Genomic DNA, 72,089 nt, shown 5'->3' on the forward strand with positions numbered 1-72,089 from the left:
GGGTAAATCCTGTCCGAGGGGATCGGGTTGCGGGAATCGCGTGCTCGCTGCTCCCTATGTCCGGCGCGAGTGGAGCTGTTGTAAAATGGCGGCCGAAGCTCACGCCGCTGGCAGCAAACCCGATCCAGTTCCACTCGCCTCCGAGCGCGCTCCCGGTGCGCGCGCGCCTCCGCGTGACCCCCCCCCCTTCCCTCGCGCGTCCGCTTTCCCCTCTCACACACAACCCCTGCTTTCCTCCTCCCCCCCTCCCCACCACTCCTAGCACCCTCCTCTATCTTTTTCTCTCCTACTCGACTTCTCCTTTACCCTCCTCAGTCAATATTACGGCCCGAACTCTAGACTCCACGTAACAACCTCTCCCTTTCACCTTCTTTCCTCCCCGTCCCCCACTGGCCTTTCTTCCCGGGAGGGTTTCAGCCCCTCTTTCTCTCTCCCGCGCTGACGTGAGACGGAGACGACTACGCCGGGTCGCGCGCCCGTGAGCTCCGCCCCGCGCCCGGCCACCTTCCTCTGCTCCCCCCCAATGGGCGGGGCTCAAGACCCCGCCCTTCCGCTCGAGCGGCCACGAAAGGGGCAGACAGTGAATGAGAGACCCGCCCCTTCCCCTCCCGTCTCCTCCTCCTCTACTCCCTCCCCCCACCAGCCTCACGGCTAGGCGGGGCGGACTGGGTCGGCGTGTCCCACTCGTTCTCCTTTGTCAGGAGACAGACATCTCCCTACCCCACCCCCACTCCAACACACATGCCACCACCACTAGTCTCTCACCCACGCTTCCCCTCCCCCCCCGCCCCCAGCAGACTGGGAGCAGCGGGAGGAGGAAGAGGGCGGGGGTCACCCTGGAACGCTGTCCTTCCCCTAGAACACCCACCGGCCGTGAGCGCGGAGCCCCAACCGCCAGCGCCGCCACCGCCGCCGCCGCCGCCGCCCGTTCGCTCTCCCTCGGCTCGCTCGGGAAGCTGCCGGCGCACGTGTCCCCCGGGGCGGGGCGAGGCGAGGGAGACAATGGGACTGCGGGGGGAGGGGACAAGCGAGGGAGGCGGCGAGAATAGGAGACACGCGGCGAGACTGGTACTGCCGGAGCCCAAATTGGGGTGCAGTTGTCCCAAGCTCCTAGCTGCCGATAGGGACCCACACCAACACATGTACATACTCTGCGAGTGGCGAGAGAAGCCCCGGGGTGCTACGTGCGCCCAACCCCGCGGACTCCGGGGTAGCGGCACAGGAGGCTTGCAGTCGTTTTCGGGGGTTGGAATACCCAGTGCCGGTTGGGAACGTATTCTTGATGCGGACTCCAGCAAGCAGTCCCCGAGCCCGCCCGCTTGCTCTCCCAGCCGCCCTTCCTTGGGGAAAAAGGCCCGATTTGGAAGCGAAACCCTCCTCCTCTTCTTCCCCCCCCCCCTCCTCCCCCAGCGGCGAAAGGTTGTGCAATCGTTTCGATTTCTACCCTGCTTGGAAGCTCTCCAGTTCGTCCTCGTGGATAATATCTGCACAACTCGAAGCAAATTCCTGCACCGGTCTGAGCAACTTGGTAGAAAACCACTTCTTTTCAGAAAACTTTGACTGCTAGTTATTATCATTTGAAATGGCATCTCCTTTGTAGTAACCCTTTATGGGTTACAAAGGATTTTAGACAAAGGCACATTTTTATTTTGTTGGCTTGTTAAGGAAATTTTCCCTAGAAAGCTAACTAACCCTTCGGAAAAGATATCATTGACCTTTTGTTGAAAGTTGTTTGCTTTTTTTTAAGTGTTTTATAGTTTCAATAAAAATATATTGAACTGATTTCCCGAAAAAAAAAAAAAAACTTTTTTGTGAGTCACTATCGAGTTCATAGTTTCAAAGGAGTTTGGTATACTTCCATTTAAAATGGTCCATAGTTATGCAACAGTTCGAAAATAGTTTTACACATTCGCACCAAAATAATAAATGTTTATTGAGCGTGAACATGAAAACTTAACCAATATAGTTTAGCATCTTTTCATACATTCCCTTGCTAGATATCATGTGTAGGATATAGGGTTTACTTTAAAATAAACTTTTAAAATCTATTAACTAAAATCCAGCTGGTAATGATTGTAATGCTTGGTGTCCCATTAAGGAAATCCAAGAAGAGCAGTCCAGAGTGAATAGAGAACTTGCTTTCAAATAATCGATGTCACATTGTGACCCTGGTCAAGTCATTTAACCTTGTCGCTTCACCTTGTCGCAGCTTTCTAAAATAAGTTGCAGAATATTTTCCAAAGTGCATTTGGAAGAATTTCCCTTACTGGGAACTTGAAAGTTTATCAGATCCTCATTTCCATTCTCCAATCCTACCTTCCCCCTAACAAAAAAGTTTTAATGAATAGGTTTTGATTCACAATGACCTGCCTATAACAGGATAGACTTGAAATAGATTATGAAATAGAGTATCTCTTTTCTTATACCACTTGTTGAAAATTCTGTTCTAGGGTATAATCCTAAAATATCCCGTGTCAATTACTGCATAATGACAAACATTAAATGTGACAGTGCAATTTTGAATATATCACATTTACTACAAATCTCCCACTTTTAGATTTTTCTGGATACTAGAGAAGTATGGAAATAATGGTAATGATCACAGTGAGAAAAATGGGAAACTAAGATATTGTTTGTTCCTTCTCAGGATATTGGAAGGTCTAATAAAGTGGCCATTACAGACTTTGCCTATCTCAAACACCCAACTGAATTTCCTCACCGGTGAATTATTAAAGAACCCTTCAGGGTTGTTAGTATCCCTAAAGTGTTAAGCACTTATGAATACCCTGAGCAAGTGACCTCCTTCTGTGGGATTAAACCCGAGGAACTATTGTACTTTAAAAATAAAAGTGCCAAGTGCTAATGTACCTCTTAAGGGCTACTTTCAAAACAAATAATAAAACTATTCCCTAAGTTTTTGAGAAAGAAATATAAATTGAGAAAAATTAGCACATTAGCAATATAGAAAAAAGTGGATTTGAGAAAAAGTTGTTCTTTGAAATAAATTGAGCTATAGTTTAAATAGTGGAGATAATTGAATTATTTGCTGCTAAATATCAAATCAGTTCAAATGAAATAATATTTATATAGCACTCATTCCTGGCACATAGTTGGCAGTATCTACATGCTTATTCTCTATCCTCCTCCCTCTTCCTCTTCCCAAAACACATCTCAGAAAAGATAAATATCTTTACATTTATTTTATTAGAATCTCTTGCTAAAAATGTTTTGTCTTTGAAAGCCATCTCAATAAGCTAAAGAGAAAAAATATTCAGTCAAAATATTATGGGGAAAGGAGGAACTCCCTGACATACCATAGAAATTGGAGCTGAAAGAAACCTTTGGGAAGGATAGCAGTATGGTCCCATTAGCAAGCTAATTGGATTTAGAGTTAAGGATCTGAGTTAGAATCCATACTTTGCTCTTGTCGGTATGGCCTTCTAGAGGACCTTTCAACCCCAAATCCTGTAAAGTTCAGAAAGGTTGTAATTTCCCAAAGACCACAAAAGTCATAACAACTAGCAAAGTTTGTATTTCAAAACCCAGAACCCTTAACCCATTCCACTATATCACATATCACCCCAAATAAACAGTTTGGGTTAATTTTTTCCCTTCTTATATCTCTCTCCCTACCCTTCAACTCCTTCACTATGAAAAGTAACATGGTATAAAGAGCTGGACTTGCAACCAAGAAGAATTGGATTCAGATTCTACCTCTGATGCTTACTATAACGTGGACAACTCAATGCTCTAGACAACACGATAAGACTAAAAGTTGTCAAATTATGTATTCCAGTTAACTTTAATATGTAGACAGTCTAGTGGACTTAGAAACATTGGTCAGTCTTAATTCTTCCACTTAGCAAATATTTGACTACTTCCTTCACAGAACTTCAAGGATCAAATTAAATAATACCTGTATAGTGAGATATTAGAAGTCAGTATCTGCTAGAGGATATAAGGTCCCCCAATGTGAGGGAGAACTGTCTTTTCAGGTAGAATCACCACTCTGAAGCTCCAAGAGGCTCCAGGAGACAAATATTTGTTCAGGACTTTATATCTGCTCAAAGGAAAAACAAAAGAAAACACTTATTCCCCAATGCCCTATTATGTTTGTAAAGTGAAGTCTGAAGGCTTAAATCAATCTAAGATATTAAATGTGGCTTAAATCATGCTTTATGCGGCTAGAAAAGGTCTTTCATACCTAGCACCTCAGCAACTAAGGGAAATATACATCATTGAACTTTGAACAAAAGAAAAATAATTATTATAAGCGAAGGAACATGGTTTTGAGAGTGAAGAGCTGGCCTCAAAGGAAGACATGGGTTACAGCCCTCTGACACACACACACACACACACACACACACACACACACACAAAACACACACTAGTTTTGTGAGTCCAAGTAAATCACTTAACTATGTATTTTGTCTAGCTACAAAATTTTCAAGGAAGGGGCTGATTTGCATTGCCTAAAGGATATTTCCTCACCAGGAAGTTTCTATGCCAATAAAATGATTATCCTTATATCCAGAGGACTTTTGAAATTAAAAAGTAAAATACCGAATAAAAGGATAAGGATCACAAAGTGGATCCAAGATATGAAGGAAGGGAGTGTGTGGGGAAATATCTTTAGAAGGCAGAGCCAAAAATGATTGAGTAGTGGGAAAAAGTACATCAAGTTCCCTCTAATCCTAAATCCCTTCAAACAGCTCTAGAAAGTTGTTCAGTCATTTCAGTAATGTCAGACTTATTTGTGACCCCATTTGGGGCTTTCTTGGCAGAGTTATTGTAGTGATTTCCCATTTTCTTCACCTGCTCACTTTACAGATAAGTAAACTGAGGCAAACAGGATTAAGTGACTTGCTCAAGGTCACACAATAAGTATCTGAAGCAGGCTTTAAACTCATGCGTTGGCTCTCTATCCACTATGCCATCTCTTAAAAGGAGAAATATTTTTTAAAAAATAAATCACATCATTTTTCCAGCTCAATCCAGCCTAATGTCTCTTTTTAAGAGAGGCAAAAATATCTGCAGACACTGAAGACAATCAAAACACTTCAGCCCAGGGAGAAACTGCACCAGAGCCAGAATATACTCCAAACCAAGGCCCTGCAATCTTGTGTAGGATATAGGAATAGGTACCAATTGGCAACTTTGTCATTTAGTACTCAGTTTCTTGTCACCAATCCAGGATGCACTAAAGAGGGACTGATTCTAAAGTCGGAGCAAATTTAGAAACAAGCAGCAATGGTAAGATTGAGACCTCTCTCACTTTCCCTCCTCTCCCTGCCTCTCTCTCCCCAGGACAGAGCAGGGCCTCTGTTCCAACTTCTAGCCCAGTGTGAGCCTGCGAAGGAAGCATTGTTACAGGAATACCAAACCAAACCTTGTGATTCTGTCACTATGAAGCATCAGAGCTTCCCTGTTATCTAACAGTGGCTGAGTTCAGCAGCAGTCCACTGGTAACACTCAACCCCAAGTCAGAAACTTGGAGAACTCAGCAGAGGCAGCAATCATAAACCACTATGAAAGCACTGAAAACTTTCAGATCCCCAGCTTGTGCTGTCTCATATTAATAACTAATTTTCTATTGAGGAGATCCAGGATTTTTTCCCATTCTCTTTCCTCAATCCTGTTCAAACCCTACCAAACAGGGGAAGCCCATTGGGTTCTACTCAGGCTTGGATGGGGGTAAATCAGATTGCCCAGGGGTTGGGGGTGTCAGGGAATTAGAGTAAGATAAACAAAATCAATTTAACCCAGTCCTTTATTACCACCTCTTATTATACTATTCATTCTTTAATTAATTACCAGTCGGAATCGATTGCCACCTATTGAGAATCCCCACTCTTCCAAGGACATATAAGCATCAAAAGGTCACCATGAGCAGCCTTTGGTTTATGAAAAATGACCAAATAACCATCCTTTTATTAATTATTCTATAGACATAATTAATAAAATTATTAATTACTCAGAAATCATTTATCTCAAACTTTTTATTTGTCATGCCCTGAGTTCCTGGAATTCAATATTCAATATCCCAAGGAAGCAGCAAAGGATCAGCCCAGACATTCCCACCAGAAGTTTGCAGAGTTCATCCTAACATCAAATTAATGTAGGAAGAAGTCAAGCAATACATATTCATTAAGCTCCTACCATATGCCAGGCAAAGTATTAAATGCTTTACAAATATTATTTCATTTAATCTTTAGAATAAGGTTCTATTCTAAGGTAGATACTATTTTTATTCCCATTTTACAGTCAAGGAAACTTAGACTTGGCCAAGGTAAAATAGCTAATAAGTGTATGAGGCCATATTCTTTCAGACTTCAGGCCCAGCACTACTACTGTAGAGCTTCCTAGACAGGAAGAATAGGCTAACCAAGAAAAGAATCCCAACAAGAAAATATATTATACCAACAACGATACTCAGCCCCAAAACTCAGAATGATTCTAAAATATCTACAAAGAAAATAACTCAAAACAAAAAACATAGGCTGGGCATAAATTCAAGTAGGATTCCTAGAAGAGAAGAATAAAGAGAGTTTTTTTTTTTTAATAATGAAATTAATATGCTAGATGAGGAAGGAGAAATGGAAAAGAAACGAGATCTGGAAGAAAAAAAATGGAAAGAGAATTAACAAAAAGTCCAAAATCTTGCTGAACTAAGAAACTTTTTAAAAATTAGAATGAGTTAAATGGAAGCCAAAGGATTGTATAATACAAGGATTATTAAAAATAAAGTTAAAAGACTGAAAAAAATACAAGAAAATGTAAGCTATCTCATAGCAAAAACAACTGATCTATTAAATAGGTGAAAGAAAAAATATTTAAGAATCATTATCATTGTTCAGTTGTGTCTGACTCTTCATGATACTGTTATTGGGTTTTCTTGGGAAAAGTACTAGAGTTTCTCGCTATATCTTTCTCTAATGAATTAAGGTGGAGCAGAAAACAGATTAAGTGACTGGCCTAGAGTCATATTACGAATAGTAAATATCTCAAGAATTATGGGACTAAGAGCAGCTAGATAGTATGATGGATCGAATAGGATCTTTGAGTTCAAAGGATCTAAGTGCAAATTTCACTTCAAACACAACACTTATTTGCTATGTGACCTTGGGCAAGTGACTTAAGTCTGATTGCCTCTCAAAAACAACAAATTGCTAAAATATTACTTTACTGAGTTAGAAAAAATAATAACAAAATTAATTTGGAAGAGCAAAAGATCAAGAATTTCCAAGAAATTAAGGGGGAAAAAAGGCAGTACCAGATCTTAAGTTATAAGGTAAGAGAATTATTGAAGCATAAAAATGGATAATTTTGATTATCCTTTTCTTTTTTAAAATATCTTTTACTCCCTCCCATTACATGTTGAAACAATTTCTTAAACATTTTTTTTAAAGTTTTGAGTTCCAAATTATATCCCTATCTTCCTTTCCTCTCCCCTCCCCGAGATGGTAAGCAATCAGATACAGATTATACATGCGCAATCATATAAAATATTTGCATATTAGTCATTTTATACAAGAATACTTGAATAAAAAATGGAAGAAAGTAAAAAAAATAGCATGCTTCATTGTTTCTGTTAAACCCTTTCTCTAGTCAGTCAATTAGTAAATATTAAGCACCAAAAGCTTGGTTGGACATCAAAGACAGCAAAGTCATTAACATTATCCCAGAACATCACCAGTAATTTTGATTTTTGTCTTGCCACTGGACTTCAATGACTGTGGAGGAAAAAGTAAGGCTGACTACTTTTTTGCAAGTCTGCCTTACCTAAATCCAATTCATGAGCAAGTCAAAACATTACCCATACATCATTGATTCTCTTTGAAAACTAAGGATAAACAACAATCAGCTATTATGCCAAGTACAGTGTGTTAAGATGCTAGCAATACAAAGCTATCCTCGAAACCATATACTGAAATTACTACAGAAATGTAAAAAGAAAAAAAAATGCAGAAATTCAAAACCGGGTAAAAAATACTTAACTCCTCTCTGAAGACTTAGAACCAAAAGCACTTTAGGGATCAGACCATCTAGTTAAACACCCATTTTTACAGATGATATTGATAACCAGGAAAATGAAATGACTTGCCCCAAAATTCATATAGGGCGCAAAGAAGGAGTAGAGCTAGGATTTGATTTCACAATTCTCAGAATGCAGAGCCAATGGGCTTTCTCCACATCATAGACAATTTCACATCGACAAAGATTTAGATGCAATGGAAATACCAACTACGATTTCTCACTATGGAGGAATAATTTGTCTCCTTGGTTCTCTTCTTTTTTTCCAATAACAATAAAAGATTCCGCATGAAATTAATTGGAGCAAGAACAAGAAGAGTCATAAATAAGGGATAAACCTAAATAGTGTTCTTATTAAAGAACTTCAACTCTAATATAAAGAAATTATTTTTGGTGGTTCCTGAATATAGGCAAATTCTAATCATTCTTGATTGTCAAAAACTCCCTGAAAGACTGCATTGTAAAATAAGAAGAGCATAGCATCAGAAGTTAGGAAAATCTATTTTCAAATTTTGTCTTTGACATTTACTATTTTTGTGACTTTGGGTGCATGACTTGACCTTAGTCTTTATCTCCTCAAATGCAAAATGGTGTAGGACATGGGGACAGGAGGACATGGAGGAAGAGATGGATTTACAATCCAATTCAGTCTTTTCCAGGAAACTGATACCCCTTACCTTCTATTTTCTTTAAATTTTCAGCCTCTCCTAGCAGCTATTCCCCAGCTGTCTCCTCCATTCTTTAAAAAAAAAAAAAATCTTCATTTGACCTCATCATTTATACTATCATCCTTTATCTTTCCTCCCTTTCTCTAATGAAGACTAAACTACCCACCTATTCTTACCTAATCAATTTACTTTCTACTACCCAAAACTACCCAGCAGGTCCAAACTTTACAGTCTCTCCCCAAGAATCCCACAGATCTTCTTCCCCCTACCTTCTCAGCAAAGAACCTTGCCTCATTCACTGAAAAAATTAAGGCCATTTGATGAAAGCTCTCCCTTTTCCCTTTCCCTTCTATTCACATCATTCAGACATCTTTCCCCAACTATTTCCTCCATTTCAGTCTTAGAACCAGAGCTGACTCTCTTCTTTGACAAAGAAAACCCTTCTCCATTCACTTATGATGTCCTCTCCTTTTTTTTTTTAATTTTTTAAATTTTTATTTAATGATTACTTTATATTGACAACATTATCCCTTGCACTCGTTTCTTTTCCGATTTTTTCCCCCTCCCTCTCTCCACCCCCTCCCCTAGATGGCAAGCAGTCCTTTATATGTTGGATATGTTGCAGTATATCCTAGATACAATATATGTTTGCAGAACCGAACAGTTCTCTTGTTGCATAGGGAGAACTGGATTCAGAAGGTATAAATAACCCGGGAAGAAAAACAAAAATGCAGATAGTTCACATTCGTTTCCCAGTGTTCTTTCTTTGGGTGTAGCTGCTTTTGTCCGTCATTTATCAATTGAAACTCAGTTAGGTCTCTTTGTCAAAGAAATCCACTTCCATCAAAATATGTCCTCATACAATATGATGTCCTCTCCTTATGATGACTTCAGCAGCTTCTCTCCTTTACAGAGTACCTCCACATCCTCTTTTCTCACTTGTTTTTAAGCCTTCTGAAATCTGGCTTCCAAATTCATCTGTTGTAAAGTCTGGATTAGCTCCCTAGAGGCCTCAGGAACAGCAAGAATCAGGATAAGTAAAAATCCTTGGTCTTCAGGGGGGGAGAAGTGAAGGAGACAGACAAACTGCCACAAGCTCCCCACCAACCTTCCTTCTCCTGGTCCTGCTCTCTCTCACCTCTCTCACCCCACCTTACCTACAATTATCTATATACACCAAACATCCAGCCAGCAGGGAACAGTGAGAAGGGCCATTTCCCCAAACATATGCTAATAGAATCATTGTACAATAGGTAATTATCCTTAAGTGCTCAGTTGTCTGATTCAAGCACACCTTTTAAGAGTTTCAGTCCTTTACAATCTGTTTCAAGGAAGGAAGAAAGGAAAGGAAAGAGGGAAGGAGGGAGAGAAGGAAGGAGGAAGGGAAGGAGAGAGAAAGGAAAGGAAGGAGGGAAAAAAGAAAAGGAAGGAAAGAGGAAGGAAAAAGAAAGAAGGAAGAAAGGAATCGTACTCTCTAGTCACCAATGATCTCTTAATCTCTTTTTGCCAAATTTAATGGACTTTTCTCAGTTCTCATTCTTGACTTCTCTACAGCCTTTGACGTTGGCAATAACTCTTCTGAATATTCTCTCTGTTTTCAGTATATTATTCTCTCCTGGTTGTCCTATCTGTGTGGTTGCTCCCTTTCACCTCTGCTTGATTTTCACCCACTTCATCCAGGTGATTTATCCCCCAAGACTCTGTTATTGGCTATAAACATTGATTATTTTTTATTCTCTTTCACATATTCTTTAGTTTGGTGATCTCATCAGTTCCCATGGGTTCAAGTCATATCAAGTTTCATATCACTAACTGCTTTTTAGACATCTTGAATCAGATGTCCCATGAACATTTCAAATTTCAGATAATGCCCCAAATCAAAACTTGTTCTCTTTCCCCCAAAAAACCCTCCCTTCTCAACTTCTCTATAATTTTTTAGGCCACTACAATTCTTTTAGTAACTCTGTAATGCCAGAGAAACTGAGGCAAGATAGAAATTAGAAAGTTTTTAATATTTTATTTGAGAGGGAGTGATTGTGTTGGGGGCATGTTGCCCCCAGGGCTGATGTCTTAAAGCATCCATCAGCTAATGTGTTTCCCATGAAATATAGCTACCAAGATAGACTGAGGCAAAGGCAGAGTCAGAGCACGAAGAGCAGGAACTCGGACTATCAATCTGCTTCTGACAGGGTGGGGGAGGCACTGGACATTTTGATAAATTGGGATCAAGAAGAACAATGACGCAATGGAGGCACCAGACATTCTGATAAGTAGGAAAGGTCTGGGGTCAAGATGTCTTCTAGATAGAAGATCTTTCTCCTTATCTGCATTAAACATTTACAATTTATAATCTTAGCATAGCCAGCCCTAAATTATATTAGTTCTAATGATTAGGAGGGAAGGGTGGTGTTGCAATCAAGGGATTTGAGACAGAACAATTCAGGGAAACTGAGGCAAGAAAATTAAAAGGGAACTGTGACACAACAACTCAGTCTTGAAAGCTCTCCCACTCACTTCACATATCCAATTTGTTGCCAAGTTTTATCTTTTCTACCTTCTCAACATCTCTTATATATGTGTATATGTATACACACACACACACACACACACACACACACACACACATATTCAATCTGAGTCTGTCAGGACCTAGTGATCAAATGGAGCCTGGTCTGAGACCTGGTGGTTAATCAATGAGAATCAAAATGGGTTTTGATTTAAGGCATGGTCCTTCAGAAAGAAAACTAACCAGTAAACCCCAAGATATCTTGGCAGAGTCCAGAGATCCAAAAAAAAGAAAAAAGTTTACAAGTGCATCTGTAAAGATATGATACCCTATATGGACAGTGGGAAGGAGGGAAGGAGGAGAAGTAGGAAGAGATAAGGAAAAAGAGAAAGAAGGAAGGAAGAAAGGAAGGGAGAAAGAGGAAGGGAGGGAGGGAAGGAAGAAGAAAGGAAGGAAGGGAGGGAGAGAAAGAGGAAGGAAGGAAGAGAGGGAAAGAGGAAAGGAAAAAGTGATGTGGACTTTGAGCTTACTCTCTTCCCTTGTCAGAAAGAAATCCATCTGGCTAACCAAGTACTAGACTATTTTGTTTTCATAGAGTTTGTACAGAGTGATTTGTCTTCATTAACCTCCATTGTCTATCTCTCAAACCTCTGGGATTCTTTAAATAACCTTTGAGATATTGATTAGCCTATCCTTAGACCCCTCTGGGACCTGGTAAACCAGGTTCTTTCCATCTGGCTCCTCCTTAATCCCTTCCTTTGAGCTAATTCCCTCTCCTCCCCCAAGGAACCCCAAGATTGTACTTCCTCTATAAAAGATGTACACAAGATGAGATTTTTGCTAAGAACTTTTCAGGACTAAGACCTTGGTGAGATACTCTTTCTCTCTCTCCCTCAGAGTATCTTCCCTTTAATGACATCTTTCTCCTTCCCATAGCTAACTCAGGTTAACTCCTCTGTGGATCTAACCAAGCACACCCAGGCTTCATAGCATATTCCTTTAACAGATTCTTCCAGACTCCTTTCCTTGGTAATTCTATTGCTCTTGAAAATCTATTTCATATTTGCCACTCCTGGTGCTTGTTTTACAAAGTTACATTTTGTTTGTAACTTCTTCTCCTAAATCAACCTACTTTTTTGGAAAAGAGAATGGCCAGTATGAATGTCACATGTTTATTTCAAACTAGAAATTTCTACTGGAAGGAAGGAAAGAAGGGAGGGAAGGAAGGAGGGAAAAAAGAAGGAAAGAAGGGAGGGAGGGAAGGAGGGAGAAAGGAAGGAGGGAGGGAGGGAAGGAAGGAGGAAGGAAGGAAAGAATTTCTCAACTAATCAGCTCCAGTTTGTGGGGCAGCTCCACTCAGGAAATTGTGGTTTGTCCTTCATTCTCGAAGAAGACCATGATATCAGGGAGGGGATACCATGACATGCAGTGAATTGTATTTAAGTGAGGGAGGCTGTGCAAGGTCACCTGCCTCATTCTTGCCTCCAGAGCCATCTGGGTCCAATGGCAAGGTATAGATCAGGACAACTGGAGATGGACCTGGATGCAAGGAGAGATCTTAAACTAAAGTCTTCAATAGGTTTATTTGTCTGAGGCTGCACCCATTCGGTGATTAAGATTAGGTAGCAATTAGGCAAAGAATCTCCTCTTTCACTTAATCCAAAACAAATCTAGATAAGTAAATCTGTTAGGGGAAGACCCTTAGGGTTTCTGGCCAAAGCAGAAATGATTGCTATTTACTTTCAATCTGAATCAATCAGGACCCAAACAACCACCAAATGGGCTTGGCCTAAGACCTGTTGGTGGCCAATCAATGAGTATCAGAGCTGGTTTTGGTTTAAGGCATGGTCCTTAAGAAAGAAACCCAGCTAGTAAACCCCAAGATACCTTATGAAAACTCATAGATCCAAAAGGAAAAAAAGTTTTTAAGAACATCTGTATGTATGGTTATAATACCCTATGTCGACAGTGAGGGAAGAAATGGAGGGAAGGCAATAAGGGATAGGGAGAAAGGGAAGGAAGGAAGGAAGGAATACAGCCACCGTATTAGTGCAATTTTTCATCCCCTCATTTCTGGACTATTATAATAGTCTTCTGGAATGTCTTTCCACTCTAAATCTCTCCTTATTTCAATCCATCATCCATTCATTTGGCAAAGTGATTTTTCTAAAACATAGGTATAATAATATCATCTCACACCACCACTACCACCGTTCATCTACAAAATAACTTTCAGTAGCTCCTTATTAGCTCCAGAATCAAATACAAAATTTTTCTCTTTGACTTTTAAAGTCGTCCATAACCTGACTGCTTCCTACCTTTCCAATTTCCACATTTTAATCCAGTAATACTCGCCTTCTTACAAACAAAACATTCATCTCACAGTTTATGCCTTTTCAATGGCTGTCCCCAGTCTTGGAATAGTTTCCTCCTTGCCTTCACCTGTTGGCTGCCCAGTTCCTTTTAAAACTTAGTTCAAAATCTCTGAAGGAAGTTTTTTCAAATCTCTTCCTTATCCCCTAGGATCTTCTCTCTGAGATAATCTTTCATTTGCACTGTATATATCTTGTATATACAGGTTTTTTTTTTTTTTGCTTATTGTCTTGTCCATTAGATTATGAGTTCCTTGAGGGCAGAGACCCTATTTTTGCATTTCTTTGTACCCCCAGGATTGAGTCACTGCCAAGCACTCAGTAAAGGGCTTAATAAATGCTTGTTGGCTATTGATTGACTAACTGTTCTCTGAGATTCCTCCCACTAAATTTATAAGCCTATGAACTTCAGGCTTCTGTAAGTGAAATGTGCAGTAATCCAATTTCACAATTACTTACACTTTACTCCCACATCAGACTTTTTGTCAGAGCTGCTAAAAACAGCAAAATTGAGTGGCAAGTTTTATCCTTTCTTGTTTCACCCTAAGTATAAAAGCAATTAAGAAAGAATAGAGATCAATAAATCAATGAGTCAGCTATGTGATGTGAGGTCAAAAAGAGCTAGATTTGAACCCCACCTTTCACATTTACTCATTCATTAGCTGTGTGGTCATAAGTAAATACCTGCAATTCCTTTATCTGTATTAACTGAAATATCTACCTCATAGGATTGTGGCTATAATTCAATAATGTACATAAAGTGCTTTGCCCTTAATAGAGCACTTTACAAATGATAGCTGTCATTACTTCCATTAATATTGGGTATCTGGGCTTTTGAAATTTTTTTCCTTGTGATTCCAATATTTCTAGCTGCACCACTATGATGATGTAAAAAAAAAAAAAACCACGAAATTTTAAAATTGGAAGATTCAACTAATTCAACTTCTTCCCTCCCCCATGCAAAAACTTCTTCCTCACCATACCTCATCTATTTTCCATTTGATACCTGACTTATTTAAATACAACTGCACCATTATATATTCTCTCATGCCCAAGAGGAAGCAAACAAACAAAATAAAAAAAACAAGAAAAATATGGAGAATTAAAAGTTACAAACAAGTAGATTATTAATCAGCCCCTGAACAAAAAAGAGATCTTCACCTACTGCAAACTAAAGTACCTAAGTGAATGACACACATATATTATGTATGACATCTTTTTTCTTAATTTGGACAATCATATTGACTTACTATTACAGGAGATACTTTATATAGGTCAATGACCATTTATATCAGACAATAGCAAGTACTGCTCATTGCTGATTTTCAATGAATTTCACATGACAGTCTGGAGCTAATATTTTCTTGTAACTATTCCTTTCCTGGAGGCTTTTATAAAGCAGTTTTAGACAGGGGAACCAAAATAACATTTTATGCAAATCATAGTTTAACATTTTTTAAACTGTGAAAATATGACATGCAAATATGAGTTTTTGAAAACAATCATTTCATAGTATTAAGTCAAGCTAAAGGCATTATCAAATAACTGTCTTGGCATTGCATACATTTAGATTGGAGAGGAAAAAAATTGAATATATCTGTCCTTCCTCTTCTACAAAAAAAAAATCTATTCCATATAATTATGAAAACAAAATAGAGGTGACTTTCTGTGGTGATTGAAATTTTAGGTTGGGCAGTCAAAGAGACAGCTTCAGGGAATGAGACAATTTCAAATTACAGAGATCCACCTAAAATAAAGCTGCCTAGTGATATGGAAAGATAACTAGACTTTGCATTAGAAGATGGGGAGCAGGGGGAAGGTTGGAAAGACAAGGGGGTTCCTCTGTGACCTTGACAAATCCCTAATACTCTCTGAAGCTCAGAGTTCTCATTTTGATAATGAATGTTACAATAATATCAGAAACAGAACTCATTGTTTTTCCCAGCACTTTTAAAAAAAATTTTAAATAGTTTTCCTACAACTGCTAGGGGAACCATCCAGTCTTAATGTTATTCTTGACTATGATTAACCTCCTATTATCTAGTCATTTGCCAGGCAGATTTCAACTCTCCCATCTGGTCATCTTCTCTCTACTCATAATACTCCCACTCTAGTCCAGACCCTAGCAGGGTCCTCAAACTTTTTAAATAGGGGGCCAGTTCACTGTCCCTCAGACTGTTGGAGGGCCGGATTATGGTAAAAACAAAAACTTTGTTTTGTGGGCCTTTAAATAAAGAAACTTCGTGGCCCTGGGTGAGGGGGATAATCGTCCTGAGCTGCCGCCTTTGGCCTGCAGGCCATAGTTTGAGGACCCCTGCATGGACTCCTGTGGCAAATAATTGGTGCAGTGAATAGAGCACCAGCCCTGAAGTCAGGGAGACCTGAGTTCAAATCCGACCTCAGACACATGTTCTAATTATGTGGCTGTGGGCAAGTCACTTAACCCCAGTTGCCTCAGCAAACAAAACAAGAACAACAACAACAAAAAGAATGGACCCTTAATGGGTCTCCTTTCCTGCATTCATAATCCCCTCCCTCTAATTTATCCTGAACATAGCTGCCAAATTGATATTCCTAATGTTCAGGCTTGATCACATCATTCTTCAGCTCAAGAAATTTTAGAGGTTTCTACTGCTTTTTTTTCCTAAAAGATAACTCCTCTATTGGTATTTAAAATTCTTCTCATTCTGATTCCAGCCTGCCTTTGGAGACTGATTAATTACGTCTTACACTACTTCACACTCTTGTCTGTTCCATTCATCTTCCACCTCCTTGCCTAAGTACAAGTTGTCCCTAAGGATTGTAATGCTCAAAGTCTCACCTCCACTGATAGCTTCCTTCCGGGTTCAGCTCATATTCTGTCTCCTTCAAGAGGCCTTTCCCAACTCCTGCTCCTGATTCCAGTACTGGACTTTTATTTTGCAGATTATCTGTGTTTTCTTATCTATGGACATTTTGCATCCAGCTAGTACCTGAGTCCTCAGGTAAGAGACTGCCATTCCTTTGCATTTGTACTTCCAGCACAAAGCACAGTGCCTAGCACATACTAAGCACTTAATACATGCTTGTTGATTGGATCTCACAATTATGTGGAGAGGGCCTGGTCCATACATAAAACAACACCCTTTCATTGTAAGGCCAGTTTTTGAAGTATTTTGATTTGATTCTCACAAGTCTGTGAACTAGAAATGATAGGCTATATAATACAACAATAAGTCCATTTTTACCCTTATTTTTTTGAAGCTGAGAAAATCAAGGCTCATCAAGTGTAATTCTCTGAGTTCATATGGCTAGTAAGCTATAGAACTTTTTAACCTTTAGGTCAGTGCTTTTGTCCTATTACATGTTCCTATTACAATACCCTCTACTTCCCTTCTATGGGAAAAAAAAAAATGTTTAAGGAACACTGAGTTGCTACAATAAGAGACATCGATAGACTAATAGCAAATTTTACTGTCGTGTTATCTGAGTGCATTGTGTTTCCCAAGAGGCCAGGTTAAGGGAGTTGGGAAAAAAAAGGCTCTGACCGCGGTTAACATCATCATTAATGAAAGTTTTCAATATGTGCATATGCAATAGCACTCACCTCTCCAAACAGCATCACTCAAGCTGAAACTACAGATTCTTTGTTTTCTGTTTCTTTATCACAAGTTCAGTTCTCCTACAATTAGTTTCACAATGAGAAACAATAAGCGTTTCAGACTATGCCCCTAAACTATGACTAAATACTTTGCACATATTTCATGACATTCAATTCAATTAAAAAATTAGCCTACTAAGTGCTAGGATTAGCATAAAAAAAAGAATAAAAAGATAGTCCCTGCTCTCAAGGAATTTACACTCTAATGATAGCATGGAAAGACCTAGTTCCATTACTAGTTGTATAATCATGAGCATATCACTTAAGTTCTCTAAAACCTGACTTCATCTGATAAAGAGGGATAATAGCACATGCACTACATATTTCAGTGTATTTCATGTGTGTATATGTATTTTTTTCCAATTATATGTAAAGACAATTTTCAGTTCTCATGGGCTTAGAGTAAATACTTTCCAGTCACAAAATGTGAATCAACATGAACTGTTACTGTTATTACGTATATTCTAGATTACAAAGAGGATAAAGAGAGAGACTATGAAAAGCTTGATATGAATATATCTATATTCTAAATTCAATTTAAAATGCATCTAGTAGATAACAATAGACAATTTTTGTAAGGACCTTCAAAGTTTGCAAAACATCTAATGGATTTTATTTCAGAGAAGACTCACCCTGACGCTATAAGGGAGGTTATTCTCCCCATTTAATAGAAAAGTCAAGTTGATGAGATCTTCAGTGTTGTGGATTGTTAGCAGAAAAATTGATAAAAATTAATTCCTGAGGCAAGCAAGGAGAAGGCTCTGGCAGAAATAAATTTAGCTCCATGGTCCCACTACTGGGAAGGTTGTCCAGTCTGAAATTCAACTTAAGTCAAACCCCTCAGATCCACCCTTTGAAGAGGTCTCAAGCAGTCTCACCTTTCCAGACCCTGTCAGAAATCCCAGTCATATCCCTGAAGTTAAATTTTCCCTATAAAATCTACTTATGGGCCATCCCATGACTGCTATCTTCTTTTGGGTCAGCCCCCACAGTCCCTTTCAGAATTTAGCCCTTAGTTGGCAGACTTTGTCTTCATATTTATCATTCCTACTTCAATTATTTTATTTATATTCATATATATAACAGAATGATCAAGAATGTTAATTAGCCTCTCATCTTCTGGATTAGGAGAATAATGTCAGAATTTAAAGGAATATATTCCAACACATGCTCAAATTCAATGACCTATCCTATGAAAAAATTCCCATTATGTGTTGGCTTAGTATGTAAAAAGTATGTAAGAAATGTAAGAAGTTTCAGGTATCTTGAAGAAAGACTTGAAATCCAAGTATCCTGGATTTTGTTCTATAACATAGTTCTACAGATTGTCATGTCTGGGAAGAATCAAAATGCTACTTAGAGAGGGACCATTCATAAACACAATAATTAAAATAATGTATAACTTAATACAGTATATAGCATAAATGATGCTGGTTAGGTTTTTGTTAAAAGGAAGTAGGGGGAAAAAGATGTAGATTGTGGTGGTACAAATAGAACATAAAGTAAAAAAAAAAAAAACCCACCATGTGGTTGGATTTGAAGAATTTCAATCTATTTCAGATCTCATCTTTAAGGTGTGGATAAATGGAAAGAGCAATGACCTAGGAGATGTTGTTCTAGCCTTCAGTTTTGTCACTAGCTAACCATATCATAGAATTTTAAAATTTAGAATTGGATAAGACTATAAAGCTGATCTAGTGTAACATCTTCCACTATGAGGAAACTTTTTTCTTCAATCATTAAACCTCTTCTTGAATACTTGCAAAGAGAAGAAGGCAATGTGGTATGTCAAGAACACTGGACTGAAGTCACAATCTGAGTTCTACTCCTGGTTCTACTCCCTACTACTAATAAGAGAAGTAAAATTAAAAACACTTGAAGTATTACCTCACCTTTCAGATTGGCTAATGTGATAGAAAAGGAAAATAATAAATGTTAGAAGTATTTGGGAAAATTGGGATATTAATAAATTGTTGGTTGAGTGAACTGATTCAACTACTGTGCAGAGCAATTTGGAATTATGCCCAAACTGCTATAGAACTGTTAAAAAAAACAAGTTTTTTTATTTACAAAATATATGCAAAGATAGTTTTCAATACTCATGTTTGCAAAACCTTGTATTCCAAATTCTCCTTCCTCCCTTTTCTTTACCCCCTCCCCTAGACACCAAGTAATCCAATATATGTTAAACATATGCAATTCTTCTATACATATTTCCACATTTATCATGCTTGTGCATATCCTTTGATCCGACAATACCAATACTGGGTCTGCATCCTAAAAAGATTTTTAAAAAGAGTTGGGGAAGGATTTATTGGAATTGTCTTGTATCACTGTATTTCTGAAAATAACTAAGTCTTTCTTTCACAGCTAATCAATGTATAATGTTGCTCTTACTGGTACTATTAATATTTTCCTGGTTCTCTCACTTTTCTTTGCATCAGTTTGTGTAAGTCTTTTCAAGTTTTTCTAAAAACATCCTTTTCATCATTTCTTATAGCATAATAGTATTTCATTACAATCATACACGGAAACTTGTTCAGCTTTTACCAAATTAATGGACATCCCCTCAATTTCAAATTCTTTACTATCACACACATACACACACACACAAAAAAAGTTGCAACAGATATTTTTGTAAAGATAGGCGCTTCCTACCAATGTTATGACATAAGTTTTCCAAGAGTATTATTATTATTCTCTTTTCCAGGCTAAACAAACTTCATTTCTTCAATTACTTGTTATGACATGTTTGCCAAGCCTTCACTATCTTGGCAATTTTTGTTGGGAGGGATTCAAGTTTGTCATTATTCCTCTTTAAATGAAGAGCAAAAGATGAAGCAAGTGTACAATAGCATGCTAAAAAGGATCTGAAAATTGTAAAATTTGTAATCTGGGGTAACTTTAACAATATGCTCCTATTAATAGGAAGAATATAGATGACCTCTCTGAGCCGATTTCTTTGTCTGTTAAAGTAGGCGGTATGGATGCCTACTCTACCTTCTTCATGGAGTTGTTGGAGGATAAAATGATAAATATTATAATTAATTTATCCTAAGGTAATGGCGGGTTCTAAACCATAAGGTATAGCAGAAATATCTCTGGACTTGGAGCTGGAAGACCTGGGCACAACCTCTGGCTCTACCCAATACCAGCTGGGTGACCTTGATCATCTCTATTTGAATTGTGCCATAGGTTTTATCATCTGTAAAATGCAGATGATAGTTGTACCACCTACTTATTTCACAAGGTTGTTAAAAGGATCAAACAAAATCAAATATATTATAGTTCTTTGTAAATTGTAAAAGCACTACACACATGTACAATGTAAGCTATTTCTTTAATGGAAAAAAAATGTTCATATCTGTTCTTTCAGAGAGTATGAGGCATCTTTATTTTCTTTTTCTCTGAAACCCATTATGGACAATATAAAGTTAAAAATATATTTCAGGCAGGAAAAGAGAAGTTAATATTTTGGGAAATTAAGAAGACTAAAGGGCAGGGATAATGATGTTTTACTTTTTTAAAGAGGCAACTTGCTCCTCTGACATAGAACAAATCAAATAGCATCAAGTTACTAAGGAAAAAATCTAGAATTTTTCATCGTAAAATATATTTGAATTACTATTCACTGTTTTAGGTAAATATAAAGATATGCAGAAAGCAGGAAGAGGGGAAATGTACTTACTCCTATTCCATAAGAAATAGGAACCATAGGATAAATTTCTGAATAGTGAATGAAAATCAAGAGGAGAAATGCATGAAATCAAAAAGACATATCAAATAATCTACTTGTAATTGTCAGAGGAACCATGGGATTTTTCATAAGTATCAATCATAAGTATTTTGAACTGGAAGGGAGTTTAAAAGTGTTTTCACTGTACCCTCCCTCACTTTACTAATCAGGAAACTGAGGCCCAAGGAAGTCAATGAATTTGTTCAAGGTCATACAAGGAATTAATGACTAAGCTAGGACTAAGACAGAGTTCCTACACTATACTGGGGTGTCTTTGCTGAAAGTAAACTTAGGAAGTTATACCCATCCTTGCTCTGATTTCCTTTGCTTTATAAACAAGCAAAATCCAAGATTTTTCTTTGCTTCTGTCAAAATTTTTAGAATCATCATTATCATCCAGCCCAAATATGTATCAGTTCCTTATGGTGAGGAACTATGTATCTTAGATATTTAAAAATTTCCCACAGTACCTAGCACAGTACATTGTACAAAGTTGGCATTTAATGTTTGTTTAATGAATAATTGGTATAGCCAGAATCCATGAACTGATTATTGTCCATTAAGGAGTAGCAAATCAGACTGTACTTGTCTTTTCCTGTTTGTACTCAGTCTAATGATTTAGTTAATTACTAATATACGAAGTACTTTCACATTTAGACTCATTTGATCTTTATAATTAACACAAGTATTATTATCCCCATTTTCAGATGAAGCAACTAGGGCTCAGAGAAATTCAGTGACTGCCCAAAGCCACATAACTATTAAATGGTGTCCAGTTAAGTAAAGCTGGATTTCATTCCAGAGCATTTACTTTTCATAATACCACTGTTCTTTTCCAAAAGCTGTTTGTATTAGAAAAAGATGGGGTTGCTTGAGTATATCAATGTGATAAATTATGTCTAAATAGAGTATAACAACTTCCTGGTCAAGAATATCAAAGGAATTAATGGAAAAAATATATATAAAGGAAGGGGGTCTAGCAATGCCAGATCTTAAACTGTATTATAAAGAGGTAATTATCAATAATATCTGGTACTGGTCAGAATATAGTATATATGTATATATATATGGAATAGTAGATCAGTGGAATAGAGGAAATATACAAAACACAGTATTAAATGACAATAATAATGCTGTGCTTGATAAATGTAAAGTTTTAATTGAGATTTTAAAAGGATAAGAATTCACTGTTTGGTAAAAATTGTTAGAAAAACTGGAGAGCACTCTAGGAGAAACTAGGGATATGTTATAACATTTACCAAGATAAGATTTTTTAAAAATATATTTTATTTTATTTTATTTTATAATAACTTTATATTGACAGAATCCATGCCAGGGTAATTTTTTTTACAACATTATCCCTTGCACTCACTTCTGTTTCGATTTTTCCCCTCCCTCCCTCCACCCCCTTCCCTAGATGGCAAGCAAATGCCTATATATGTTAGATATGTTGCAGTATATCCTAGATACAATATATGTTTGCAGAACTGAACAGTTCTCTTGTTGCACAGGGAGAATTGGATTTGGAAGGTAAAAATAACCCGGGAAGAAAAACAAAAATGCAAATAGTTCACATTCGTTTCCCAGTGTTCTTTCTTTGGGTGTAGCTGCTTCTGTCCATCATTGATCAATTGAAACTCAGGTCTCTTTGTCAAAGAAATCCACTTCCATCAGAATACATCTTCATACAATATCGTTGTCGAAGTGTATAATGATCTCCTGCTTCTGCTCATTTCACTTAGCATCAGTTCACATAAGTCTCTCCAAGCCTCTCTGTATTCATCCTGCTCGTCATTTCTTACAGAACAGTAATATTCCATAACATTCATTTTTTGTTTTTTTGTTTTTTTTTAATTTATTTTTTTATTTTTTATTTAATGATTACTTTATATTGACAACATTATCCCTTGCACTCGTTTCTTTTCCGACTTTTTTTTCCCCTCCCTCCCTTCACCCCCTCCCCTAGATGGCAAGCAGTCCTTTATATGTTGGATATGTTGCAGTATATCCTAGATACAATATATGTTTGCAGAACCGAACAGTTCTCTTGTTGCATAGGGAGAATTGGATTCAGAAGGTATAAATAACCCGGGAAGAAAAACAAAAATGCAGATAGTTCACATTCGTTTCCCAGTGTTCGTTCTTTGGGTGTAGCTGCTTTTGTCCGTCATTTATCAATTGAAACTTAGTTGGGTCTCTTTGTCAAAGAAATCCACTTCCATCAAAATATGTCCTCATACAATATTGTTGTCGAAGTGTATAATGATCTCCTGGTTCTGCTCATTTCACTTAGCATCAGTTCATGTAAGTCTCGCCAGTCCTCTCTGTATTCATCCTGCTGGTCATTTCTTACAGAGCAATAATATTCCAATAATATTGGGATATAAGCCCAATAGAAACACTGCTGGATCAAAGGGTATGCACAGTTTGATAACTTTTTGGGCATAATTCCAGATTGCTCTCCAGAATGGTTGGATTCCACCAACAATGCATCAGTGTCCCAGTTTTCCCGCATCCCCTCCAACATTCATCATTATTTTTTCCTGTCATCTTAGCCAATCTGACAGGTGTGCAGTGGTATCTCAGAGTTGTCTTAATTTGCATTTCTCTGATCAATAGTGATTTGGAACACTCTTTCATATGAGTGGTAATAGTTTCAATTTCATCATCTGAAAATTGTCTGTTCATATCCTTTGACCATTTATCAACTGGAGAATGGCTTGATTTCTTATAAATTAGAGTTAGTTCTCTATATATTTTGGAAATGAGGCCTTTACAAGATAAGATTAAAATGAACACATGACCTATATATAAAAGGAGATATCAGATGTAAATTAGAAGAACATGGAATATATTATCTATCAAATTTATTCATCAAAGAATTTATGAACAAACGAGATAGAGAGTACTGTTAAGATGTAAAATGAATAATTTTGATTACATTAAATTAAAAAGTTTTTAAAAAATAAAATCAATGTAGTCAAGAGGAGAAAAGTGGGAAAATTTGAAAAGCAGAAAATTTAGGGAAAATTTATACATAGTTTCTCTGATAAAAGCTTCCTATATCTCAAACATATGGCAAACTATGTCAAATTTATAAGAATATAAATCATTCTTCAATTGATAACTTGTCAAAGAATATGAACAGGCAGGGTTTTTTGTTTTGTTTTTTTGCTGAGGCAATTGGAGTTAAGTGACTTGCCCAGAATCACACAATGAGGAAGTGTTAAGTGTCTGAGACCAGATTTGAACTTGGTTCCTTTTGACTTCGGTGCTAGTACTCTATCCATTGCACCGCCTAGTTGTCCCAAGGCAGTTTTTTAAATGATGAAATCAAAACTATGTATAGTCATATGAAAAAATTCTCTACTTCATTATTGGTCAGAGAAATGAAAATTTAAACAATTTTGAGATATCATTTTATACCTAAAAATTGGCTAAAATGGTAGAAGGGGGAAATGACAAATATTGGAGGGAATATGGGAAAATTGAGATACTAATACTCTGTCCTGGACCTATGAACTGATCCAGTCATTCTGTAGAACAATCTGAAATTATGCCAAGAGTTATAAAAACATGTATACTCTTTGATCTAGCAACATAACTATTAGGTCTCTTTCCCAAGGAGATCAGGGAAAAAGAAAAGAACCTATATGTTCTTTTTTTTTTAATTTAAATTTTATTTTATTTAATAATAACTTTGTATTGACAGAATCCATGCCAGGGTAATTTTTTACAACATTATCCCTTGCACTCGCTTATGTTTCGTTTTTTCCCCTCCCTCCCTCCCCCCCTCCCCCCCAAGATGGCAAGTAGTTCTATATATGTTAAATATGTTGCAGTATATCCTAGATACAATACATATTTGCAGAACCGAACAGTTCTCCTGTTGCACAGGGAGAATTGGATTCAGAAGGTAAAAATAACTCGGGAAGAAAATCAAAAATGCAAATAGTTCACATTCGTTTCCCAGTGTTCCTTCTTTGGGTGTAGCTGTTTCTGTCCATCATTTATCCATTGAAACTCAGGTCTCTTTGTCATAGAAATCCACTTCCATCAGAATACATCCTCATACAATATCGTTGTCGAAGTGTATAATGATCTCCTGGTTCTGCTCATCTCACTTAGCATCAGTCCATGTAGGTCTCTCCAAGCCTCTCTGTATTCATCCTGCTGGTCATTCCTTACAGAGCAATAATATTCCATAACATTCATATACCACAATTTACCCAGCCATTCTCCAATTGATGGGCATCCATTCATTTTCCAGTTTCTAGCCACTACAAACAGGGCTGCTACAAACATTTTGGCACATACAAGAACCTATATGTTCTAAAATATTTATTGAAGCTCTCTTTGTGGTAGCAAAAAACTGGAAATAGAGGGAGTACTTGTCAACTGCAAATGGATAAATAATTTGTGGTATATGATTCTGATGGAATTCTACTGTCTTCTAAGAAGTGAGGAGCAGTTTATTTTTAGAAAAATATGGAAAGACTTTCATGAAACAATGAAGAGGAGACATACACAATCAAGAAAATACTATATATTGTTAGCAATATTGTTTAAAAAAATGTGAATGATTAAGCTATTCTGAGTTATGTGAATATTCAAATTAACTATAAAGGACCTAAGAAGGAAGATGCTATCCACCTCTAGAGAAAAGAACTGACATGGAACTATGTATTGTATGGTTTCAAATATATGTCTATGTCATATGTTTCTCTAGTTTAGGATTGGGAGGGAGGGAGGGAAATAACTTGGAACTCAATGTTTAATACAACAACAAAATGTTAAAAAAAAAATAAAGAAAACTAACTTCCAGTAATGGGTTTTTTTTTTTTTTTTTTTTGGTTTGTTTGTTTGTTTTCAACTTGCTGTTATGAGATTTTGATTTTCTCTCTCACTTCCTTCTCATCCACCCCCCCTTTCAATTATGATAAGCAATCTGATATAGGTTAAACATGAACCATAATATTAAACATGTTTCCTCCAGTATTGTTTTTGCCAACTTTATACGAAAATTTAAGTTAAATTTCTTTGAGGATAGTTAGTTACAAGTATAGTGGTCTGTGCTATATATTTGAAATCTTATAAGATCATCTATTTTTTTTCTCATCAAGCTTATTTCAAAATCTAATTCACATTGCACATTTTTGTTTCCTAACCTCTTTCAATCTGTGACATACCTATGAACTTATCAGGACACATATTTCTGCACAGTTCCTCTATTAAGTAGATAGTGCAATCATTAGTACCTTTATTTTATAGGTGAGGAAATAGACAATAATGGTCAGGCCTGGGATTTGGACTCAGTTCTCAAAAGGCTGTGTAATAAAATGAAAAGAGTACTAGATTTGTAATTGGAGAACTTGGCTCCAAATTCTCATTTTACTTATTTCTTTGTGTGTGATCTTGTGAAAATTATTTACTCATGGGTAAAATAAGAAGACTGGACAAGCTAGCCTCTAAGGTCCCTTCTAGCTCTAATTCTGAGATCCTAACTCCAAGGGAAGACATTTTTGCACGATATCATGCTTCTGAGAAAGTAATAACCTATTACTGTTCTAAAGTACATGTTTTCCTAAAATATTTTTAAGTGCATATATGATGATTCAGTTGTAAACTCTACTTCTATATTTAGATATTTATGAATACTATATATACTGTGGTTTGGTTTTGTTACCACAAAAGGATACTGTTTAATATTGTCATATAAGTATTAAGTCCTATTCGTTTTTATTATTATTATAGTCAGATAAAATATATATTATAAAGTATATTATGTATTATACTTTGTATACATATTACATAATAATATGTAATAAAAACATAGAGGCAATTTCTAAAAAAAAATTAAAAGGAGCAAAGTAAAAATCTACTGAAGAGAAAATCCACATAACAAGTTTGAACCTTCATTTTCCATGAAGTGCTAGTTCTAGGGTTGTTGGTTAGAAGTAGTCTTTCATCATCTCAGAAGGAATATATGTGAGTGACTTAATGTCAAGTGCCTAGTAATATCTAAGAAAAGTACTGCCATTTTGGTTCATCAATCAAAAAACATTTTATTAGTAAGCTTTTTGAAACTGTAGTTTATGTTTTTAATTTATTAGTTTTTTACATTTACTTTTACAAAATTTTTATTTTTATTTTTTTCTTCTTCCCCTCACTGCTCCCCAAGATGATAATCATTTTGATATAGGTTATATATGTTCAATCAGATTAAACATATTTCCATATTACTTATATTGTGAAAGAAGAATCAGAGCAAAAGAGAAAAACAATAAGAAAGAACAAAATAAGAAAAACGTGAAAATAATATGTTTTGATATGCATTCAGATTCTATAGTTCTTTCCCTGGAAGTGGATAGCATTTTCCATCATGAGTCTTTTAGAAGTGTCTTAGATCATAGTATTGTTGAGCAAAGTATATCAAAGCTGATCATCCATTCAATGTCGCTGTTATCGTGTACAATGTTCTTTTGATTCTGCTCACTTCATTCAGCAATTCATGTAAGTCTTTCCAGGTATCTACTTGCCCATCATTTCTTATAGAACAATTATTGGAATCTTTACAAACTGCTAACTCATTAGAGTTGATAGATCTGATCTTACAAGAAGATGTTTTGGGCCAGAACCTGAAACAAGGTACTAAGTAGAACTAATTGATACAATGCTTGTGTTCACACCTTTACTCATTGGAGTTCACACGTTTGGGAAATTTCAGGGTTTAGTATGAGATATCTGAATTCACAGCTCCCTTGAAGCTCTTAGGGCCAGAGAGCACTATGGGAGAAAACCCATAATCCCTCTCTCTTGTATTCCACAATTCCTCTCTCTCATATAAAAGAAACAGACAGAGACTCTTGGACAGATTTCACCGGAATGACATGAAGAGTGGAGCTGGCTGGAGGCTGAAGAAAGAAGAGGCAGAGGCTGAAGGACAAAACCTTTGGATTTGGCGACATTCGGAGGGAGCTCTTGGAACCAAGCCGAGAGATAGCCTCCTAGGACTCTAAGCTAACCAGGCTATATTGGAGATAATAAAACATCTGAATTTTTATCACCTGGCTACGTTTTGAGGTGATTATTACTTTCAACTGATACTAAAGCTGCCTTCAAGAAACCCTCCCCGGAGAAACCTACCCTCTCTCCTCCAGAGAGAACCATCTATATACTATATTTTAAAGAAGAAAAAGAACACTACAAACAATAGTATTCAATTACATTCACATACCACTATATGTTTAGCCATTCCCCGACTGATAGTCATTTCTTCTATTTCCAATTCTTTGTTACCATGAAGGGAGCTGCTATAAACATTTTTGTACTTGTAGGTCATTTTTCCTTTTTTGTGATCTCTTTGGGATACAGACTTAGTGGAAGTATTCTGGATGAAAGGATATGCACAGTTTTTAATAGTTCTGCAGACATAATTCCAAATAGCTCTTCAGAATGGTTGGATCAATTTACAACTCCACCAACAATGCATTAGTGTTCTAATTTCCCTGCAACCTCTCCAACATTTATCATTTTCATTTTCTATTATATTAGGAATGAGGGGATATCTCAGAATTGTCTTGATTTGCATTTCTGTAATCAATAATTATTCATTTGGTTTTCATATGATTAGAGATGTCTTTAATTTCTTCATCTGAAAACTGCCTGTTCCATCTTTAACCAATTATAAATTAGGGAATGACTTGTATTCTTATAAAGTTGGCTTAGTTCTCTATATATTTGAGAAATGATGACTTTATCAAAAACATTGGCTCTAAAAATTGTTTTCCAGCTTTCGTCTTCCCCTTCTAATTTTGGTTGCATTGGCTTTGTGCAAAAAAATAATAATAATAATAATAATAATAATAATAATTTAATGTAATTATTTATTGTTATGGGCCAGAACTTGAAACAAAGTGCTAAGTCACTGAAATTGACAGAGACAATGCTTATGTACTTAGTTCACACATTAGAGTTCACACATTTAAAAGAGTTCACACATTAGAGTTCACACCTTTAGAGAGCATATTTAAGGAGCTCCCACAAACCCACTAGAGACTCTGGGAGATTCAGAGCCAGGATTCAGTTGGGAGATTCACAAGTCAGAAGGACAAGCCCACTAAAAGACAAGCCCATTAGAGGAGGCAAGACAGATGCATTCCAACCTCCATCTTGGTGCTGGCTGGAGGCTTTGGATTCAGAGGGAGCTAGAGGCTGAAGCTGGAAGAGACAAAGGACTAGTGGCAAGAGCTCTCGGAACCAAGGAGATAGGCCTCTAAGAAAGCTAACCGGGCTATTTTGGAAGAGACAATAAAGAACTAGATTTTAATCCCTGGCTGCATTTGGGGTGATTATTGATCTGAACAGAAACTAAGGCTGCTTCCAGAAGTCCCTCAAGAAACCTGCTCTTGGAGAACTAATTTAGAGAAGCAACATTACAATTTATCTTGCATTTCATAAAGTTCTCTATCTCCTGTTCATAAATTCTTTTCTTCTCTGTAGTTCTGACAGGTAAACTATTCCTTGCTCTCCTAATCTGATTATGGCATTTTCCTGTCTAGATCATGCACCCATTTTGACCTTATTTTGTTATGCGTTTGAGATGTTAGTTAATGCCTAATTTCTGCCATACTATTTTCCAATTTTTCCAGCAGTTTTTTTCAGTGAGTTCTTATCCTAGAAGCTGGAATCTTTGGATTTATCAAGCAGTAGATGACTGTTGTCATTGATTATTATATCTTGTGTACCCAATCTATTCCTAGATCCACACTGCTTCTTAGGCAATACCAACTAATTTTGATGATTATAATATAGGTCAGGCTTGGTATGGCTAAATCCCCTTCCTTTGCATTTTTTTTATTACTTCCCTTGACATTCTTGACCTTTTGTCTTCCAAGTTAGTTTTGTTATTTTTCTAGTTTTATAAATTTTTTGGCAGGTTGATTGGTATGGCACTAAATGGAAGTAAGTTAACTTAGGTAGAACTGTCATTTTTATTATATTAGCTTGGCCTATCCATGAACAATTGATAGTTTTCCAATTATTTATATTTATGTGAAGTGTTTTGCAATTATGTTCATATAGTTCCTGGGTTTGTCTTCACAGTTAGATTCCTAAATATTTTATACTGTCTACTGCTATTGTATTTTTAAATAGTATTTTTTCCAAATACATGCAAAAATAGTTTTCAACATTCACTTTTGCAAAAACATGTGTCCCAAATTTTTCTTCCTCTCTCCTCCCTTCCCCCATCAGACAGCAAGCAGTCCATTACAGATTAAACATGTATAATCTTCTAAACATATTTCCATATTTTTTATTCTGTGTAAGAAAAATCAGATCAAAAGGGGAGAAAATATGAGAAAAGCAAACAAACAAGCAAATAAACAACAAAAAAGGTGAAAATACTATGCTTTGATTCACATTCAGTCTCCATTGTTCTCTCTCCGGATGCCAATGGTTCTCTCCATCACAAGTCTATTGGAATTGCCTTGAATCACTTCATTGTTGAAAAGACCCAAGTTCATCAGAGTTGATTATCACATCATCTTGTTGCTGTGTACAATGTTCTCTTGGATCTGCTTACTTTATTTAGCATCAGTTCATGTAAATCTTTCCAGGCTTTTCTGAAATCAGTTATCATTTCTTATAGAACAATAATATTCCATAACATTCAAATACCATAACTCATTCAGGTGGGCATCCACTCAGTTTCCATTTCCTTGCCACTACAAAAAAAAAAAAAAGGCTTCATTTCCCTTCAAAAAAAATATTACTGTCTTATTGCTCCTTGATCTAGGAAACAAGTAGGAGGAAGACAATAAACTGTTGGGACTCAAGACTCTTCATGATTTCAAATTCAACTTCAGACATTTGTGACCTTGGGAAAGTCACTTAATCCCTTTTGCCTCTTTCTCACTCAGAAACGGAAAGGGCAAACCGTTCTAGTATACTTGCTATAAGAAAACCCCAAGTGGAATCACTAAGAACTGGACAGGACTAAAATATGACTCAACAACAGAAATTCCTCTATTAGATTTTAAGGATTTTGAGGACTGTATCTTTTTTTCTTCTTTATAAACTTGGTGTGTTACATATAAGCACTGAATAGTTGCCAAATTGAATCTCTTAAAAATACCTGCAATGCTTGCAACATTCTATTTCCTAAATTTGGCTGTTGTGTATTATGAAAGAAGAAAAGTATGTAATTTTTTAAAAATAATTTGCAAAAGGAAAAACTCCCCCCACAAAAAAAATAAAGTGAAAATATAATGTGTGCTTTGATCTATATTTAGACTCCATCTAGACTTCTCTGGGATTGTACTATGTACAATGTTTTGAGTTGGATTTAAAGAATAAGTGAACAACTAGGTAAAAGGTATAAGGGATGGATAGTGTTGGAATTAAGAACATCCAAATTTAAATCCAGCCTTAGACATTGTAGTAGTTGTATAACCCTGAGAAACTTAGCATCTGCCTCAGTAAAATAGAGATAATACTTCCTTCCCGGGGTGAATAAAGTCAGGAAGAGTTTATTGCAGATTTAGTAAGAAGATACAGTAAGAAAAGAGGCAATAGTCTTCAATTACCTTTTATCTATATTATTTTTTCCATATAAAATTATAAATCTATCACGTGATTATTAATCATAATAATAATTATTATTAAATACTACAGCATTCAGTCTTTGAACAATTGTATACTTATGAAACAAAACAAATTTACATTTTAATCATTTTGGAAAATGCAACTACATTCTTACTCCCCAACCACAATTCAACTCTTTCCTAAGTCATGGAAAGCAAACTATCATCAGTCTTCTGGAATAGTGACTGGTCACTGCATTTATCAGTATTCTTAAGTTTTGTAGTCTTTACAATATTTTCAGTCCTTTATATATATAAAGGATTTACCTGCTTTTGCTCTTCATGGTACACTGGTTCATACTAGTCTTTCCAAATTCCTCTGAATTCACAATCTCAATTTCTTATGTCATAAGTCCATTACATTCATATTACTATAATTTGTTCAGTCTTCAATTGATATTTCAACTATTTCAGTAGTTACCGTGCCTCCATCTTTGTCCTCCCTCTTCCACAAGTAATCTTTCATACTGTTGCCAATTTCTCTTAGGCTAAAATATGATCGATCATAACATTCCAAGATCAAGTTCCTTAACATAGCATTCATTCTACAAGCTAAACTGGATTACTTCTCTGTGAAAATACCAAATATGATTATTTGCTAGTTGATGCTCTATATTCTCTATGGATATAACCTAATTATCCGAGGTCTTATTCTCTTCAATGTATTTTGACATGATTTCATCCCTTTATATAACAGATGATTTCTGGATCTATATCCAAAGATGGTGGCTATTTCCACATCACAAATTGCCTACTAGATATTTTGAACTTTGAAAAGGAAAGGAACAGGCATTTATATCTAAGTACCAGGCACTGCTAAATTTCTTACAAACATCTCTTAATCAGAGAACTGTTCGGTTCTGCAAACATATTGTGGATATGTATCTAGGATATACTGCAACGTATCTAACATATATAGGACTGCTTGCCATCTAGGGAAGGGGGTGGAGGGAGAGAGGGGAAAAATCGGAACAGAAGTGAGTGCAAGGGATAATGTAAAAAAATTATCCTGGCATGGATTCTGTCAATATAAAGTTACTATTAAATAAAAAACAAAAAACAAACATCTCTTGATCCCCAGAACTTGGTGTTAGCCCCATTTTATAGCTGAAGAAACCGAGGTTGTGTGGCATTGCTATTCTATCTAGATGCCCTAGCTGCTTTTCATAGCCTTTTAAAATTGAACACATCCAAAGCAGTACACATTGCATTTATATAAAATCTTGCCATTGTAACAAAATTGTCTATGTAAACCAAAGGTACTGCTATTCATTTATTGATTCGATTAAACATGGATACAAGATAGTATCCATTTCCATCTTGGTGCTTTCAGATTCCTCTTACATCATTTTTTACTGAGGCAATTGGGGTTAAGTGATTTGCCCAGGATCACACAGCTAGCAAGTGTCTGAGGCCACATTTGAACTTGGGTCCTCCTGACTTCAGGGCTGGTGCTCTATCCACTGGGCCATCTAGCTGCCACCTTCCCTACCCGCCAATATATTACTCTTGCAGTGCCAAGTTATTTAAGCTCAACTGTGAAAAGCAAAAACCAAATTTGTTTGCATGAATAAAAATGCCTTTCATTTAGAGCAAGCACTGTGCTGTTCTTTAATAAGCTAGAGTGTTATTACTGGAACTGCTTCAGTGTTGACGTTTAAGAACAATCATTTATCTTTTTGTACAAAAATAACTGTTAGGACATGTATACTTATATTGTATTTAATTTATACTTTTAACATATTTAACATGCATTGGTAAACCTGCCATGGGAGGGGTGGAGGGGAAAAATTGAACAAAAAGTTTGGCAATTGTCAATGCTGTAAAATTACCCATGCACAACTTGCAAATAGGCTATAATAAAAAAAAATTAAAAAAAAATATATAATCATTTAGCTCAGGAAAAAAATTTTTTCTAACATCTAGAACTGAGACTAAGTGGAACATGTCCTCAATATGGCTATGGCAAGCTAACCATCATTGCTCAGAGAGGAACATGTTAATGGGTTTGTTTTTGTAAAAAAGCATCACTGATAAAAGGAACGTGAATGCCTGTCATTCTCCCCTCTGAAAATATAATAAACTCAGTGTAATTATATTCAGCAAGTCCTTTCAAACCTGTTAAAGGCAGAAATTCTTAAAAACACATTGTTTTACTACAACCACTGGAAGTTGGAATGGAGCTTTGTAATTACAATAAGTTTTTTAAATGCTTTTATATTCTTTTAAAATATTGTTTTTGCTCTGGTTTTTTCAATTCACATAAGACAGGCATAAGAGGCAAAAAGGATTAAGTCTGTTTTTTTTCAATTCCCATAAGACAGAGTTAAGATCATTAATTATATAAAAACTATTGCATTAAGGTTAATAAGTAACCAAATGCTACTAGTCACCCAAAATCTCTTTGCCTATCCAAATGAAAGGGTCAACCTAATCTTAGCTCTATTCTACTTATCATCCTAAAAGGCAAGAAAGCAAGAGAACACCACAGAAATTAGAAAATGAATCAGTTTTAAAGATGTAGAGTATACTTAAGTTTTTTCAAATATGTAATTCAGTATTCAATTCACATGTGCCAAATGTTTTAATTGCTTTGAAATAGAAATTATCACTGAATTGAAAAAAAATCAAAACATACGCACCATCATTTTTTTAAAGGTTTGATTCACTTGTTTATTTTGGAAATTATATTTTATTGAGGTAGCCACAGTAAAGTATAACACATAAATTCCCCATGATTTCAAAGCCATAAACAAGTTTATCAAAACTAGCTTTAGTAATCAAAAACACAATTCAAAACTAATCTAAATGCACAAAAATTTTATGTCTCGGCATTTCCAGAATTAAAAAGCGTTTTCAGTTTTCTTAGTTCTTTTTCAAACACCATCCACACATGTCTCGTGATGCAGATGCAAGGATTCCCCGATATCCCTGAAATGGGAAAAAAGGTTTAAGAATGACCATCTAAACATAGTCAAATATAGTCTCAGAGCAAAATTCTTTAATACACCTGTTAAATTCTTAGCAAAGTAGTGTTTATGAAAACATTGTTCATATTTTGGTCTTATCTCAGAAGCCAGATCCGTAATATGGAGTTTTTCAACAGGAATTCAGGTTCGGGATAATATCATCATAAATAAGACCAAGACACAGTACTGAGACATTTAGCAATTTACAAAGTTTAGAAAAATCCACTTAACCCAGAAATACAATGTTTATGCAACTATGCATATGGCACATGTTACTTACTTAGGCATATGATAAGAGTTGCTCAATCTTGTATGTTCAATGCCCCTGTTAGCAAAGATAGTATTTGGACAAAGATAGCCCATTAGTAAAACTACACGGACCCAACATTTTATCACCCCACCACTCCTAGTTTAAAAAAACAAATAAACAGGCAGATTTCCTTTCTAGTTAAAAAATCATGGGGAAAAAAAAAAAAAAAAAAAACAGGGTTAGTCCTCTCTTTCTAATAGTATGGTCTTCTCAGAAGCCAGATCCGTATTTTAAGTTTTTCATCAAGAAATCAGGTTCGGGATAGGTTCATCATTGATTAGACCATCAGATTTGTTATAAAAAACAAGCAAACAAACCTCACCCCCTCCAAACTCTTGTTGCTCAAAAACCACAGAAACACAAGTATTAAAGAACATGTTAGTTAATTGTATTAGTGGGTTAAAGTTTAATACTTATATATTAAATACCTCAAACTGAAGCTATTAAGTCAACAGCCACCAAGATCTTTGACTTTGATCAAAAATACATTCAGATACTTGTCCTGCCAAAATCAAAACAAAGTATACAAATTTTTGAAAAATTGAGATGGCAACTCAAAAAAAAGTTGATTGTTCTATGCACTGCTTTTGCATGCTTACCTGGTTCCTTTCAAGTATTTATGAACATATACATGTTAGCAGAATATCCATCCAGATGCCTTGATGTTTTCATTTGAGTCTAAAACAAGAAACAATTTTTCATTCATTGATATCCAAGATTTTGTTGTACCATCATCTCTCCTGCAGTTTCTCAAGGTCAGTTGCTATCTGATGGAACAATACTGTTTCTGGTACTGCTAGTTGCTAGTTTTAGCTTAGAAACAATTTACTTCAGAAGTACCTAACCCAAAGTTCACACCAATGAAGTATTGATAGATACAAATAAATACAAATCACCAAAAAAGCCCAAGGCTTGTTTTATAAGTTCTTTAAAAGATACAAATCATTCTTTTAGTAATACTTTCATACCTGATCGTTCCTGTAAGACAATCCTGAATAATCAGCTTTTGTCATTATTCCTATAAGAGAAAATGAAGCTTTTTCAATAATTTCTATCTTATTCCGAAAGTCTCCCCCTCAGAGAAAAAGAATCGTACTGGCTTACAAAACGCGATACCATCTAGAGTACATTTTGCACTGCCAGCACAAAGAAATTATCCAGGTGCTCTTTGGAAGCTAAAGAGTTTATTAGCTTTTGGCCTACAAGCCACGCATCCTCAGTGTAGCGTTCAAGGGATCAATTAGCATCTGACTCAAGCGGGGGTGGGGGAAACTAAGCAGGGCATTCGCCATTTTCCCTACGACCTCCTTTTCACAATTAACAGTTCAAAACTGTCACTCTAAATAAAGCTTTAATAAATACGACAAAAACTAGGGAGGAGGAGCTACCTCTTCTAGGACCCCAGTTTCAGCTCCCCTCCCCAAACCGCAGGGCTGGAATGCGGGCCCGCCAAAGCCACGCTTTGCTTTTTGCCTCCACGCGGTCGAGAACGCTCCTCCCCCGACCTCCTACAATGCATTGCGTGGTCCCGCGCGGATGGCGGTTTTAGGCCGTCTGGAACTCTAGGATTTGTAGTTTCCTGGCCCGCCAATAAAGGACGTCAACGGATAACTATCCGTCATCTCAAATGCTCTGACCCATTCCCCAATCCCCAGTTCTCGCTTTTAAGGGTCCTCGCGCGCCCTGAAGGTGGTTTTTTTTTTTTTTTTTCCGGTCTCTCTCCAGCCTCCTTCTTGCAACCCCTTAAAGGAAGCCTAAATTCAAAGTCTCCTCGATTTTACCGTTTCTCCGAATACTGCAAATAATTAGGAATGTTGTCCTCTTGCCCCTCCCCAAAATCGTCACCCCTAAAGTTATCACTGCCAGCCATCCAACCTTTCCCAAAGTTTCCTCACCTGAAACCAGAAACGCAGCCAGCCGAGCCGAAAAGAATTCAAACGCTTTAGAGCAGTTCCTTATATAGCCTTTGCGTAATCAAAATGTGGCTTGCTCCGCCCCCTAATTTTCCATTGGACGTAGGAAAAGCGATGGGCGGGGAGATAAGGGGCGGGTACTCTAGCTGATATGAATAGGGCGTGCCGAGTAGTTTTGGAACTCCAAGCTCGCTTTCCGAGTTTCAGCGTGTGTCGATCCTCTGTCCTTCCGGGGCGCCTTGGGTGCGCGCACGCACGGACTGACGATCGAGATGCGACTGCCTTCTTGTGGGTGGGGAAGCGCGCTGCTTGCCTAGTCCTGGCAAGTTCGGTGTGCTTTTTCCTTAGGCTTACACTGTCGGGCCGGGCCCTGCTTGGCTCGGGGAGTGGCGCCAGAATTCAAACAGGAGCTCTCAGTTGGTGGCATTGGCTGCAGCTGCCACTGGAGCCAAATTCAATACAGCTAGGAACTAGGTCTCTCATTTTGTTAGTGTGAGGACCTGTCATTGAAGAAATGCAAGCCGCACCCGTCTGTGCAGTTTGTGATCTTATAGATGTTTTCTAATTCATCATTTCTAACAGTTCGCAATTCGTTCTGATTTTCAAGGTAGAGAAAACGCTCTCTACAAAACTATTTTTTTTTTCTTGCCGTTTATAATCCTAAGAGATCGGCAGAGCTTAAGTGACTTGCCCAGTATCACAGAGTCGCGAAGTAAGCGTACTCTACTCTTCGTTTCTAGATTGTGTTTGATCTCCCAAGCTGATCAGAAGGAGGACGGTGCCGACGGGACTGCTCCGGGAAAAGGGAGGATTAATAATAAAAATGCCAGAATGCCTTAGGGGGAAACGTAGCAAAGTGCCTCACTATTCTTCCGACCTTCATCTCGAACACTTCAAGTGCATCCTATGGCTGTTTCCTGTTCTGCTGGCTGTGCAGCTCATTGGCGGGTGCATTGCACCCCGTCCTACCCTCACTCCCACCCCCCCATTTCCAGCCTGGTCCTGTTAAGGCGAAGCGAGCCTGAGTTAGACCTATGGGAGTGCGTGGGGGCGCGGCGGGTGCTGGAGATTCCCCAAACAGCTTTAGCTCCTGGACACGAGTCCGCGCGCAACCCAATTCCCTTCAGCCCACGCCTCGTTTCCGCGTGGCCGTCGCGAGCGAGTCTGGACCCCCTAGTGGCCAAGGGTTGTGAATGAGTGAAAGGAACCGTACTCGAGCTGCCCTCTGAACAAGAGTGGGGTGCGGTCGTCTTGGAGCCGGGCCTTTGTAGTTTTGAAAGGTATTCATTTAGTATCTAGCACTGCGCAGCAGCCAAGTACTAAGTGTACCAAAAGATTTGGATGTCTCATATTTGGGGAATGGGGAAAGCAGGCAGGGCTAATAGAAAGGGAGGAAAATAGTTTGAATGGAATGGCGACTTTACCATTCAGCAAAATGGAGAGAACTAGAGCCTGGAATCAGCCACGATTCAGCCCCACTTGAGACAGGAAGCTTTAATGTACAAATAACCACAGAGGATGCTGGGCGGACCCACGCAGCCAGGCAGTTCACCGTGACTTAATCATAGATCGGACTTGGCAGAGTGAGCTTCCTTTCACTCTCCCACACCAATGAAATCAGGATCTGGACTATCCACTGCACTCCACATCTCTCCACCCCACCAGATGACTATGAGAAGAAAAGAAAAGGAATAAGTTTTTACACAGCATCTACTATGTGTCAGACACTGCGTAAAGAGCTTTACAAATGTTAACTCATTCGATCCTCACAGCATAAGAGATACTTTGTTGACTTCAAAACGGAAAAGATCTTTTTCTTTAAAAATCTTTGGGGAAATGGGCATGGTGTTACAGGCCTATAATGCACGCTACTAGGAGATAAGATTAATGCATCACTGATGTCTGGAGTATGAAGCTCTTAGCAGCTGCGTAGATAGCTCAGTGGATACATAGAAACATAGAAACATAGAAACATATTCATACATAGAAACAAGGAGAGAGAGAGGTATTTGAAAGAGAAAATTGACTTAGTGGGATTTACTTAGTTACAGTAATGTTAAGACCAAAGACCTCTTGTAACTGAACCTAGAAGTGATCTAAAAGTTCTATGAATGGAGGTGGAGAGGGATTTCCAGGAAGGGGAGACAGACAGCACAGTCACAAGAGATGGCATATTGAGATAGGTATGTCTCTGAATCACAGAATGTGTGAGGGAAAATAAATGTATAATCAGTCTGGAAAAACAGGTGGAACCAGATTGATTTAATGACAGATTAGCTTTAAAAGACAGACAGCAAAGTGACATAGGATGGATGGGCAGACCAGTACTCTAGGAACATCAATAGTTAAACATTTATTAAGCACCTTCTATGTGCCAGGCACTGTGCTAAGGACTAAAGATACAAAGAAAAAGAAAAGATAGTCCCTGCCCTCAGGGAACTTACAGTCTAAAGGAACAACAGACAAAAGGGAGCTCAAAAGAAGTTTGGGGGCTGAGAGAAGGAAAAAAGGAGCAATGGTGATGGTGGAAAGGAATCCAAGGAGAGCAGCTACTGGGAAATATTTGGACTGTAAGTCTTCTTTATTTTTATTTTTTTTAAGCTTTTTGTTTTCAAAGCATGCAGAGATAATTTTAAACATTCACCCTTGCAAAACCTTGTGTTCCAATTTTTTTCTCTCCCTTCTCCCAACTTCCTCCCCTAGACAAGAAGTAATCCAATATGTTAAACATGTGCAATTCTTCTATACATACTTCCACAAATGTTATGCTGCACAAGAAAAAAAAAAATCAGATCAAAAAAGAAAAAAATGAGAAAGAAAACAAAATGCAAGCAAACAACAACAAAAAAAGTGAAAATACTATGTTGTGACTCAGTTCCCACACACAGTCCCCATAACAAGACCTTTGGAACTGGCCTGTTGAAGGCTTGCTGTTGAAAAGAGCCATGTCCAGCAGCATTAATCATTGTATAATCTTGCTGTTGTTGTGTACAATGTTCTCCTGGTTCTACTCACTTCAGTTAGCATCAGTTCAAGTAAGACTGTGAATCCTCTTTGAATTGAATCTTTGGGGAATGCTTTTTGCACTTCCAGCCTTTCAGAGGGGCAGAGGCACTAAGAGTAGTGATGAAGTGTGAATTACTAAAGTGTAGTAATGAGTTTCCCAGTGATGATCTTTTCCTGGATCATGGTAGTGGATGTCAAATTCAAGTAATATCAATTTGGGAATTGTAGAGGATGAATTGGAGATTGAAGTCTGGAAACAGAGAAACCAATTAGGAAATTGTTGAGGTAGGTGGCTGTATTGTGTCTAGAGATAAAATGTATTTGCGAAATGTCTTGGAAGTAGAATGAATGAAACAAGAATTTATTAAGCCTAGGCTATATGTTAAACATTGTAATGATTCCAGAGACTTAAAGACAGAAATGAACAGTCCAAATCTCAAGGAAATTAGCTCTTCTCTTCTCTTCTCTTCTCTTCTTCTTCTTCTTCTTCTTCTTCTTCTTCTTCTTCTTCTTCTTCTTCTTCTTCTTCTTCTTCTTCTTCTTCTTCTTCTCTCTCTCTCTCTCTCTCTCTCTCTCTCTCTCCTCTCTCTCTCTCTCTCTCTCTCTCTCTCTCTCTCTCATATATAGATAAATGCATATTGAATAAACCTAGGGAGAGCACTAATAATCAGGGAATTAGGAAAGAGTTCATGTAGAAGGTAGCATTTTTCCTGAATCTTGAAGAAAGCACAATGAACAGTGAGATGAAAGTAAGTAAGGGAGAATATTTCAGACATGGGGGGTAGCTAGTAGATAGAGAAGAGAGTGCTATGAGTGACTTAACAACAAGAAGCCAGGTTTGTACAGTAGCATTTTGTTTGATAAATCTAAGACTGCAGTTACTGAGAGAAAAACTCCCTATTTGACAAAAACTTTTGGGAAAACTGGATAGCTATCTGGTAGAAATTTGGTATGTAACTGTTAACCAAAAACAACATTAATACTTCATTTAACATAGTAAGATAAGCTCTGAATGAATATATCATATAAATATGAAAAGTCATATCATAAACAGATTACTGGAGCAAGGAAAAAATTGTCTTTCAGATCTATGAACAGGGTAAGAGTTCATGACCAAATGTGATAGAGAAGATCATACAAAGCAAAATAGAAAATTTTATGACATAAAATTTAAAAATCTTTGCCCAAATTAAATGCAAGGTAGTTAAAATTATAAAGGACATAGCTAATTAGAAGTATTTTAGAAATATTTTTACATCAAATTTTTTGGATAATGTTCTCATATCCAAGAACTAATTGAAATTTATAAGATTAAGTGCCATTCTCCAATAGGTGAATGATCATAGAATAGAAACAATCAGTTTTTAAAAGTTAAATTAATTCTTTTCAAATAACTCAAGTTCAATTTTTGTTCCTCTCATCTGCTTCTGCCCTCCTTTGGAAAAAAAAAAAAGAGGGAGAAAAACAAAACCTCAAAGAAAATATATGTAGTCAAATAAAATAGATTCTTACATTGACATGTCCAAAATATTTATATCAGCCTGCATTCTGGTCTATCTATAACCTCTCCTTTCAGCAGACAGATAGCATATTTTATCATGAGTCCTCTGGAATTATGGCTGGTCATTTTATTGATCAGAGTTCTAAATCTTTCAAAGGTGTTTTTCTTTACAATATTGCTGTTTTTGTTCTCCTGGTTCTATTCACTTGACCCTATATAAGTTCATACAAGCTTTCCAGGTGTCTCTGAAACTGTCCACTTCCATCATTTTTTACAACATAATAGTATTCCATCATATTCATATGCCATAATTTATTCAGCCATTCCCCAATTGATGAACACTCTTTCAGCTGCCAATTCTTTGCCACCACAAAGAAAACTACTATAAACATTTTGTACATATAACTTCAATTACTCTTTCTTTAATTTCTTTAGTAGTTGTATCACTGGGTCAAAGGGTATGTATAATTTAATAACTTTTGAGGCATAGTTCCAAATTGGTTTTCAGGATTCCTGGACCACTAAGAACTCTAGTAATAATGCATTAATGTACTTGTTTTTCCATAACACTTTGTCATTTTATTTGTCATTTCTCTTTTTTTGTCAACTTTTCCAATCTAATGGGTTGTTTTAATGTTTATTTCTCTAATTATTAGTGTCATTAATTTTATATATCTTTAGATAGATTGGATTTCTTCCTTTGGGGGAAAAAAGAGAAAATTTTCAAAGGAAGAAATCTAAGCTACGAAAAAAATGTTCTAAATCACTAATAGAGAAAGGTAAATTAAAGACACTAAAGAATGAAGATGAGAAACTTACCTCCTGCCAGTGAGGTTATGAACTTAAAATTATGAAAAAAAATTAAGATTTTTTGAATATGGCCTTTATATATTTGTTTTTGTCAAACTATACATTTGTGTAATGAAGCCTTTATTACTTGAAGACCAAAAAAAGATACTTGTAACCATTGTAACTATACTTGTAACAATTTTCATTAGTGCCTTCTAAAGGCTAAAGCATTTGTTTATTTGTTATTATTTATATTATTTATTATTTTATTTTATATGTTTACTATATTATTGTTATTATATTGTTACATATTTATTATATTATTTGTTTGTTAATATCGTAGAAAAATAAATAGTTCTAGCATTTAATTTGTAATTAAAACATAGCTGGAGGAGCATAATTTTAGAATCTGAATCTTCTACCTTTGTTCCTTTCTAATAAAACTACATTTCTTCTTGTCCTAGAAAGTAAAAACCACTAACAACCATGTAGAATAATTAGTTATTTCTGAGACTTTTTATTTAAGGAGTTCATTTTTAAAAATTAAAATGATTTAAAAATTGTTATTTATGAAAAATTACTTTCAGATCATGTGCTGTACTTTGTTAAAAATTGCTATTTCTTGCAACTACTAAAGGAGATACTCTAAATATTATATATTGGGTTCATGTAGTTAACTAATTTAATGTGATTCTTTTTTTTAAATTTAAAAACTTATTTTTTAACATTCTTTTTTTTTTTGTTTTGAATTTTAAATTGTCTTTTCCTCCTCTAACACCGACCCAGTCCATTGAGATGGTAAGCAATATTATATCTATCATTTAATATAATTCTAAGAATGCATATTTATATTAACATATATATATATTTTAAATTAGGCCTTTTTGGCAAGATTAAAGCATACAGGAAGGAGAACAACATATAATGAAGCTGCAGAAGTAAAGACCAGATTGTGAAGGACTTAAAAAGTCAAAAAGAATACTTTATATTTGATTTTCGAGACATGAGCCTTGAGAGTTTATTGAGTAGGGAAGTAATATGTGTAGATTTATGATTAATGAAAAATGACTTTGGAAACTATATGGAGGATGAATTGAAATGGGAAGAAACATGAGAGCCACAGAAACTATTAGGACTCCTTTGCAATAATTCAGGGGATAGATACTGAGGATATGAACTAAGGTGATAGCTGTGTGAGTAATGAGGTGACACATGCAAAGAAATGTTCTGGAAGTAGAAATAGCAAAATTTGCCAACTTAATGCATATGTGGAGGAAGGATAAGGAATAGAGGAAGAGTAAGGAATCAAGGATAATACTATCCCAGATTGCAGTCCTGAGATACTGGAAGTATCAAAAATTTATTAAGTATTTACTGTATGGTAGGCACTGTACTAAGTACTGAAGATACAAAGAAAAAGTAAAAACTGTATCTGCCTTCACAGATATTTATATTCTAAAGATCCGTAGTGTTCTAGACAGAAATAGGGAAGTTTGATAGAGGGGTGTATCTTAGGGAAAAATAATGAACTCTTTTACATATTGAGATCTTGAGCTATAGAATATCTCGTGTAAAATGTTTAGTAGACAAATGGTAATGTGAGAATATAGCTGTGGGTAGAGATGAGGTTGGATATGTATTGTATATGTATCCCAACAATATTTGGGAGTTATCTGTAGTGATGTAATTGAATTCATGGAAGCAGATGAAATAATCAATATAAAAGAGGTTGAGGCCTTATGCAGACTTAACTGATGATTCTGAAAAGGAAACAAAGGGAATTTTTTTTATTTTTAAGATAGGAAAAAATGTACTTTGTTATTTTCAATTACATGTAAAGATAGTTTCAAAATTCATTTTAAATTCCAAATTTTTCTACTTCCTTCCTTCTTTCCCTCTTTCCAAGACAGTAAGTAATATGAAATGGGCTAACATATTGCCACATTAATCAGGATATGAATGAATAAACAAACCAAAAGGGAAAAATCACAAAAAAAAAATCAAAAAATGAAACTAGTATTCTTTGATCTGCATTTGGACTCCATAGTTCTTTCTCTGGATGTGGATAGCATTTTCCATCATAAGTCTTGGAACTGCCTTGGATCATTGTATTTCTGAGAAGAATTAAGTCAGTCATAGTTGGTCATAACACAATGTGGCTTTTACTATATACAATGTTTTTCTGGTTGTGCTCACTTCACTTAGTAATAATTCATGCAAGTCTTTCCAGGTTTGTAAAAACAATTTTTAACCTTTATTTTTTTTTATTTTTATTTTTTATAGTTTTGAATTCCAAATTCTTTTCCATTCTCCCCTTCCATTCATTGAGAATGTGAACAATTAGACAATGGTAGTAGATGTGTAGTCATACAAAGTATATTTCCAGATTAGCCATGTTGGAAAGAAAACATGTTTTCCCCAAGAAAAATATAGAAAGTAATACAAACAAAAAAACTCAACCAATGTGCTTCAACCTGCTTTTAATTTCTATTCGGTTTTTTTCTTTGGAAGTAGATAGCGTTTTTCATCTTAAGTCCAGAAGGATAATTTTTTGCATTTAAAAAGTTTCCTTCTAAATCATCAAAAGATATGAATCTAGTAGTATGGTATTAGATTAGTTTAATGCAATACCTGGCAGATTATAGGTACTTAATAAATGCTAAAGGAGTGGCAACTGACTGATTAGAAGGACTCGAAGTTCCTTCCAAATCTTACTCCACAGTTTTATAAAATATTGATTTAGGTATCCCTATTTTCATCTATTCCTACCATCCTGTCTCCATCCTCAGCACACTCTCCAGTCCCTCTTTTCCCCAATTCTAGAAACTATTTAAGCAGAATTTAATTTTATGTTAGCAATATTCATTGTTTCTTACTCTTCTGTTTCTTAGTTTTCTGTGCTTAGCATTTGATCAATCAAAATAAGGTTCATGGAAAAGAGTATAGATTGCAAAAAAGAAAGCTAAAGCTTTTATTAAGCATTTATTTATAAATATTGTACTAAGCCCTAAGGACTATTCCTTGTCTTTGATTCCACGCAAATGATACTGAACAAAGGTAGAGAAAAATCACACAACTGTTCAGACTGGGTCCACTGCAAATTTATGTTAATCTCAACTGGGCCTTTACTAATTCTAGGCAATCCCACTATACCTCCCTCATCAAGTCACTATCCAACTCTCTCTACAAGGACTCTGCCAAACTTTTTCATTCCAGTCTCCTATGTCTCCTCCTCCTTTAATCTTTTCAGCTCCCTCACTTAAGTCCAATTCACTTGCATATTATGTCATCATTTCCCTGATATCATGGTTCTCTTTGAGACTGAAGGATAAGCAACAACAATTATCTCTTTAATTCCTTTCCTGCTGACAATTTCCCTATTATCTACAACCTTGTTCTAAAAGCAATGCTTTTTGCTTAGTCCTGCCTTGATACTCTTCTTAGGTTTTTGATGTACTGCTTTCTTCTGCTTCTCCACTCAATCTTCAATCCTCATCCAGCTCAAGCTCTCTAATTCTAGGGGTCCTTCAGACCCAGAACAGAGGTTTCCTTCTCTTCTCCCTCTAAAGAATCTCAATTCCCATGGATTTAATTATCATCTTTAAACTGGTTATTTTCAGATCTACCTATCCTGCCCTAATCTTCAATGAAGGAAGTTCTAAAACATATTTAAGGAAAATTAAGATCAGAAAGATCATTATCAAGAAAATATTTGGTCCACAAGCATGTGGTGCTATGAAAGAAGATGATTAAATTCTGTACTGTTTCTGGCATTTGGAAATTTAAGATTTAAAATAGAAAGTGTTAGAATAGAACTGTATCTTTAAAAGACACACACATGGGCATTATCTAAAGTTAATCTTAAAAAATCTGATTAACCCTCAAAATGCTTAAAGAAAACCAACAAAGCAAATTAACAGCTTATGTAAATCATCCCATAATCACTTCCTACATAGGCAAAAATGAAAAATTAGAGGAATTATTTGGATAATCTAAACTCAAAACACAAACAACCCTAAATTTCAATTTTGCCTCACTGTTTTTTGGCTTTCATCAGTCATATAATTGCTTTAACATTCTCTTTTTCAATTTTTCTAAATGTGGAGTATTTTTGTCCCCCCAAAATACAAGAGGAAAGATAAGAACATAAAGGTACTTACATAGCATTCTACCATTAGTAGATCTTATGTCAACATCCTTTTCTAAGACTTTGTCTAATCTCATTATCTCATAATGTGCATTACCACGAATTTACATTTATCAAACACTCACTATAAAAAGGGTACTCATTGTTGGTAGCTGATTAGGACAGTGGGCTAGATCAAATGAATCCAAGGTGACAAGTTTTCATTCTTTGTGGGTTAATTTGCTTTGTGCCTTGGACACAAACCAGTCCCCAAGCCACACCAGTTCATTTGTTGTGTGCCATTGATGACAAGGGGAACTAACTAACAGAGTATGAATGAATTAATGTGAATACATCACTATTATTGGAAATAGGAATTCAAAGAGAATGTTTTGCTGACATTGGGTTTACAGCATCATTAAATTAGAAGGATAGCACATTATTATTCATTGAAGTGGTTGGCTCTTTTATCTGGGGACCATTAGGCTTTTGTGGTAATGGTCTATCTATTAGCTAACCCACTGGTTTTTGTTGCATTTAAAAATTTTTTTTGATTATTATAAGATGATTCTAATCATAGGCTGCATTAAGGAAGCATGGTGGCACAGTGGAAAGAATGCTGTCTGTGGAATCAAAGAATCTGGGTGCTTTTGAGGAAGCTACTTAACTTTTCTAGGTTTCAATTTTTTCATCTGCAAAATGAGGCTGAATAGAGGCATGTTATCCAGGAATAAGGAATTGATGGTTCCAATATGGAGTAATATAGATAGTTCTCAGTTCTATATTTTAGAAATTATAGGATCACAGATGGTGAAGATTATTCAGAGATGCAAAATAGGATGGTGAAGGGCTTTAAATTCACTTTAGATGCATACATACATACACACATGAGAAATAATTCATCTGAACCCCTACTCTATTCTAATCAGTATTAACCAATTTGATAGAATCATATAAAAGTTTTTTATATAAAGTCCTAGAACTGTGAGCTGCAGATTCTAACTTCATTTGCTTAACTATAGGAAGTTAACTAAAGACCTTTCACTCTTGTTTTGCCTTGTCATGGCGCCCAAGCCCAGGATGAGAATTGCAGGGAAAGTCCCCCAAAATCTCATGTTCAATAGGAACAGGTGATCATTGACTGTGATAGCTTCTACCATTTAATAAGGGCAGGTGACCATCTTACAACCACTTAGATCCCTGACTGTGATAGTTTCCTCCTGCCCAACCCAAGGAGAAGCCTGTCCAACTTGTGATCTGAATGATATATTATTTTTCTTATTTTAGTTTATGCATCATATGTCAATCAGTGGAATAATTCTGTATTTGGTACAGCTGTTCTTGAATAACTGGATATCTAGTCCTATAAAAATGGGGCCATGAAAAAAGGAAGTATTTCAGATCATGAGGAATATCTGAGATCTACTTTATTAGAAGGGACCATTGACTCAGAGTTCTGCCTCAGTTTCTTTATTGCAGGTGAGATAATTTTAATCCCCTTTATATATGTGTGGGAATTATATATATATAAAATCCCCATACTGCACATACACATTAATAATACATTAAAAAGATTATTTTATGGTGAACTCACGCAGGGTAAGTACTCACAAGAGGTCAGAAAAAGCAATATAAAGACACTCTTAAGATCTCTCTTAAGAATTTTAGAACTGATTGAATAATGTGGAAGACACTGGCACAGGATCACCCAGCATGGCATGCCCCATCTGAGAAGGTGCTGTGCTCTGAGCACAGAAGAACTGAATTAGTTCAGAAAAAGCATGAGATATTCAAAGTTAGAGAAACCACTCCAAATGTTCATAGTGTTTATTTATGTCTGACCTGTGGCAGAGCATTCTGAGCTCTTATTCATCTGATCTGCCACAGTTGGATATATTGTAACTCGATTCTAACATAATGTCTTTTGATCCTCTTCGAGAATAAAGGACAACAACCAACTAACCAGACAACTATATATTATATAATACACAACATATACTTTACATATATTACATACACACATATATATCACATGCACTATTATACAATGCATTATGTAACATACATTATATGTAATATAGATATTATATTAGAGTATGTATATGCATATATCTACATATATATATACCATATATACCATACATGTATGAAATGGGTGAGTATACATACCTGGAAAAGGGAAGACTTTGACAGCTGTTTTCAAAGGACTATCAAAGGTAATATATTTGTTCTTGACCCCATAGGACAGAAAGAGGAAGAATATAAAGAAAAACTTAACAATTAGAATTTATAAGTGTATTTTGTGCAGTTGTGGGAAGTAGAGAGTTAATCCTTATTAGAGGTTTTTGAGCAAAGATGGATGACTATTTATAAGGTATGATGAAGAAAGAATTTTAGGTCAGGCTTGTGAAAGATCTTACTAAGGATTCTTGGATCAGATAACCTCTGAAGTATCTTCTGAGATTCTGGGATTTGTCTTTATTTTTAATACTTATCCATACTTTTAAGTAGTTAGTAGAGTCAGGATTGCTTCATGTGCCTTATTTTCATGTATCTATCTACCTATCTATTTATTTATTATTGCTTTTTATTTATAAGATATATGCATGGGTAATTTTTTAGCATTGACCCTTGCAAAACCTTCTGTTCCAACTTTTCCCCTCCTTCCCCCCACCTCCTCCCCTAGATGGCAGGTAGACCAATACAACTTCATGTGTCTTATATTTGACGTCCCTACATTAATTATATGGGGCTAAATGGTGCAGTGGGTAGAGGGCCAGACCTGGAGTCAAGAAAATTCAGCTTCTTAAGTTCAAATTCCAAGTTCATTAGCTGTGTGACTCTGGGCAAATCACTTGAACTTATTTGCCTCCATTTCTTCATTTGTAAAATGAGCTGGAAAAGGAAATGGCAATATACTCCAGTATCTTTGTCAAGAAAATCTCAGATAGCATCACAAAGAGTTGAACATGAGTCAATAACAACGACAAGGAAAAAAAAAGTTAAGAGAAACCAATTTGTCCAGCATATGCCAGAGCGTATATCATATTCTACATCTATGTGATTATTTTCTTAATGCTAATTTTGCCAGTTCCCAAATTAGGGTAATCATAGTATAACCATATTCAAGTGTAAATATGGTAATAAGGACTTTTTTATTCTTCAGAGAACAATTTTGTTTTATTTGTTACTAAATGAGACAGTTAAGGGGCTAGGAAGGAGTAGAGTAACAGGAAATTTTCTCTTCCCCAATTCTGACCCTTCCAGAGGGCAACCAGCAACACCCTTACCTCCTAAAGTGAAAGAAATGAAGGAATCCCAAGAAGGAAGATGATGATTGAAAGAGAGGAATTTAAATAAGAGATATGGAGTAAGGAGGACCCCTAAATCCTTGGGAATGGAAGAGTATCCTAATGGACCATGTATTCTTTTCACTTGTTGAACCAGACTTGGCCTTCAAAGGCAGAATTAGAAGCAGAAATGAAGCAATTGTAGCTCGCTTGTTCATAAAGTTGATAGATTTTCTGAGGACCATTCTCAGTAAAAGGTACATTCTCAATTAGCACAGCAGAATGAACATTGAAGAAAATTTCTAAGAAGGACCAATGTGATCATTACAGGTGGGCCCGTAATGGGCCCATTACAAAAGAGGGAAGCCATAGCTATTCCAGGCCAGGATGGACAGTGCAGGAGCTATAACAGAGTAGAAAATTAAATCCAGAACTGAGGTGCCTTAGTGAAGAAGGAATGTATGTGCAACCACAACGACTTTTTAAATTAAAATCAATATTGTGAATGAGAATTCATCATTTTCATGTTAACTGTCATATGTTGTGATGTGGAAGAATTACTAAACTTACTGTTTTAGTTCCTTGGGACAAGATGAAAAGTAACCAATATGAGTTGCATTGAGACAGATTTAGTACAGATCCAAATATTCAGTGTAAGAAAAAACTTCCTAAGAAGTGGATAGAGCACTGACCCTGAAGTCAGGAAGATGTGAATTCAAATTCAACCTTCAACATTTATTAGCTGTATACCTGGGCAAGTCACTTAACCTCCAATTGCTTTCCCTTCAAAAAAAGAAGTAGATCTGTTTCGAAGTAGAACGAGATTTACTCAACACAGATACCCACTGTATCTCTAAGATACTCTAAGGGGGGAACTTGCCTAGAATAGTACAAAATTTACTTTTAAAAAATTAATTTCTCATATACCTTTGTATTTAGTTACTTATGCATATGTTTCTTAAGATTGTAAGCTCCTTGAGGGATCTTTCTGATTTTCTCTTTATATACACAATATCTAACATGATTGTTGTCCTTTGTGATGGAAGATGACTAAAATGACATCACTAGGCTGGGGTCAAGGTATGGGGTGTCTAATTGTGACTGATAAACCAATATAAGCTTGAAAGACTCTACCAGAAGTCTGGCATAAATAGTTCATACAAACATTTGGAATGGAGATGTCTCTAAATTTGCACATCTCAGTTTATTTTGAGTTTTTATAACTTTGCTTCATTCATAGAGCACAGCTTCTTCTTTGATGTGGGTGTGTTATGCTGGGTAGTCCCATTCTATTGTCTCCTGTTTCTCATACCTGATTTCAAAGTTCTTCAGAGAGACTTTAAGAGTGTCCTTATATGCTATGTGAACATTTGCCATGAGTGAGTTCTTCATAAAATTGTCTTCTAGACAAATGTATGTTTGGCATTTTAACAATGTAGCTAGTGCATGCTCTCTGTTTAGCTTGAAAAACGACCTCATGATCCATATCCTTATCCTATCAGGTGATCTTCAGAATCTTCCTAAGATAATTCAAATGGAAGCGATTCAGTTTCCTGGCATGGCACCGGTAGACTGTTTAGTTGTCTTAGGCATACAACAGTGAATTAAAGACAACAGCTTTATAGACCTTCAGTTTGGTAGACAGTCTATCCCTTCTCTTTCACATTTTTTTTCAGAGTCTCCCAAACACTGAACTAGCTCTGGCAATGTGTCTACCAATCTCATTCTGTACATCCTTGGAAAGTATATTGCCAAGGTAATTGAACTTATCTTTAGCATTCAAAATTTCTCCATTTTCTGTAACTGATTGTGTAGTGCTGGCTGATGAGAATCTCTGTTTTCTTGGTGCTAATTGTTAGGCCAAAATTAACATGAGCAGCAGAGATTCAATCAATACTTTGTTGCATCTCAGCTTCTGACATTACATTGAGTGCACAGTTATCTATGAACAAAAAATTGTTTACCAACTCTCAGTACACTTTAGTCTTGGCTTGAAGCCTTTTCAAATTAATTTGCCAGCAGTGTGTTAGCTGATTTTGATGCCACATTTGTTCTCATTGAAGGAATCTGACAACATTGCTGAAAACATAATAAAAATCATGGGAGCAAGCACATAGCTATTTCACTTCATTGATAACTGGGAAAGCTTGAAAGCATCATCTATTATCCAAAACCTGGGCAAACATGTCAGTTCTGACATATAATACTGATAAACTTTTGACATAAGCCCTCATTACTGACAGTATCAAAAGCCTTGTCAGATCTATAAACATTGTGCATAGACCTTTGTTTTTCTCCTGGCATTTATCCTGGACTTGTTGGGCAACAAACACCATACTGAATATTCTTCAGTCCTTTCTGAAGCCACACTTTCTCTCAGGTAGATGACTATCTTCCAAATGAAGGATCAGCCTATTAAGGAGGACTCTGTCAAGAATCTTTTTGGCAATGACTAAGAGATCCCACTGTGATTATCATAGGAAAAACTATTCCCTTTTTCCTGTATAGGGATGGATAATGGAGGCATCTTTGAACTTCTCTTGCCATATTTCAGTCAAATTTTGTATATGCAGTGGACCCTCTACCTTGTAAATCTCATCAGGAATAGAATCTGCAGCAGGCTCCATATGAGAAGGGTCTAATGATGTTCAAAACTTCTTCAGCTGGAAATTTGGTTAGAGAGGGATTGACTTCCACTTGAGGTATATGGTCAATGGCTTCAGCATTGGTTGATATTAGTCTGTTTGGAGCATTGTGAAAGTATTCAGCTTATGTCTCCAGGATCATGTCCATCTCACTAATTGATGTAGCTCCAATCAGCACTGTGTAGTTATGATGCACCATAAGTCTTTGGCTCACAATTAACCTTCAGAGCATCATAAAACTGTTTTGGATTGTTACTGTCAGGGTAAAACTCAATTTTATCTGCCTTTTTACTATGCCAAGAATCCTATCTGTAAGTTGTCCTTGCACTTTAGAGAGATAAACTAGTCTTCTGGTAAATGCTGTGGAATTCTCACTTTTATTTTTTATTTAACAGCTTCTGACTTTCTCCATTATTTTTCTCAAATTAATCTTGGTGTTTGTAAGTGTCTAGGTTTGGATGAGTAAATGTGGTGTTATACACCAAGTCTCTATTAGCTGTCCCCTTTTTTTCTGCCTCACTATTTCCAAACATGTATTGGTTCAGCTTTTTCTTCTAGTGAGTAACAAATTATTATTCATTCTAGAAGTACACTAATCTGTTAACATTAAGACTTTCTTTGCCAGCTAGATCAGTGTTTTTCCGGAGAGGCTATTGAAATATCCAGCACTTGCTGCTTTATCATTTGCCCTAAGTAAATCTTTACATAATAAACTTCAAGGAAGTAAGGTAGTATTATAATAGTAAGATATTAAAATAAAAAATAGTAAAATAGTTAAATAGTCAAAAGTGGGTAATATCTTGACTTGTACTTGAATTAGATTTAAGTGAGGCATAATTGTATAAAGTTATCCGTCTTATTCTTTCTTCCCGAGTCATTGAAGTCCAATGGCAGGTCAAAAGTCAAGATAATTATTGATAGCTTGTCATGTTGTACATAACCTTGTTGTCTTCAATGTCTGACCAAACTCTGTACACCCAGCAGATGTAGGAGATCATGAGATGCCTCCCGGTAGGAGGCATCAGTAAAATTTTTCTATTGGTCCTGGCCCCAAAGGGAGAGTCTTTGATTACCTAGTCCTTTGTTCTTCATCTAGATCTCAGACTACTTGATCAGACCCTTGACCACTGCCCAGGATCTGGTATAGATGAAGATCTGTGTCCCATCCCTCAAGGCTTTCTCCCATGCCAACTGTACAACCTGTAGCCCAATCAACTGGAAGAACTTAGCAGCCCCCCTACTTTTTAGGGTATCTCCTATTAAAAGATGAGGGGTTGGTGAAGTTTAGCTGCATTTTTTTAAGCCATATAATGCCATTAGTTAACCAGGCAAAATAGTATTCTTCAGGAGCTAGATCTTTATAGACAGGAATCCACTGGGTCATGGAGGAAGCAGTTTTCCAGGGTCTGGATTGGAGGCTTCTATCTCTGATATAGATAGAATCTCTTTGTGAAGGGTACACACACCAGAGGAACCTAAGCAAACATAATTTCTGATGTACCATTTCCATTTAGCAATAGAAGTCTCTAGTGCTCCACGAAGGCAACTCTTGACAAAATGTGATTGCATGACCCTGTGTCATCTGTTCTGAAGCAAGTAGTATCCAGTAAGACTCAAGCAACTACTGTTTTAAAAAGCAGTATAGTGAGTGATTGCTATGTGGAACTTGGAACTCTAGATATTTAACAGTAGCTTATTATGGCTCACCTCTTGTTGCCTGCTAATGGCTCCTCTTAGCCTATGGACAGAATCTTCCAGAAATATATGCCTTGCAGAGTCATAAAGGCCAAAGCCTGCTGCATAGCCTGCTTTATATCTTCTAGGACTATATTCTATTCTGGGCCCCATCTGAAAAATGCAGCTTTATAATTGATTCAATAGATGAAGACCATTAAGATATCCATCAAAGTAATGTGGGATCTATTTATTAAGTTTCTAAATTTCCTTCTCAGATTGAAATAAGCAAATGTCAATAGCTTATTCTAGATTATGCCTGGGATCCTCTGGGTTTCTTCACCCACTATGTTCCCTAAAATTTAACTGAGCAGGCTTTTCTTAAAGTTTCCTTAAAGTTAATTTTCCAAGACTTAACATGAACTGATGCTGAGCAGAACCAGGAGAATATTATATGCAATATTAGCAAGATTATGTGATGACCAACTGTGATGAACTTGGCTCTTTTCAGCAATACGATGTTTCAAAACAATTGTAATAGTCTTAAGATGGAAAATTCCATATCCAGAAAAACTATGGAAACTGAATATGAATCAAAGCATAGTATTTTCACCTTTTGTTTATTTGTTTGTTTGCTTTTTCTTTCTTGTAGTTTTCTTCCTTTTGGTCTGATTTTTCGTGCACAATATAACAAATATGGAAATATGTTAAAAATGATTGCACATATTTAACCTATATCAGATTATTTACTGTCTTAGGGAGAGAGGAAGTAAGGGAGGTAAGGAGAAAAATTTGGAACACAGTCTTACAAAAATGAATGTTGAAAACCACCTTTACATGTACTTGGAAAAATAAAATACTTTTGAGAAAAAGAAAGTTTTCTATCTCTTGTCCCTAATGTGTGTCATCATCTGACCTAGGGCCTTTGCCACAGTGGTCTGCTGCCATTAACATTATGTCATCAATGTAGTGGTTATATCAATGCCCCCAGGGAGGTCTTTTTCAAGTCTCCATCTACCATAATGTGGCATTGTGAAAGAGAGTTCAGGCAGTCTAGGGAAAGGATAGTGAAAATATATTGGACTCCCTCTGGTGAAAGCAAAATGTTCCTGACTCTCAGACACAAGAATAGAGGGAGGAAAAGGAAGGCCAAGACTGCTGGCTTCCTACCATTCACCTTGGACTTGGGCTACCTGGTCTACAAAATTGATGAGATGAGGAATTGCTAAATGTTCCCAATGCTGCAGGAACTTTAGGGAATACTTCAGACTTGGATAAGGCCGAAGGACTTCTAGTATCTTTAGTGTCTTGTAAAAAAAGACATTAACAAAATTTAATTTACAGTTTTATAAGTATCTTCAAGGGTTAATCATCAATTGCTTTCTTGTTAACCCTGGGAACCATTCCCAGAACTCCCTATATGGGAATGGTGTCATCCTGCCCTGCCCACCTATAATACGGTGATTTGGGGTTCTTTGAAGGCTCCTTTCATTACTAGATTGGCTATTTGCTTTGAAGCACTATTTGCTCAAGTCACAACTGTCCTGACCTCCTACTCAAATTTTACCAATTGATCAATCTACAACTATTTTAATATGTAATGAGGAAAATTTGTAGCTAAAGTCTGAAGCCATTCAAGTGGGGATTGACTTAGAAGATAGGATCTAATTGCTTTTAAAGAAGGGTAGCCAGTCTTAGTTCCCTCACCCACCACAAATCCAATCTATTAAGCCTATTTCCTTTATAAATGCTTCTTTTGAAAAGGTGGTTATTCAATGAAACAAAGGATTTGAAAGCATTTGTGATGAAAAGACCAGAGCTGAATGGAAATTTTTCAAATACAGGACTCTGGAGAAGCATAAAGAGGTAATCAGGAAAGTGATATCATAAGGGATTTAATAAGGTTTATCTGTTTACATTTCTACTTGGGAGGATGATACTTGTAACTCATTAGAACGTTCTCATTATTAAGGCATTAGAAAGAGCATATATAGACAGAGAACACTGGTGTGAGTTCAATATGAAGGGATAATAATATCTTTTAAAAAAATGATGGAATTAAGGGATGAGAGAGGAATGTACTGGAAGAAAGGGAAAAGAAGAAGTGGAATGGGTGCAAATACTTTGTCGTAAAAAAAAAGGCAAAATGGCAAAAAAAAAAAAAAAAAACCTTTTATAGTGGAAGGGAAGTGGAGGAGGAAAAGGGGAGTGAGTGAATCCTACTCTCATAAGAATTGACTCAAATAGGAAATAACATACATCCTCAATAGGGGTATAGAAATATCTTACCCTGAAATAGAAGATACTCTGAAATAGAAAATAGAAGGGGAATGGAATATGGGAAGGGGCAAGGTGATAAAAGAGAGGACATATTGAGGGAGGGAATGGTCTGTACAAAAATACTTTTGAGGAGGAACAGGGTTAAAGGAGAGAGAGAATAAATGGGGTAGGGGAGGGGGAGTAGTTAGCAATAGTAATTGTAAGAAAGAATTTTGAAGTGTGTTCCTCTAAGACTTCATTTCTTTCTTTCTTTCTTTCTTTTTTTTTTTTACTTTTATTTTATAATAAGTTTTTATTGACAGAACCCATGCCAGGGTAATTTTTTTTTACAACATTATCCTTTGTACTCTCTTCTGTTCCGATTTTTCCCCTCCCTCCCTCTACCCTCTCCCCTAGATGGCAAGCAGTCCTATATATGTTAAATATGTTGCAGTATATCCTAGATACAATATATGTTTGCAGAACCGAACAGTTCTCTTGTTACACAGGGAGAATTGGATTCAGAAGGTAAAAACAACCCGGGAAGAAAAACAAAAATGCAAATAGTTTACATTCATTTCCTAGTGTTCTTTCTTTGGCTGTACTGCTTCTGTCCATCATTTATCAATTGAAACTGAGTTAGGTCTCTTTGTCAAAGAAATCCACTTCCATCAGAATACATCCTCATACAGTATCATTGTTGAAGTATAAAATAATCTCCTGGTTCTGCTCATTTCACTCAGCATCAGTTCATGTAAGTCTCTCCAAACCTCTCTGTATTCATCCTGTTGGTCATTTCTTACAGAACAATAATATTCCATAACATTCATATACCACAATTTACCCAGCCATTCTCCAATTGATGGGCATCCATTCAATTTCCAGTTTCTAGCCACTGCAAACAGGGCTGCCACAAACATTTTGGCACATACAGGTCCCTTTCCCTTCTTTAGTTTTTCTTTGGGATATAAGCCCAGAAGTAGCACTGCTGGATCAAAGGGTATGCACAGTTTGATAACTTTTTGGGCATAATTCCAGATTGCTCTCCAGAATGGTTGGATTTGTTCACAACTCCACCAACAATGCATCAGTGTCCCAGTTTTCCCGCATCTAAGACTTCATTTCTTAAAACATAGAGTCAAATTTATAAAAAATAAGAGTCATGCCCCAATTGATAAGTAGTCAAAAAATATGATCTGTGTTCAAAGGTCTATAAATTCATGCATATACTTTGACCTAAAAAACTACTAATAGGCATGACTACCAAAAGAGATCTGGAAAAAAACAAAACAAAAGGAAAATGACTTAACATGTACAAAAAATATTCAAACAACTCTTTTCTCAGGACAAAAAAAATTAGAAATTGAGGGGATGTCCATTAATTGAGGGATGTCTCAGTAAACTGTGATACGTTTGTGATGGAATAGTATTGTTTTCTGGGAAATGATGAACAGGATACTCTCAGGAAAAACAAAAACCTAGAAAGGCCTCCATGAACAAAGTGAAATATGCTGTTTACAAAGTAATAGTAATGTTCTGGGTTGACTAGCTGTGGATGACTTTGCTCAGTAGTACAATCATCCACGACTACTCTGAAAGACTTATGATGGAAAAATCCCATCCAAAAACCAGAAAAGGAACTAATTATGTCTGAATATAGAATAAAGCATTTTCTATTTCTCTCTCTTTTTAACTTAATTTTTCTTGAGAGATTTTATTTTCATTAGGGTGGGAGATTTAAATTTTCTTTCACAACTTGACTTTTATTGTCACATATGATTTCTTAATTGTGGATGGGGATAAGGGAGAGAACCTAGAACTCAAAAGTCTCAAAAACATGTAAAAACAAATGTTTTGAATGTAATTGGGAAAAACATCAAATAAACAAACAAATAAATAAAAACTCAATAGAAGAGAAAAAAAAGAGTGCCTTTTTTTTCCTTTGCAGATCCCCATTTGTTCCCCAGTCTATTCCCCAATTCTGCTGTCTTCTACTTCCATCTTCCTGCTTTTTCTTCTTCTCTTCTTTCTCCTCTTACTCCTTATTATCATTGTCATAATTGTAATAGCACTTACTATGTGCTAGGTACTGTGCTAAGCACATAATTGTTACCTCATTTAATCTTCACAACATTCCTGGGAGATAGGTGTTATTCCAATGTTGTAGATAAGGAAAATAAGGCTGGTAGATATTAAATGGTTTATTCACCTCTTGGCTCCTTTATCAGCAGAAACTTGAAATACTAAGTCAGAGAACATAAAGTGGGTTCTTGTCTGGGATCCCTAAACCCCTACCTCTTTGAAGGGAGATCACTTTACTTTTATTACATGCTCCAGTCCCTGAGCTTTCAAACTAAGAACTATTTTCCAAGCCTCTGTTCTTAAAGGCCAATTTATTCTCACTCTGATTATGGTGACAGCCCAATTTAGGCAGAACAGTCAACAACATTAGGGAATACTGACTTTCTTTACTCTTCCTAGATGCCTTTTCCAGTATCCATGAAGCTAATGTCTCTGCCCCAAAGGGAGTCTGCTTCTTATAAGAAGGCTCTTTCATTAGGGACATTTGCAATGTCCCTCCATCAGCTTACACCACCGTCCTCTTCTGAATTTCAGGGCTTTTCCCCCCAAATCAAGCAGAATGTGAACTATGAGGCTCTTATTTTTACCCAATCTGCTAAAACATTCTCTCCCCCAATTTTTTGAACAATTTATTCAATTAACACTCAATTCTTCCTTTCACTTCCCTCCATCCCCTATTCTATGTAAAAAAAAGGAAAAAAAAAACCAAAAAAACCTTTCATATAAAAAAGTCATCATAAGTCTCCTGGAAGCCCACTCAGCAATCTTTTCCATGTGTACTCTGGACTTATGAGGACTGGACTCATTAGTTGGTTCCCTGTTATACTACCCTTAACCCCAATTTGAAAAATTTGCTGTCTTCAGCATATTGTCTGAGAAATATTTTGAATTTGCTATTCATGGCCCAAACCAAGAGCTTTGGGGTCAGATGAAGACATATACACTTCATTTGCTTCCCTAGTACTGTAGAAGAAAGACTCTAAATAATGTGCTGTATCATATCTAACCTAACATATATAGGTAAAAAAACAATCTCCCCCCCAATATAAAGTTATGCAGATTCACTAAAGAACATTTCACAAAGTTTACTAGGGATTGCTGTGTGCTTAATACTTAATACAAGAGCCTATCTAGCTATTTGAAGTGGCTTTCCTAAAGCCAAAGGCAATGAAGAAAAGAAAAAAAAAAGATAATTAGCTTCCTATCCCAGAGGGAAACACTGTCACTACTATATAAGACTACCCAAATACATCGATTTATAAATCTTCCCTAAAGAATTTAGTACAGAGGTAAGACATGAAACTAAGTTGGCCCTGTGTTTGTAAACTGGTTCTGGATCCTGGGAAATTGATACAATGATCTCTTTCCATTTTCTTTTAGGGATACCCCCTCTCCCTTGTCACCTCCCTGCTCTTGAACCATACTTTCAGGTTGGATTTAATTATTGAATCACTTCAAAGAAAAAGACAATCAAACTTCTTATCTCAGAAGCAAAGCTGAGTCCCTGTTCACAAAACACATAAGTCTTTTCTTACAAGAATTTTGTCACTGAAGGATAGTTGCCTTAGCCAAACTGAGAGCTGTTAGAGACCTAGCTTAAAAAGGCCACGGTCTCTCACTGCATCCGGGGCCATCTCTGATCTTAATCTGGCTACTGGACCCAGATGGCTCTGGTAGAGAAAGTGAGGCAGGTGACCTTGCACAGCCCTCCCTCACTTAAATCCAATTCACCTACCTGTCATCTCTTCCTTGATGTCATGGTCATCTTCAAGAATAAAAGACAAACAATAACAACAACAGTCCCCATGGAGGTAAAAGTAAATTTCTTCTGGGTTCTTATTTCAAAGAGTAACCAAAATTTTCCCTTTTGGATCCCTGCCATTGCAAAGACACTTCTATTTGAAGTGAAAACATACTCACCTACAGGACAAGTAGACTCAGAGAGAATAGCAAACAAGGTCAAATAAGACCTGAAAAAGGAAAAGGTTTCTAAGGAAAGGTTGTTATTACCAAGGGTTAATTACTTTGAGTCTCTAGGCAAGTGGACAAACCTAATCCTATTGACTAAAGATCTCACAGGAAAGACTAGGTCAGCTTAATTGCAAAAGGGAAAAAAAATAATATTTTCTAATGAGGTGCCATCATTTTAGTGATGTAGAAATAATACTTCTCATGTTAGCCTCACTATCAGTGCTTGCACAGAATTCAGCAATACAGAAAATAATAATATTTAAACATTTGGCAAATTAACAACTGCAAAAATCAGCAAAATCATCTCAAAAGGAACCGACTTTGGGGAAAAACATTGGAAACAAGACTGAACAATTATAACTCAACATAGAAGTATAAAAAAATTGCTAATTTTTCTCTAGTGGATCCTGAAAATTAATGCATTTTAAAATGAATGTTCTGGGCAGAGAATCTCTTGAGGGGTTCCTAAAAATGTGAAACATAAATTTATTCCAAATAAATCCCAGTTTGTAACAGTAGCTTTATTCCAAGTCCAGCTACAGCTCTCCTTCATTGTGCTAGGAGTAGCTCTGAGATTTTGAGAGTGCTTGTTAATTCATTGAAGCAGGAGTAAGGTTTTCCCCTTTTTTACTTCCTCAACCAGCAACTGGACCAGATGTGTGCAAATTGAAGATTGGACTCCTAAATCTCTGGTGGCTTGTTTTTCTGACTTTTTGAAGCTCACGAGGATGTCCATTATTTCACATAAAACTAAAGAGCAAACACCAAAACCCAAAACTAAGGCCCTGTTCATGGGCCACATGTCTGCATTAGATTGAGAGAGCTTCTCTCTTTATAGCATTTTCTCACTGAATGCTGAAAGGCAGGAAGAAGTCAGCTGAAGAAAGAAGAAAGAGATTATAGTGTTATTTGAAGGTACTGGCAGTTTTAGGTATAAAGCCACAGTCAGAGAACCTTATCTACACTTGTGAGATTAATAGACTACAGTTTCAGAATTTCTCCTGACTTCTTAGAAGCAAATTCCCCAATTTTTTCTATATAGGGAATTATATCAATTAGCACTCTGCAAAGTAAGAACTGGGCTCTTGCCAGTCCCCTGTTATATTAATAAAACATATGCAATTAAATCATGCATGTGTGATCAATTCCATTATGCCATGCTCATGCAATTAGGACCCTTTGTAAAGCTGCACTGAGGGAAGAAGGGAAGATTTTCCTTCTGCATTAGGCTAAAACAAGATTCTAATTAGATAAATCTACACTGACAGTATTCTTAGACTAATAAGAAAGATAAACATTGTCACCTAAAAAAATGAGAGAACTAGGAAAAGGAAGTAGCTTGCTCCCTACTAACCCATAGTTTGTTTTTCCCTTGAGCGACCTCTGGTGTTAAGAGCTCATAATTTCTAGAGTGAACCAATCAATATCTGAAAAAGTTCAGATTCCTGAGTAACATCATCTCTCTTGTGTTTAAAATTATTATATTGGTTAAAAAAAAGGTTTTTGATCTGTATATAATATGCTTACAAGCTAATAATATGTATAGACAAACAAGTAAAATGATCCATTACACTACATAAATAAATGGCTTGATTTAGAATGTCATCAAATGGCATTAATTTGGAAAAATACATGCAGGTAGAATTGAATTTTATTATCATTTTTAATATTTTTCATTATTATATTTGCTTTTATATGCTTATTTATTTTATTTTTCCTAATTACATGTAAAGACAATTTTTAACATTCACATATAATTTTTTTTGAGTTCCAAATTTTTCTTCTTCTCTAACATGGTAAGCAATTTGATATAGGTTATATCTGCTATAAGTTTATTTCTTTAATATTTTAAATATGTATGATTAAATTTGTGTGGTTACTCTTTCCATCAACAAAAAAAGTAAACCATTACAGTTTAGTGGATTTTTTTTTTAATTACACCACAATTTATCCAGCCAATCCCCAACTGATAGATATCCTCTCAATTTTCAATTCTTTGTTTCCAGAAAAGAGCTGCTAAATATATTTTTTTGCACATATAGGTCCTTTTTCTTTTTTTCCTTTTTAAAAAAATCTCTTTTGGATAGTGGCATTGCTCAGTCAAAGGGTATGCATGTTTTTTCTTTTATTAAAGCTTTTTATTTTTCAAAACATATGCATGGATAATTCTTCAATATTAACCTATGCAGAACCTTGTGTTCCATTCTCTCCCTCCTTCTCCCTTCCCCCAGATATATGCATGGTTTTATAGATCTTTGGGCATAGTTATAAGTTGCTCTACAGAGTAAGTGAATCAGTTCATAATTCCCCTAACAGTGCATTAATGTCTCATTTCCCCATATCCCCTCTACCACTGGTCATTTTCCTTTTCTTCTGTCCTATTAGCCAATCTAATATATAAGTGGTAATATTTCAGATTTGTTTTAATTTGGATTTCTCCAATCAATAGTGAGTTAAAGCACTTTTTTTTATATGGCTATAGATAGCTAGGATTGCTTCAAATTGTGATCATTTATCAATTGAAGAATCATTCTTATTTTTATAAATTTGACTCGGTTCTCTATGTGTTTGAGAAATGAAGCTTTATTAGAGAAACTTGCTTCGTTCCCCCGTCCCACAAGTACTTATTAACTGTATTTCCCCATTTTTTATTCCACTCTCTCTCCTTTCACCTTTTCCCTCCTCAAAAGTGTTTTGCTTCTCATCAACCCCTCCCCCAAATCTACCCTTCCCCTCTTTTCTTATCTCCTTCCCCTCCTAGTTCCTGTAGGTTAAGATAGATTTCCTGTACACAATTGAGTGTGTATGTTATTCCCTCTTTGGACCAAATCTGATGAGAGTAAAGTTCACTCACTTCTTATCTCCCCCTCATCCCCTTCACTATAAAAGTTTTTTCTTATCTTTTATGTGTGATAACTTACTCCATTCTAGCTCCCTTTTTCCCTCTCTCCTAGGACATTTCACTCATCCCTTAATTTTACCTTTTCAGATATTATCTCTTCACATTCAACTAATACCTGTGCCCTGTCTATATATATTCCTTCTAACTGCCCTATATTGAGAGAAAGTTCTTATAAGTTACAAATATTATCTTCCCATGTAGGAATATAAACAGTTCAATTTCATTAAGTCCCTTATGATTTCCCTTTCTGTTTATATTGTTATGCTTCTTTAGAGTCTTGTATTTATTTGAATGTCAAATTTTGTATCCAGATTTTTTTTTTAAATCAAGATTGCTTAGAGGTCCACTATTTAATTGGATATTCATTTTTTTTTCTCCTGAAGGATTATACTTTTGTTGGGTAGGTGATTATTGGTGGTAATTCTAGCTCCTTTGCCTTCTGGAATATCATATTCTAGGCCTTCTGATTCTTTAATGTAGAAACTGCTGAATATTGAGAAAATTGAGAAAAATTGATTGCAATTTCACTATACTTGAATTGTTTATTTCTGGATGCTTGCAATCTATTGTCCTTGATCTGGGAGTTTTAGAATGTCCAATAATTTTCCTGGGAGTTTTCATTTTGATATTTCTTTCAGAAAGTAATCAATGTATTCTTTCAATTTCTATTTTGACCTCTGGTTTCAAAATCTCAGAGCAGTTTTCCATGACAATTTCTTGAAAGATGATATCTTTGATGAACATGATTTTCAAGAAATCAAGTAATTTTTAAATGATCTCTCCTAAGCCTATTTTTCAGATCATTTGATTTTTCAAATGAGATATTTCATATTGTCTTTTATTTTTTCATCTTTTGGTTTTGTTTTATTATTTCTTGATTTCTCATAAAATTATTAGTTTCCATTTGCTCAATTTTTAAGGAATTATTTTTTCCAATCAATAGTGAGCTTTTGTATATTTTTTTCCATTTATCTATACTTTAAAGGAGTTTTTTTTAGTAGATTTTTTTCCCTCTCAATTCTGATTTCTAAGGCATTCTTTTCCTCAATGGCTTTTTGTATTTCCTTTTCCAATGGATCAAGTCTGTTTTTTAAGGTGTTATTTTCTTTAGTAATTTTTTTTGGTCTGCTTTACCAAGCTATTGACTTATTTTTTCATGATTTTCTTGCATCACTGTAATTTCTCTTCCAAATTTTTTCTCTACTTCTCTTACTCTTTTCCACTCTTTCATGGCTTGAGATCATTTCATATTTTTCTTGGATATTTTGGATGTAGGAATTTTGACTTTGTTATCTTCTGGATGTGTGTTTTGATCTTTGTCACCATAGCAATGTTATGTGGTCAGAATCTTTTTCTGTTGTTTGTTTATTTTCCTAGCCTATTATTTGATTTTTAACTTTTTGTTAAAGTAGAGCTCTACTTCCAGGGCAAAAAGTACTCCCTCTATCCCAAGCTTCAGAGGTTTTGTGTAACTATTTTCAGAGATTCTTCTAAGGACCTGTAAGTTCTTCTAAGATGTATGACCTACAGAGAGGTGTGTTTACTACTCTCCTAACCTGTGCTCTGGTCTGTGAGCAACCACAAGCACTCTTTTTTGCTCAGAAATTATGAAGGAGGGTCTCCTCTCACTATGGCAGTAAACCCTGGTGTGCTAGTATTTTTCCTTGACCTGGGACTGCCAATGAGTACTGTGATATGGCTCTGAGTATGGACAAAGCAACAGAATTTTACCACAGTGCTAGCAAATAGACTCCTGTAATCTTCTGGCCACTTGTTCAACCTTGAGCTGAGAACTCGGGAAGCTGCTAGAGCTGCTGCTGATTCAGTAGCTCCCAAGGCCTCCTCCCAGTTTGCTGGAGTTGGGCTAGGCTGTATTCCACTCTTACCCTAGTGATACAGACTTTTCCTGCTGACTTTCCAAGTTGTCCTGGGATGGAAAATGGTTTCATTCCATCCTTTTGTTCTTTCTGTTGCTCTAGAATTTCTTTAGAGTTATGTATAAGTATTTGGAAGGGGTTAAAGGAGAGCTAAGGTAAGTTCCTGCCTTTATTCTGCCATTTTGGCTTCTTATCTCACTTAATGGGCTTTTTTTTTTTTTTTTTTTTAAGTATGTGATTAAAAAAAATCCATTACACAAAACAGCCAATAGCTTTAATAATCTAGTGTTTGACAAACCCAAAGACCCCAGTTTTTAGGATAAGAACTCACTACTTGACAAAAATTGCTGGAAAAATTGGAAATTAGTATGGAAGAAACTAGACACTGACCCACACTTAACACCATACACCAAGATAAAGTCAAAATGGGTTCATGACCTAGGCATAAAGAATGAGATTATAAATAAATTGGAAGAGCATAGGATAGTTTATCTCTCAGATCTGTGGAAGAGGAAGGAATTTATGACCAAGGAAGAACTTGAGATCATTATTGATCACAAAATAGGAAATTTTAATTATATCAAATTGAAAAGTTTTTGTACAAACAAAACTAATGCAGACAAGATTAGAAGGGAAGCAATAAACTGGGAAAACATTTTTACAGTCAAAGATTCTGATAAAGGCTCATTTCCAAAATATATTGAGAATTGACTCTAATTTATAAGAAATCAAGCCATTCTCCAATTCATAAATGGTCAAAGGATATGAATAGACAATTCCCAGACTATGAAATTGAAATTATTTCTAGTCATATGAAAAGATGCTCCAAGTCATTATTAATCAGAGAAATGCAAATTAAAACAACTCTGGGATACTGCTACACACCTGTCAGATTGACTAGAATGACAGGGAAAGATAATGCGGAATGTTGGAGGGGATGTGGGAAAACAGGGACACTAATACATTGTTGGTGGAATTGTGAATATATTCAGCCATTCTGGAGAGCAATTTAGAACTAAACTCAAAAAGCTATCAAACTGTGCATATCCTTTGACCCAGCAGTGTTTCTACTGGGCTTATACCCCAAAGAGATACTAAAGGAGGGAAAGAGACCTGTATGTGCATGAATGTTTGTGGCAGGTCTCTTTGTAGTGGCTAGAAACTGGAAACTGAGTGGATGCCCATCAATTGGAGAATGGCTGAATCAATTGTGGTATATGAATATTATGGAATATTATTGTTCGGTGAGAAATGACCAGCAGGATAATTTCAGAAAGGCCTGAAGAGACTTACATGAACTGATTGATGCTGAATGAAATGAGCAGGACCAGGAGATCATTATATACTTCAACAACAATACTATATAATGATCAATGATGGATGTGGCCATCTCCAGCAATGAGATGAACCAAATCAGTTCCATGGAGCAGTAATGAATTGAACCAGCTATATCTAATGAAAAACTCTGGGAGATGACTATGAACCATTACATGGAATTCCCAATCCCTATATTTTTGATTTCCTTCACAGGCTAATTGTACACTATTTCAAACTCCGATTCTTTCTGTACAGCAAAATAACTGTTAGGACATGTATGCTTCTATTGTATTTAATTTACACTTTAACACATTTAACATGCATTGGTCAACCTGCCATGGGGGGAAGAAATGGGGGGAAGGAGGGGACAAATTGAAACAAAAGGTTTGGCAATTGTCAATGCTGTAAAATTACCTGTGCATGTAACTTGTAAAAAAAAAAAAAAACATTATCCCAAACCAACCTAGTAATAAGCTTCTTCGAATTTAGGCTTGTTAACTTGATTAAACTGAGCCTTAATCAAAGCTTTCTGATATTGGTTGGATCTAGTAAGGTTTGTATTCTATTGGAATAAGAATGGAGGTCCTTTCACACCATAATGGGGTCATCAGAATAGAATTTTAGTGGAAGTTTTTATGCTCAAACTAAATGTAATGTTTTACATGAAATAGTAAACCACTAAAGAAATAGGAAGTAATTAGTTTACATGTTGTGAAAAATGCTGAAAAGTTGGATTTCCACAGTGTTGCAAGCTTTGAGGTAGTGTGAGATAATGGATATCACTTTTCAGAATGTGAGAGGTTAAGGAAGGTTAAGATTCACAGAACAATTAAGTGATCAATAGAAGCTTTGAGCAAAAAAGGAATATGGGGACTAGGAAGCACAGGTGGATTCAGCAATCAGAAAGAATCTTGCGGTTTTGAGAAAAACACAAATTTAAGATAATAGCCCATCCAGCCCAAATTAGTTGAAGTCAATGACCTGACTTGACCAAATCACTACTTTGACTGCTTAATAGGCTAATTGAATATTAAACAACACACCCCTGAGGAGTTTTTTGAATGTGGGATGTATGATGGGGGCAGGTGTTTTATACATACAAAGGGGAAACGTAATGGATGTATCAGAAAGATTGTAATTCAGATAAAATGGACCAGTCTACTCTCTGAAGGGAGGACCTGTCTCACTGAGTAAGTATAAAGGTTCCCCCACTTCTGTATTACATGCTCCCTCTTCCCAAAGAGGAGTGGGGCCTGCTTCTGGCCAGAAATGTTAAGACAATTCCTTAGGATTCTTCTTTAATAAACTTTTCTTGATATCTGATTTTCACTGTCAATAGTATTATTTCTAACAAAATTCAAGTCAACTGGAGGCATGTAGTGGCTATCCATGCTCTGACATCTTTGTTCAAATGAAATGATGACTCATTTTCTGATTCCTGCAGACCAAGTGGATCTATTTCTCAGCAATAGGTAGTTGTGCAACATTTTCTCCACTCACATTTCAGTGTTACTCTTTGTCCTATTTATAGTTGCTTCACTTCAACTCTTCATTACTACTCATCATCGTCATTGCCCAGGAATACAGGTCACTGCTATTACTTATCCTCTTAGATTCCAGGACATATAATCCAAAGTAATGAAATTGCCAAAGTAAAAATTTCAAAGCCATATATCTTTGAATTTAGACATATCTAGACATATCTATTCTTGTTTTCCTCCTGAGCCAATTGGGGTTAAGTGAGTTGCACAAGATCACACAGGTGGGAAATTAAGTATCTGAAATTTGAACTCAGATCCTCCTCACTTCAAAGCTGGTGCTCTATCCACTGCACCACCTAGCTGCCCCTATTATATCTATTCTTTCAATTTTTATCTATATAATACATGCTAATGTATTATGTTTTATAACCTTAATTTAAGAATTTCATAATTACTCAGTCTCCAGTGATACAAAGATTAGAAGATAAATAGCACTCTTGCAGGTTTAAAAAGAAAAAAAATTAAAAGGGGCTGCTAAAGTTTCTGTCTGTAAAGCATCATAAAAGTCATTTTCTGATGCAGATCTTCTGCTGCTTCTTCTTTTTTGTTTTATTCCCCGCCCTTACCTTGCTAATTGTTTACTCAAATACATAATGGCTAGGCTTTGTTTCAAGAGGCAGCATTATTTGGGGAAAATACATGGATCAGAAAAAGAATCTGAATGATTAAATTAACTTAAAAATTACAATGATGTTGGAAATAGGACACAATTTTTCAGTTGCTCACATAGCAGTAGTTACTATTTTCATATTATCACTATTTGACTAAAATTCCCTTTGGGGTTGATTTAAGAACATTGGGTAATGTGTCCATTTTGCCCTTAGAACTAGTGGGAGGAGCAGTGACCTATTACCTAGTGACCAGGCAAAAGGAGAATTTTAAAAATCAACTTTGTGAAGGTAATTTGATCTTGTCCATTGCTCAACTCCATTCAGTTAAAGTTGTGGAAGAGAAGAAAACAGCTTCATTTATATTGTACCTAATATATCCCCACTCTGAAGTCAACCTTTCTTTCTTTTTTCTTTATTATAGCTTTTTATTGACAAAACATATGCATGGGTAATTTTTCAACACTGACCCTTGCAAAAACTTCTGTTCCATCTTTTTCCCTCCTTCCCTCCACCCCATCTCCTAGATGGCAGGTAGTCCCATATATTAAATATGTTAAAATATATGTTAAATACAATATATGTATACATATTTATACTGTTGTCTTGCTACACAAGAAAAATCGGATTTAGAAAGAAGGTAAAAATTACCTGGGAAGAAAAACAAAAATGCAAGCCAAATAATAAGAGGAAGAGTGTAAATGCTATGTTGTGGTCCACACTCATTTTCCAGTGTTCTTTTGCTGGGTTTAGCTGGTTCTGTTCATTACTGATCAATTGGAACTGATCTGGATCCTCTCATTGTTGAAAAGAGCCACTTCCATCAGAATTGCTCCTCACACAGTATTGTTGTTGAAGTGTATAACGATCTCCTGGTTCTGCTCATTTCACTTAGCATCAGTTCATATAAGTCTCTCCAAGCCTTTCTGCATTCATCCCGCTGGTCATTTCTTACAGAACAATAATATTCCATAACATTCAAAATGCATAATTTACCTAGCCATTCTCCAATTGATAAGCATCCATTTAATTTCCAATTTCTAGCCATTACAAAAAAGAAGCTACATTTCTTAAGATCATACCTTAGTATAATGAAATTATAATTGAAAAGAATGAAGGAAGAAAAGGTTTAAATGGAGGCAATTTATTTGGAGATTCAAAGATTACTTTTACTCAAAAACCTTAACTAAGGAAAAACCTCTGCAGAAATTAGAGTTTGAAAGAACCATTAAGTTTTACCTGAAAGACACATAGGAAATCCATTTATAAAAGATTCTAAGGAATCTAAAAATCCAGTAAACTTTTAATAAATTGAGAAGAGATACATACAAAGTTTTACCTGAAAGACACATAGGAAATCCATTTATAAAAGATTCTAAGGAATCTAAAGATCCAGTAAACTTTTAATAAATTGAGAAGAGATACATACACACTGCAAGCATGTTCTGGGAATAAGAAACTACATACCAACTCTAACTCAAATCTTGAGGTTACTAAGAAATGTTCATGGGAGGGAAACTATATCAGCAAAGAAAAAAAACTATCAGAAAACACTGTCCTATATCTAACTTGAATAAGAAGATTGCAATATTGCAATAAGACTGAAAATATTTCAATTTGTGACATACTCATAGCATGAAATTCTATCAGGATAAATATATTCTTACATCTTGGTTCAAAAAATCAATTTAAGTACAGATTAGGTTTAAATTCATAATTAGAAAGAAATTAATATCTAGATATGGGGTTATTTTGTTTGATTGCAATTTTAATATGTATTAGCAGTGTGATCAGTAGCCTCCCCCCAAATCCTAATGTAATCTTTGTTTGCATTAATAGAGGTGTAATTTCTAGAAATTAAGAGTACTAGTACTTTTGTACTTTGCCCCAGTCATATTACATCTAGAATATTGTCTTCAGTTCTGGTCACCACTGTAAGGAAAGACATTGATAAACGAGAGGACATCTGGATAATGAAGGGCTTTAAGTCCATTCAGATAATAGGGGAATAAGTTGAAGGAGGGATGTATATTGAGTGTTCAGGGAAGACTGATACTTATGATCTGAGGGATTACCAAATTGTTTTCAGGGATTTTCATCTACATTTGTTGTCCATCCGATTCACTCAGCTCTCACCTGTGGCTACTAGAAGCTACAGCATGTGCAGTGAACATACCCTGGTAAATCATCTTGACAGGTAGGCTAAATCAGGTTGAGGGTGTGACTGACAGGTCTCACACCTGTTGGTGAGTCAGGGGTTGTCTACTCCAAGACATGAAGATTTTACCTAATGGAATGGGTGATGATGGAATGAGAGCAGTTTATTCCAGTGCACACTCAGTTCCCACGGTTTTCTCTCTGGGTGTAGATAGCCAGTAGAAAACCCAGTAGAAAAACGGCTGGATCAAAGGGCATGCACAATTTGATAGCCCTTTGGGCATAGTTCCAAATTGCACTCCAGAATTGTTGGATCAGTTCACAACTCTGCCAGCGATGTATTAGTGTCCCAGTTTTCCCACATCCCCTCCAAAATTCATCATTACCTTTTCCTGTCATCTTAGCTAATGTGAGAGGTGTGTAGTGGTACCTCAGAGTTGTCTTAATTTGCATTTCTCTGAACAATAGTGATTTAGAGGACCTTTTCATATTAGAAATTGTTTCAATTACTTCATTTGAAAATTGTTCATTTCCTTTGACCATTTATCAATTGGAGAATGGCTTGAATTCTTATAAATTTGAATCAATTCTTTATATATTTTAGAAATGAAGCTTTTATCAGAACGTTTGAATGTAAAAATGTTTCCCCAGTTTATTGCTTCTCTTCTAATCTTGTCTACATTAGTTTATTTGTGCAAAAACTTTAAGACAAAATAATAAAAATTATCTATTTTGTGTTCAATAATGAACTCCAGTTCTTCTTTGGCCATAAATTCCTTCCTTTTCCACAAATCTCAGAGGTAAACTATCCTTTGTTTTTCTAATTTGATTATATCACTCTTTATGTTTAAATCATGAGCCCATTTTGATCTTATCTTGGTATACTGTGATAAGTGTGTATCAATGCCAAGTTTCTGCCCTATTATTTTCCAATTTTCCCAGCAGTTTTTGTCAAACACTTACCCAAAAGCTAGGGTCTTTGGGTCTGTCAAACATTAGATTACTATAGTCATTGACTATTTTGCCTTGTTAACCTAACATATTCCACTGATTGACTCTATTTCTTAGCCATTACCAAATGGTTTTGAAGACCACTACTTTATAATATAGTTTTAGGTCTGGCACAGCTAGGTTACCTTAATTTGCATTTTTCATTAATTCTTTTGAAATTCTTGACCTTTTGTTCTTCCAGATGAATTTTGTTATTATTTTTTCTAGATCTGTAAAATAATTTCTTGGGAGTTTGATTGGAATGGCTCTGAATAAGAAGATTAATTTAGATAGTATTGTCATTTTTATTTTATTTGCTCAGCCTACCTATGAGCACTTGATATTTTTCCAGTTGATTAGATCTGACTTTATTTGTGTGAAAAGTGTTTTGTAGTTGTGTGCATGTAGTTCCTGACTTTGTCTTGGCAAATAGAAATCCAAATATTTTATATTATCGATAGTTATTTTAAATGGAATTTCCCTTTGTGTCTCTTACTGTTGGACTTCAGTAGTATATAAAGATGCTGATGATTTATGTGGATTTATTTTGTATCCTGCAA

General features: G+C 36.0%; 1 protein-coding gene, 1 long non-coding RNA gene and 2 other non-coding genes across 6 annotated transcripts in view; all 4 read right to left on the bottom strand.

Annotated features, from left to right (window-relative positions):
* The window catches only part of SYNCRIP (synaptotagmin binding cytoplasmic RNA interacting protein), a 38,529-nt gene extending 37,586 nt beyond the window's left edge, over window positions 1–943 (bottom strand). The window contains exon 1 of one of the 3 annotated variants that reach the window (XM_051997356.1): window positions 869–943. The gene's annotated coding sequence lies outside the window, so the exon portion shown is untranslated. Of the gene's footprint in view, window positions 179–868 lie in introns of those variants that run through there. The other 2 variants (XM_051997354.1, XM_051997355.1) reach the window with 2 other exon arrangements.
* Window positions 944–34,249: 33,306 nt separating this feature from the next.
* On the bottom strand, window positions 34,250–36,757 carry LOC127561971 (uncharacterized). The gene is made up of 6 exons (XR_007953580.1): window positions 36,270–36,757; window positions 35,850–35,899; window positions 35,481–35,559; window positions 35,310–35,383; window positions 34,852–34,896; window positions 34,250–34,533 (listed from the first exon to the last, which is right to left on the bottom strand). It is a non-coding gene; the product is annotated as an uncharacterized LOC127561971 (long non-coding RNA).
* Window positions 34,669–34,741, bottom strand: LOC127563622 (small nucleolar RNA SNORD50). The gene has a single exon (XR_007954063.1). It is a non-coding gene; the product is annotated as a small nucleolar RNA SNORD50 (small nucleolar RNA).
* LOC127563621 (small nucleolar RNA SNORD50) lies at window positions 35,089–35,160 on the bottom strand. Its single transcript, XR_007954062.1, has one exon. It is a non-coding gene; the product is annotated as a small nucleolar RNA SNORD50 (small nucleolar RNA).
* Window positions 36,758–72,089: the final 35,332 nt, after the last annotated feature.

This window comes from Antechinus flavipes, chromosome 4 (genome assembly GCF_016432865.1).
Source record: "Antechinus flavipes isolate AdamAnt ecotype Samford, QLD, Australia chromosome 4, AdamAnt_v2, whole genome shotgun sequence".
NCBI lineage: Eukaryota > Metazoa > Chordata > Mammalia > Dasyuromorphia > Dasyuridae > Antechinus > Antechinus flavipes.